Here is a 72,089-nt window from a genome sequence, read left to right as displayed (position 1 = left end):
AAAAATACAGATTCCAAAGACTTTCTTCTTTAGCAAATCAACAAAAAATACCATTAATCATAGACAATGAGAAGTAGAAATTCACTCTGTAACCTAACTCAGATTGGGGATTGGGTAAAGTAACATTTCACTGATTCTGAACCAGTTTTTGAAGAGTTTGCAAAACACCTTTGCCTTTGTGGGTCAGAGTTAAGGTTACAGTACAAATTTATTTACTTCTACATAGATCTGATAGATCTCAAAGATATGAAGGTAGACATTAAAGGTGCTTTAAGCACTAAATACTTTAAATTTACACATGAATCATTAGGTTAGCCTACAGCTATTGACTGTGAGGCTTCCAGATAGAAATAGGAATCAGAAGCTGCAGGCATCACATGAGAAGCCTTAGAAGGCATTTCTGGATGGGTCTTCAAAGTCAGGAGATGTTCCCCTAGAGCTGTAGCAAAACCAACAAGGAGTGATGAATAACCTCACATCAGTCACATGCTTGTACTGAAAGAAGAGCCAGAGCTTCCAAGAGGTACAAAGTGACTACAAAGGTATTAGAGGATGAATGTTTTACATTTGAGAAAACATATTGACTATCCATTTGATTAACTTTTAGAGGGGCCACAAACCCCTTTGAGAATCTGATTAAAAAAAAACATGAATTCTTCCACCAAAAAAATTCACATATGTAATCACATACTGTGTTTGGGCATTCCTTTTCTTGTTGTCAGCTTTACTGAGGTATAAATAGATAAACAGAATTAAAGATACTTAAACTAAACAGCGTGATGATTTGATCTATTGCGAAATGATTACCACAGTCAGATTAATTAACAAATCCATCACCTCACACGGTTACATTCTTTCGTGTGTGGTGAGAACACTTAAGATCTACTCTTTTAGCAAATTTCAAGTACACAAAACCATATTATTACCTAAAGTCACTGTGCTGTACATGATATGCTCAGAACTTACTCATCTTAAAACTGAAGGCTTGTACCCTTCGACTAGCATCTCCCCATTTCCCCCACCCCCAGCCCACAATTCTACTGTTGCTGTGGGCATACTTTCAACAAACATTTCTTGACCACCTGCTGTATGGCAACTATTCAAACTCTTATGATAGGAAGATGGTATTTATTAGTGAATACCACAGCCAAGGTCCCTACCATCAGAGTTACATTCTAATTCTAATTTTAGATTGTGGCAAATGGTTTTAGAAACAGGTTGATGAGAATTGGTGGGATAGTGCCTCGGGTGAAGGATTAAGTGGTCAGGAAAGACTTTTAAAATGACATTTAAGGTGAAACATGAGTGAAGAGAGGGAACAAGTCAAGCATAGAGCAGTGCAGAAAGAAAAGCAAGGGCAAGGTTCTAAGGCCAGGGACCAACTTAGCATGTTCAAGAAACATCAAGAGGGCCCATGTGGCAGGAATAGAGCGAGCTATGAGGAAGGGAATAGGGACACCAGTGTCATGTGGCATGGAGAATGGGAATACAAGTGAAGTAACGTAAATGCGAAGTCTTCGGTGACTACGGTGAGGGCAGCAGCTAGTTTGGAGGAGTTTGAAAATAGATCTGCCTCACTTCTCCCGTATATTATATTGCACAGGCCTCCTGATTTGTTGCCCTGACCTCAGCTTCTCTCCTCTCTACCGCATGTCACTCTCCAAGCCAGGATCTTTTAGCAGCCCTCCAGTACTCACATGACAAAATCCAGATACCTGGCACAGCTTTCAAGCCTTTGCACTGTTTGTATCTACCAAGCTCTCCCAGGTCATCTTCCCTACAATTTACACACGTACACACACTGTGTTCCCTCCAAATCCCTTGATTCACTTCTCCCCAAAATAAGTCCTGCTTTTTCACAGATTTGTGCCTTTACTTGGGTTTTTAGCCTGGAATATCTTCCCCTTTCTCTAAATTCTACTCATCTTTCAAGACTAAATTAAATGTCACCTCCACTCTGAGGCCTTCCTTGATGCCATCTCAGCCTCCATTTAGGCACAGACTGTGTCATACATGATCATATTGTGCATTGCATCAAAAACTTGTGTACACACATGTCTTCCCCACATGGTTGGACAAGTCTCAAAGACAGGGACTTGAGTGTGGTTATTCTTGTACCCCGCCACTGCCCAGCACACTATTGGCACACAGTGCCGTATTAGTCCATAAGTATTTACAAATTGAATTTCGGTGCAGAGAGATTATAAACTGGCAAAGACAGAATACTTCTTGAAGTGACCCCTGAAAAATTATGTAATATTTATTATATGCTGAAGACAAATTCTGAAGAAAATGCATAGAGAACTATCATAAACAATACTGTTTATGTATAGGGCAGATGTACTTTACCTATAACTATCAAATAATGTAGTTAATGTGAGCTCAAATCATATTGGAGATTTTTTTTAAAATGTAATAGGGTTCTAAGGCTGTGATCCTGTTAAGGAAGGAGCAGTTTTTTTCCCAGAGTGTTGATTCACTAAATAGTGATTGAACGTACTACTCCATATATGTTAGTATTTTTTTACTTTGTAGTTTGAGATGAAAAGGTTGCATTCTGGACCTCAAAAAAATCCATTTACTGGATAAAGAAGATATAGTATATATACAGTGGACTACTACTCAGCCATAAAAAGAATTAAATCTTACCATCTGCAGCAACATGGATAGAACCAGAGGGTATCATCCTAAGTGAGATAAGTCAGAGAAAGACAAATATGATTTCACTTATATATGTATCCTAAAAAAAAAGACAAAACAGAAATAGACTCATAGATACAGAGAGGTATAAATAGATAAACAATATTGCCAAATATTGTTTGCCAAAGGGGATGGGACCAGGGGGATAGACAAAATACATGAAGACATTTAAGAGGTACAGTCTTCCAGTTATAAAACGAGTAAGTCATGGGGATGAAAAGTACAGCGCAGGGAATATAGTCGATAATATTGTATGGTGACAGATGGTGACTGGACTTATTGTGGTGACATTTCATAATGTATATAAATACTGAATCACTATGATATACACCTGAAACTAACACAATATTGTAAGTCAGTTATTTTTAAATAAATAAAAATCGATTTGAACACACTGCTGCCTTTCAGGTTATTGTGGCATACCAACATTTCATCAGCAGATAACTTTAAAAATACATTAACATCTGTAGCCATGCTCTCTTAATGTGCTTGACTTAATTAGATCAAACCTGAAGATGTCATGAAAGCCTGGTGGCCAAGAGAAGAGCTGTAAGTAAATTTGGGGATGCTTGAATACAGATGTTAATTTATTAACAAAATTTGCCTTTGGGATAGGTGAGATTAGTAGGTAGGACAAATCCAGTTTTTCCTGTATATATGATGTAATTTGGCACACAAAAATCGTCTTATTTAGTCAAGAGATGGGCAACCAATATCAGACTACTACCGATGTACTTTGGCTTATAAATAATTTGCAAACATCAATTTGAAGAGATATGTGCACCCCTGTGTTCCGTGCAGCATTACTTACAACAGCCAAGATATGAAAGCAACCCAGGTGTCCACCAAGAGATGAACTGGTAAAGAAAATGTGGTGTATAAACATGATGGAATATTACTCGGCCATAAAAATGAATGAACTCTTTAGATTTGCAACACCATGGATGGTCCTAGTGGGTACCATGCTAAGTGAAATAAGTCAGAGAAGGACAAATACTATATGATTTCACTTATATGTGGTCTCTAAAAAACAAAACAAATGAACTAACAAAATCAGACAATATTAAATATAAGCACTGGTGGTCGCCAGAGGAGAGGCGGGTTGAGAAAGCACAAAATAGATGAAGGGGATTAAGAGGTACAAACTTGCAGTTATAAATCAATCACAGAGATGGAAAGCATAGCATAAGGAATATAGTCAATATTGTAATAACTTTGAGGACAGTTGAGAACTAGACCTATTATGGGGATCATAATGTATAAAAATATTGAATCACTATGATATATACCTGAAACTATAAAGATATTATATGTCAATTTTACTTTTAAAAAAATTAACAATTTTTAAAAATGAATAATTTGCTTTTTTTTAACAGATAATTCCAGATCCAGCTGGGAAACTGAAGTATTTCGATAAACTCAACTGAAAAATACTTCCTCAGGTTTCAATGCTTGAAAGTCCTCAATAAAGTTCACCGTTTTAGTACCATACTGTGTTACAATAGTAACTTCTTTTTTCTTTTTTTTATAATAGTAATTTCTCAAAGAATATTAAAGAATAAAGAATGTTCTTAAAGAATATAAAACTCCCTAAGGTATTTAGTGTTCAAGTTAAACACCGATGCCAAAAGATAGGCAGTTTCTCTCTTCCCCAAGTAAGAAACGTCAGATTGAATCAAACTAGTAACAAGAGTAACCAATATTTACGTAATACATCTCAGGTGCCAAACGTTGTGTCAGGTGATTAGCTGCATTATTAGATTTAATGCTCAAAGCAACTCTTGGAGTTCTTTACTTTTTTTTAAAAGATTTAATTATTAGAGAGCATGGAGTTGGGGGAGTTGGAGTTGGGGGGTGGATAGTCTCAAGCAGGCTCCGTGCTGGGCATGGAGTCTGATGTAGGGCTCCATCCCATGACCCCAAGATCATGACCAGACTCGAAACCAAGAGTCAGACATTTTGCCAACTGAGCCACCCAGGCTCCCCAGGCTATATCTTCTTGATTAATAATTTCCATTCCATTCCATTAATAACATTCTAGTCTCCAGTTCAATTTAGGTATGTTATGCTCAGATTCATTCCAAAAAGCCAGTCGTTAATGTTTCAGCATTCAGTATTCAGCAACTTTTGATCATCTCCTCTAAATACCTGGCATTTATCAAGTAACCAAAGATAAATTTTTGCCCTCAAGGAGCTTAGTATTTGATTATTGAGGCAGGTGCTGATAGTGTAGTAATTGGGGGTGGGGGGAAACCTAAAAATAAAAACAATACATCCTGAGTCACCACTTTCTTATTAACTGGATAATATAAGTAGCCTATGAATAAAATAGCATTAAATACACTCCTCCTCAGTGCCTTTTATAAATTATCCCTTTAAACAACTTACTTCTCAAAGTCCACAGATCCAAAATTATATCCTAAAGATGATTTCAGGTGGCCAATTACAGAAGACAGGAATAGTAGTGTTTAGAAAGGAGAGTCCCGTATCCTCCTGGAGAGAGTGGGCCCTGGGCCTAACTGGGATGCAGCTACAGGAGACCTATTCCCAGAACACCGTGACCTACCATAATCTAGAGCAGGAGCTCTCAGCTGGCAACAGTTTGCCCCCAGGGGACATGGTAATGTCTACAGATATTTTGGGTTGTCAGAACTGCGGGGGTGCCACTTGGTCTCTGGTGGCCAGGAGTGGTGTTACACATATTACATTGCACGGGGCAGTCCCCACAACAAAGAATTATCTGGCCTAAGATGTCAACAGTCGTAAGGTTAAGAGACCTTTCTGTAGAGACAGCTGCCAGGTACTTAAGGAAAGGCGGCCAGTGTGGTTTAGCAGCTGCCCGCCAGCAGAACAGACCATGCCCCTGCGGCTGCATCTTCACAATAATGCATCAAGAGGGAACTTCGAGCTTCTACAAAGTACACTAGGCACTGCCTTTCAGGGCACTGGCTCATAGATGACCTCTATAATTCCCTGAGTCTCCCTCACATGTGTGCTCTTCTGTTCACTATTTCCCAGCTAAGCCTTACTCGTGTTCTGAACTTTACAATGACAGTGGCAGACTGCTCCGTCAGGGACTGTGGTCTCCAGAAACTCATGCAAGGACTCCTTCCCTACTCCCATCATTTCTTCTATGTCCAAGGACATCTCTAATCCTACATCCTAAACTTTCCACCTCTCAGTAAACCTCCAGGTTGTATATTTTATTGTCAAATACATTAACCACTATTTTACTATTTAATGATTTTGTACCCTAACCCCCTATCTGATAACATGCATCCTTGTATTTTGTTACCCATGAACTTGCTAACAACACTATTTCAATGAAATGTCTCTGAATACAGAGTTACTAACATTTGACTGTGATGAAATGTGTATTTGAGGTAACTTGCTCTACAAAGGTCTCCATGTCAGGGGAGATGTGTATATATATATATATACCTATTTAGATGTACACATACACATACACACACACTCCTGTAATTAAATCTGTACCTGGCTCTTGAAAGAAAATGTTTATCACAGTTACTATGTATTTAGCCTTATACAGCAAAGCAATTCTTACCAATTCCATTATTAACATAACACAATTTGGACATAATGTTATACACTTAAATAAAATCCTAAGAATATATTTTTAAAGATCCATCTTCCTAAGGCTTAAGCTTATAATTTTAACAAAATCTAAAGCCAAGTCAAAACCCAAATTCACCTAAGTCATGCATTTGTTCATAGAGAAAATATGACCTACACATATGCAAGGTACTGTGCTGGCGAAGTGGATAAGAACACAAGAAACAACCCCATCAAGAAGCCCACAGTCTCCCGAATGAAATATACAAAAAGGGTGACACTGGGCACCTGGGGGCCTCAGTCAGTTAAGCGTGTGCCTTCGGCTCAGGTCATGATCCTAGAGTCCTGGGATCGGGCCCCACATCAGGCTCCCTGCTCAGTGGGGAGCCTGCTTCTCCCTCTGCTCTTCACCCTGCTTTTGTTCTCTCTCTCTCTCTCTCTCTCTCTCTCTCTCTCTCTCTCCCTCTCTCAAATAAATAAAAAAATCTTAAAAAGGGGCTGCCTGGGTGGCTCAGTGGGTTAAGCCTCTGCCTTCAGCTCAGGTCCCGATCTCAGGGTTCTGGGATCGAGTCCCACATCGGGCTCTCTGCTAGGCAGGGAGCCTGCTTCCTCCTCTCTCTCTCTCTCTCTCTGCTTGTGATCTCTCTCTGTCAAATAAATAAAATCTTAAAAAAAATCTTTAAAAAAAAAAGACCAACACAATGTAATAAACACTAAAATAACCAACACTCGTGGTGGTAGCTCTAAGGGGAGAGTGAGTAACTACAAGGATAGACAGGGATGCGGGAAAGTGTCCCACCAGCAGGGAGCTCACAAGGGAGTCTGCTTCTCGCTCTGCCTGCTGCTCATTCTAACAAGTAAATAAAATCTTAAAAAAAGATTTTTAAAAAATAAAACAGAACACACACACACACAGAATTTGTGACCCAACCTCAAGAGAGGAAGCAACAATTGGTTTTCCTCTCTCATGATAATCTACTGGGAGGTAGCATGTACTTTAAAAGTTGATCTGTTGGGGTTAGAGGTTTGTGGCCAAGGTTACATGGAAGTAAAAATTGAATCTCATGAAATTCAAGCTCTGGCCATTTGTACAGCTCAGTCAGGACATCAGAAACTGGATTTACAAGTTTTCTGTCAAAGGTAGTACACTGTACTGAAACCCAAAGGCCGCAAGATGGCGCCAGGCACCCCCAATGTGGCGTAGGGACTTGGTTGCATCCTTGAACCCTTTCAGGCTAAACCAAATGGGGTTTTTTGTTACTGTTGTTTTGGGTTTTTTACAACTCTAATTTAAAAATAAAACTTGAGCATTGGGTGTTATATACAACTGATGAATCACTGAACACTACATCTGGAACTAATGATATACTATATGTTGGCTAATTGAATTTAAGTTAAGAAAAAACTTAAAAAGTCTGACCAATTCAGGGGTGCCTGGGTGGCTCAGTGGATTAAAGCCTCTGCCTTCGGCTCAGGTCATGATCCCAGGGTCCTGGGATGGAGCCCCATATCGGGCTCTCTGCTCAGCGGGGAGCCTGCTTCTTCCTCTCTCTCTCTCTGCCTACTTGTGATCTCTGTCAAATAAATATTTTTTTTTTAGATTTTTTATTTATTTATTTGACAGAGAGAGATCACAAGTAGGCAGAGAGGCAGGCAGAGGGAGAGAGAGAGAGAGAGAGAGAGAGGGAAGCAGGCTCCCTGCCGAGCAGAGAGCCCGATGCGGGACTCGATCCCAGGACCCTGAGATCATGACCCGAGCCGAAGGCAGCGGCTTAACCCACTGAGCCACCCAGGCGCCCCCAAATAAATATTTTTTTAAAATTCTGACCAATTAAACATAAGTACAGCTCAAGTAGGCATCTTAATGTGTGCTAAGTGTACTCCCTCCATCAGTTACCATGGCCCAAAGAGTACATTTTACACCGTGACCTAGTACATCTGTAAAAGTATGCACCATGAACACGCAGAACAAGTTTCACATGAGACCTACCATTAGTGGGCATGATGCATTCTGGTCTTTTAGTTTTACATGTTGGTCACAACCCACTAAATGTCATGACCCAGAGCTTACAAATTAAATAAATAAATAAATGCACAGTTTTCTTATAAATATATATGACAGAGATACAGATACATATAAAATCAGGGTAAAATAAATGCCTGGTATAGCAATACCGTGCCACATGTAACTTTCATTTTACTTCCGTTAGGGTTTTATTCATTTGTTTTAGTCTTACTATTCCCTCTATTAAAGGTGCACAATTTCTGTGACACAAACCAAAATATCCTACCCTTTTTCTTTTGTTTTGGTTACTCTAAACCTTTCTCTGGGGTATTAATTTCTCAATACCTCTGGATTACTGAATGGTTTTCAGAAGAGCCTGTTTTATTCGAAAGGCTCTATTTTTTTTTAGCATATACATCTTAAATAGAACTTGATTGTTAAGATGATATGCAATACATTCATTAAAACAGTTCACTAACCGAGGAGCACCTGGGTGGCTCATTTATTAAGCATCTGCCTTCAGCTCAGGTCATGATCCCAGAGTCCTGGCATCAAGTCCCGCATCGGCTCCCTGCTTGGCGGGAAGCCTGCTTCTCCCTCTCCCACTCCTCATGCTTGTGTTCCCTCTCTTGCTGTGTCTCTAATAAATAAATAATCTTTTTTTAAAAAATAGTCCACTGGGGGGGGCGCCTGGGTGCTCAGTGGGTTAAAGCCTCTGCCTTCGGCTCAGGTCATGATCCCAGAGTCCTGGGATCGAGCCCCGCATTGGGCTCTCTGCTCAGCAGGGAGCCTGCTTCCTCCTCTCTCTGCCTGCCTCTTTGCCTACTTGTGATCTCCGTCTGTCAAATAAATAAATAAAATCTTTAAAAAAAAAAATAGTCCACTGGGGCGCCTGGGTGGCTGAGTGGGTTAAGCCTCTGCCTTCAGTTCAGGTCATGATCTCAGAGTCCTGGGATCGAGCCCCGCATCGGGCTCTCTGCTCGGCGGGAAGCCTGCTTCCCCCTCCACCTCTGCCTGCCTCTCTGCCTACTTGTGACCTCTCTCTCTCTCTTACTCTGTCAAATAAATAAATAAAATCTTAAAAAAAAATAAAAAATAGTCCACGAACCAAAAAGCTGAATCAAGTGAAAGAATAGAGCCTGAATCAGGGGACTGTGGAATAAGGAGAGTGTCCCTCCTTTCAGGAGTAGGAAACAGAACTCAAAGACATGAATCCTCCAGCTCACTCCCAGAAAAAGCCACTTGCACACCTGTAGGCAAGAGCTCACAAGCACGCACATTCAGGCCAACACCTGTGTTGTGGTGAACCACATCACACCACACTGTCTTCTGAAACCCACACAATGGATATAGTGTGGCTATATCAAACCACAAATATATGGATATATCAAACCTCAGATTGATCTCCTTGGATCAAAACAATTTTATGACAACAGTTTTGTCTAGAAGCAATGTGATGAGTCAAGGACCCTTAAATCCATTTTTGAACTTCCTAAATCCTTATTTTCAGTTCCTCATCTCTCATGGTTGGAGACCTGACTGTATCCTGAGATATATTATATATATATGTAAAATACATATACATACATATATATAAATATATAATCAGTCCTTAACCCTTTATCATAACAGCTGTAGGAAATGTGTAAAAGGGCAGCACTCTAGACCAGTCTGGACTTTCGCCACCTGTAGACAATCATAGATGGGTTTTGGGAAGTCACTTTCTTCATCAGCAAAATGTGGGTAACAATGATAGTGATTTCAAAAGGTGAATGTAGGGACTGAATGAGAAACTACACTTGAATGTCATTAGCACAGCGCCTAACCCATAGTAAGGTTACAATGTTAGCCATTTATAAAAATTCTTAATTTCTGATGATTACATCTTGTCACCAATTTTTTGCAGCCCTTTGCCAACATACAACTTGCCATGGATAAGAAACAACAAATGTTGGAGATGATGTGGAGAAAGGGGAATCCTTTTACACTGCTGGTGGGAATGCAAGCTGGTGCAGCCACTCTGGAGAACAGTGTGGAGGTTCCTCAAGATGTTAAAAATAGAGCTATCCTATGACCCAGCAATTGCACTACTGGGTATTTACCCCAAAGATACAGATGTAGTGAAAAGAAAGGCCATCTGTACCCCAATGTTCATAGCAGCAATGTCCACAATAGCCAAACTATGGAAATAGCCAAGATGCCCTTCAACAGACAAATGGATAAAGAAGATGTGGTCCATATACACAATGCAATGTTACTCGGCCATCAGAAAGGATGAATACCCAGCTTTTACATCAACATGGACGGGACTGGAGGAGATTATGCTGAGAGAAATAAGTCAAGCAGAGAGTCAACTATCTTATGGTTTCACTTATTTGTGGAACATAAGGAATAGCATGGAGGACATTATAATAAGGAAAGGAAAAGTGAAGGGGGTGAAATTGGAGGGGGAGACGAACCATGAGAGACTGTGGACTCTGGGAAACAAACTAAGGGTTTCAGAGGAGGGGGGATGGGAGGATGGGTGAGCCAGGTGATGGGTATTAGGGAGGGCATGTATTGCATGGAGCACTGGGTGTTATATGTCAACAATGAATCTTGGAACACTACATCAAAAACTAATGATGTTTTATATGGTGACTAACATAACACAATAAAAATTTTTTAAGAAGTTAAAAAAGAAAACAAGTTGCCATAGGGTTCTGTAAACAAATAAAAAAATCCCTAATTGCTCCCAAATGTTTTTGCGTTAAAGCATAAAATCTTGAATTTGACCTTGAGGCTCTGGCCCAGAAACAGAAATTGGTACCAAACTTGCATTATTGGTATCAAAATGGAAGAAAATGTAAACTAACCTTCACCGTCCCCCTCTGGCACTTCCTTTTGCCTCCCTCTTCCCATCTGTAAGGAGGTACAATGCTACAAGATTATTGTTCAGAATTTGTTGAAAATTTAAATACATGTTCCTACAAGTTAATATTTTCTACCACATCAGCAGTGACAACAAGCAATTACACTCCTGTTAAAAGCAAGACTGTCAACCCCTGAAAGCTGGAAATATCTGTCAGATCTAACATGAGATCCTACATCTGGTTTTAAGAAATGTAACACTACTATTTGATTCTTCCTAAGAAAAGAGGGCATAAAGATTTACTCTTTGGACAACATACTACACTGCTTTACACAGCACAAAATAGAGAGTATGACCCCAAATTTGTACATTATAAAAAATCTTTGTGTGTACAGTTTGTTAAAAGCTATTTTTTTAAGATTTTATTTATTTATTTGATAGAGAGAAAGCCAGCACAAGCAGGGGGAGTGGCAGAGGGAGAATCAGGCTCTCTGCCCTGGAACCATGACCCAAGCCGAAGGCAGATGCTTAACTGACTGAGACACCCAGGAGCCCTTGTTAAAAGGTATTAATAAGAAAAAAGACCATGGAAGGGACACCTGGGTGGCTCAGCCGGTTAAGCCGCTGCCTTCGGCTCAGGTCATGATCCCAGGGTCCTGGAATTGAGTCCCACATCAGGCTCCTTGCTCAGCCGGGAGCCTGCTGCTCTCTCTGCCTCTGCCTGCCACTCTGCCTGCTTCTGCGCTGGCGATCTCTCCCTCTCTCTCCCTCTGTCTCCCTCTGTCTCCCTCTCTCTCTCTCTCCCTCTCTCTGACAAATAAATAAATAAATAAATAAATAAATAAATAAATAAAATCTTTAAAAAAGAAAAGAAAAAAAAAAAAGAAAGAAAAAAGACCATGGTCAAATAAGGTTCTTAAAAGCTGATTAAACAAAGTTAAACAGGTGTTCTTATGGGCCTACTTTTCAGAGTCTTTTGTAACCCAATATGCATTAAAAACTACCACAGGACGGGTATCTGATGTAGTGTTTCCCAATGGAACTTGTTGATAAAATGTCTTTAGAAGAGTATCTCATTAGCACAGGGTCTGAGGAATTCACCCAGGAAAGAGAGCAGGACTCTGGGAATGACTCAGCCCATTCCGACCCAGCTCCAGACACCATCACATTTTGAAACGTTTTTCTTACCAGTGACCTCTCAATCATCCCACTGGTGGCCTTTACCCAGTGCTCATCCTTGTCAGCTCATGCCACACCTGATCACTCCCTCCACAGAGATGGCTCTGAGAGGCAGAAGGATGGCACAGTTAGGATTTGGAAATCTGGCTGTCCCTCTGTGGAACCCTCAAGCCACCCGTTTACAGGCCTGGTCAGCCCCCACCAATTCCAGCCACCCCAGCGGAGGTGGGAGATGTTCCAGGCCCGGCCATGCTCCCAGCTCAGCTCCTGACTACACACAGCTGCCTAAGTGACATGGAACAGCCAACACCACATGGAAAAGAACCTTCCAGATTCTTCCAGCCATCCCACAGAATCAAATATGTCTTTGATGGACACCTGGGAGGCTCAGTCAGGGAAGCATCCAACTCTTGATTTCAGCTCAGGTCATGATCTCAGGGTCATGGATCGAGCACCGCACTGGGCTCCATGCTGAGCACAGAGCCTGCTTAAGACTTTCTCTCTCCCTCTGTCCCCCAACCCCGCTCTTGTGCATGTGCACTCGCTCTCTCTCAAAAAAAAAAAAAAAAATGCTTTTAGAAAGATAAAAATTCTTTCTCTGCACAAACTTACAAAAAGAAAAATTAAATGTTGAACTCCCTGGGGTGACAGTGCAGGGAAGACTTCAGTTCTTCAGCAGTCAAGCTCCTGGCCCTATTCAAAGAGATGAGAGAAAGCAGATCACATCCCAGAGAACACGGGGAGCAAAGGGAGCACGCGGTGTTCAGATTCACAAGGAATGGACACACAGCAGCACACGGGTACACACAGCACAGCGCAAAGCACACTACCGTGAACTCTTCCCAAAAAGCAGCGTTAAAGACACCATCATCAGAGACGGCCTGCTGAAGGAATGCCTGAGCAAAAAGAAAGAACATGGTGATAAATAAGTAAATTGGGGGTATCTCAGCATAGACAACCCCATACAAACCATGCTGACTTCCGTGCTAGACACATTAACAATGCTGGGCTTAGTTAAAAACTCACTATTCTTTTTTTAAAGATTTTCTTTCTTTATCTGAGAGAGAGAGAGAGAATGAGAGCAAGAGAGACAGAGCATGAGTGGGGGAAGGTCAGAGGGAGCAGCAGACCCCCCACTGAGCAGGAAGCCTCATTGGAGACTAGATCCTGTGATTCCAGGATCATGACCTGAGCCAAAGGCACTCATCCAACTGAGCCACCCAGGCGCCCAAAGCTCCCAATTCTTTAAAGAGGGACAGAACATTAAATACCCAGAGCCTCCTGTATGTCCTATTTGTTTGCTTCATCTTATCTTCTTAAAGTCCTGTATTAAAAATGAAAATCTCGGGGCGCCTGGGTGGCTCAGTGGTTAAAGCTTCTGCCTTCAGCTCAGGTCATGATCTCAGGGTCCTGAGATCGAGCCCCACATCAGGCTCTCTGCTTGGCAGGGAGCCTCCTTCCCCCCACCCCCCGCCTGCCTCTCTGCCTACGTGTGATCTCTGTCTGCCAAATAAATAAATAAAATCTTTTTAAAAAATGAAAATCTCTTTTTCTTATTTTCATGTGCCTGTTAGCCATCTGGATGTCTTCTCTGGAAAAATGCCTGCTTGTGACTTCCATCCATTTTTTTAGCTGGATTATTTGGTTTTTGGGTGTTGAGTTATATAAGTTCTTCATATATTTTGGATACTAACCCCTTACCAGATATGTCATTTGCAGATATTTTATCCCATTCTGTAGGTTGCCTTTTAGTTTTGTTGGGTGTTTCCTTCGTTGTGCAGCTTTTTATCTTGATGAAGTCCCAATAGTTTTTGCTCCTGTTTCCACTGCCTCAGGAGACATGTCTAGTAAGTTGTTACAGCCGAGGGTCAAAGAGGTTGCTGCCTGTGTTTTCCTCTAGGATTCTGATGGATTCTTGTCTCACACTTAGGTCTTTCCTCCATTTTGAATTTATTTCTGTATGTGGTGTAAGAAAGTGGTGCGCACTTTCATTCTTCTGCATATGGCTGTCCAGTTTTCCCAACACCATTTGTTGAAAAGACCATCTTTTTCCCATTTGGATATTCTTTACTGTTTTGTCAAATATTAATTGACCATATAGTTGTGGGTTCATTTCTGGGTTTTCTATTCTGTTCCATTGATGAATGGGTCTGTTTTTGTGCCAGTACCATGCTGTCTTGGTGACTACAGCTTTATGATATATCTTAAAGTTCTGGGAATTCTGATGCCTCCAGCTTTGCTTTTCTTTTTCAAGATCGCTTTGGCTATTTGGGGTCTTCTGTGGTTCCAAACACATTTTAGGATTGTTTCTTCTAGCACTGAAAATTGTTCTTATCCTATGAAAACCCATATTGGGAGGCAACAGATTTTAAGATTCTGATATCTAAAATGACTTGAACTAGTAATTTAACTAAAAAGATAAAAAGTAATTTTTTAAAGTTCAGTCTCAGTACAATTCAAAGAAAGGCCATTTGTGAATGTCCTTTTTCACCCATCAAAATGGCAAAGCTGTTTAAAAAGGACAAGATTTGGCAAATTTTAAGGAAATTGAGGCATAAATGAAGGTGTCCAACTGTTCTGGAAGGTTATGTCAAATGCATATTCAAAGCCTTCAAAGTCTGTATACTATTTGGACCTAGACAACACTTCTCTACAAATTTCCTAAGGAAGTCATTACAAGGTTAAGTATTTCAGCTATTTAGGATATTTTATGCAACCCTGCTTAGAACAGCAAAAGTTCTAGAAAGACCTTCAGTGAATAGAGCAATAAATACTTAAATGTATAATCTATGCAACAGCATACAGTAGGTCTCTTAACTGAACTGCACTTACCACACTCAGACAACTCTCAGGGTCACCGAGTCGCAGGTGAACAGGCACAATGCTGTGCCACGGGCAGCGTGGGCAAACTAAAAGCTAATGCCCCGCAGCCCTGACTATTCTCCGTAGTCAACTGGCACGCCTCCTGGGGGGCTGGCTCTGTTCCCCTGACCATGCCACAAGTGCCTGCTCATATTAACTGTGATTCCAGGAAATATTAACGTAACATTGGACAGCTATATACAGAAGAGTGAAATGAAACTCGACCATTCTCTTACACCATACACAAAGATAAACTCGACATGGACAAAAGACCTCAATGTGAGACAGGAATCCATCAGAATCCGAGAGAACACAGGCAGGAACTTCTTTGACATCAGCTTCAACAACTTCTTTCAAGACACGTCTCCAAAGGCAAGGGAAACAGCGAAAATGAACTTTTGGAACTTCATCAAGATCTTCTGCACAGCAAAGCAAACAGTCAACAAAACAAAGAGGCAATCCACCGAATGGGAGAAGATACTTGCAACTGACATTTACAGATAAAAGGCTGGTATCGAAGATCTATGAAGAACTTCTCAAATTCAATACCCAAAAGACAAATAATCAAGTTAAAAATGGGCAGAAGACATGAACAGCACTCCTCAAAAGAAGACAGACCAATGGCCAAAGGCACATGAAAAAATGCTCATCATCATTAGCCATCATGGAAATTCAAATCAAAACCACATTGAGATACCACCTTACACCAATAAGAATGGCAAAAACTGACAAGTCAGGAAGCAACAAGTGTTGGAGAGGATGTGGAGAAAGGGGAACCCTCTTCCACTGTTGGTGCAGATGCAGGTTGGTGCAGCCACCTTGGAAAACGGTGTGGAGGTTCCTCAAATTAAAAATGAGCTACCCTATGACCCTGCAATTGCATTACTGGGTATTTATCCCAAAGATACAGATGTAGTGAAAAGAAAGGCCATCTGTACCCCAATGTTCATAGCAGCAATGTCCACAATAGCCAAACTATGGAAATAGCCAAGATGCCCTTCAACAGACAAATGGATAAAGAAGATGTGGTCCATATACACTATGGAGTATTATGCCTCCATCAGAAAGGATGAATACCCAACTTTTACATCAACATGGACGGGACTGGAGGAGATTATGCTGAGTGAAATAAGTCAAGTAGAGAAGTCAATTATCATATGGTTTCACTTATTTGTGGAACATAAGGAATAGCATGGAGGACATTAGGAGAAGGAAGGGAAAAAGGAAGGTGAAATCAGAGGGGGAGACAAACCGTGAGAGACTGTGGGAAACAAACTGAGGGTTTAGAGGGGGGGGTGGAAAACGGGTGAGCCTGGTGACGGGTATTGAGGACACGGATCGCATGGAGCACTGGGGGGTATACACGAACAGTTAATCATGGAACAGTACATCAAAAACTAATGATGAACTGTATGGTGACTAACAATAAAAAAATAAAATAATGTGAACCTTTTTAAAGATTTAGTTCTCTTAGAGAGAGAGAGCAGAGGCAGAGGGAGAGAGAGAATCTCCAGCAGACTCCCCACCGAGCACAGAGCTCTGCACAGGGCTTAATCTCACGAACCGGAGATCATGACCTGAGTTGAAATGAAGAGTTGAGATCCTCAACCAACTGAGCCCTCCATGCGCCCCAATATTAATATTTTTAAAAGAAAGCACTTCAGCTAATTCTGTGACAGAACCAAGTTTGTGATCGCTAATCCCAAACCCACACTGAGGACTGCTTCCTTCTTAGGAGCACTTGCTCAGGGAGGACTCTTCTGTAAGGCCTGGGTTTTGTCTCTTCCGGACTCAGCCGACCTCCGGTTCCATCCACGAAGACACTGTCTCGGCTAGACTCATGGGAATACCTCCCTTTGGGTTCCTAGGTGACACTGTGATACTGGACACGGACTTCCTTGCTAGATTCCCAGGAAGCAGTACAGTGTTCTGGTAAGAGTGCTCACCACCTGCTCTGAATGCCAGCACCACCACTTACTAGCTGTGGGGCCGTGAGCAAGTTACTTAATGTCTCTGTGCTTCAGTTTCCTGAGTGGACTGACCTGAGGGGGTTCCAGAACCTACCTCTAGCATTGGTGGGAAAATAAATGAGCAAATACATGTCAAGTGCTTCAGACAGTGCCTTAGCACAGGGGCAAGCGTTCGGTAAGCATCGCAGCTGTTATTATTACTGTTCTGTTTTTGAATCAGATACATCCTGGCCAGCCCCTGGCCGAGTGTGCTGAAGAGCTGCCTGGCAAACGGAAGAATGAACGTGTGGGTTCTGTGTGTCATCATGTGCGTCCCTCTGAACACCTCCTCTTGGTACGGCTTTAGATCTAAAGCTTCCCACAGATCCTTCCAAATGCCTTGCCTTTTGTTGGATCCCTTCACCGACTTTTCTTCTGCCCTCTGCTAACAACAAAAGCTGGGAAGCAGAGGGAGGCAAAACACAGAGGAATCCTGTCGGGTTGACAGGATTTAGACAACACAGGGAAACTGCAAGGTCAGGCTTAAGGAATGTCCTCCGAATACCTTGGCAGGAAAGAGCACATATGGATATTTTGTGATAAGTGTAAGAAAGGAATGTTTCCAACCGTGTATAAAGGCATTCTGACCTAATTTCTTTACCACACAGGAGGCAACATGGTAGGGTCATGATTTAAACTGTCTTGAGAGTATTTATTGTTTAATAACTCCTCCTCCCTCTGCCCCACCCAGCTACCCTCTTGGTTTCTGATCACCCTAAAGGCTGAATCCATTCTTCTCTCTGGAGGAGGAGAATAAACGTGGAAACCAGGACACGTGATCAGGCCTTCATCGGGCACTATGTCCGTGTGGACAGTCGCTCTTCAACAAGTATGGTTTTCCTAGGGTTCCACAAGGTAGTTCTTCCTCAAGTTCACCGGTATGCTCATGGAATTGAAATGCCGCTTCCCGTCTAAATACAACATGGACTCTGAAACACAGACGAGAGAACCATGAAGAAACACACAGAACCTTACAGAATCATTGAACAACCACGAGATTACTTGCGAACACGAGGACAGCAACGAGCGTGCAAACGTGACACTGGGCACGCCCTGTGGGGCCAGAGCAAGGCTCCTGAGGGAGCGGGCCTCCACTCGCGCCCCTCTCCTTGGGCTGCACCAGTCTCTGACCACCACCAGTGCCGACCCCTCAGACAACGGCCAGCCCGGGCAGAGCAGTGACAGCCACCGACAGGCAGCAGCCCCTCAAAAGCACAATCTTCTAAAAATATGTTCCTGAGCTAACAGGCAACAGTACACGTCCTACACAATTTAAAAGAAGGAAAATGTCTTTGAAAGTTCTTCCATTCATTAGGGACAAGCAAACACCGCCGCTCACCTCCATATGTTCTGGGGAAAACCAAGGGCACTTCTTTTTCCGACATGAACGTGAAATGAAAGACATTGGTGGTCATATGCTCTTTACTCTCAAGAGAGGCCACTTCACTGTGTACTCGGACTTGAATGTACTTGTCCTGAGTAAAGCAAACCTAGGAGATTTAGACATGATAGTCAATCAAGTGCATTCGCGAGGCGGGGAAAGGCAGTCGTAAGATAAACGGTGGCTTTAGAAAAACAAACTTCTCTTCTAGGCCCAAAGGATAAAAAATTGTGTTTTGCCTCTCATCACACACCTACCTGCGAAGACAGAAACAGCAACGATCCAACATCCACAGGTTTTTGAAACATGATATCGTCCACTGCTACTACAAACGGTCGGGAGCCACTAACGGAAAAAGGCAGAAACTGGGGTCAACCACAAAATCCACATGATCTCTATTTCTACCCTAACAATGAGCTGAAGCAAAATTTCAATGATCAAAGAATAAACCTAGAGAAGGGGTAAATAATCCTACCAGTAAGAAATGGTAAGCGAGGCCCCTGAGACCAGACCACCCCTCTACCTCTTCCCTTCTGACTGTCATCACCTCTTCTCAGGTCTTGAATGTACTAAGTGACAAAGGCAGAGCAACAGCCTTTGAAAAAGTAACACGAAAGGCAGGTGGTATCACTGTAATGTGTATCTATTAACAGAACACGTGCCCCAACACATCCAGACTGGGCCGAAATGTTTTAATTCAAGGGGGCAGTACACATTGCTTCTCAAAGGTTACAACCACCTTCCCCCCAACTCACCCAAAGTTACAAGCAGTAGCCCATCCAAGTTCATATGCTTTCCTCATAAGGAAACCACCAAAGATCCGATTGAAAATGTTGCGCTCCTATTGGAAATAAAATAAGGCTGAACATACACAAGCTCACGGCCACCCTCAAAGATAGAAGAAAGAACAATGCTGCGGAACGGAGGTCAGTTTAAAGGTGTGTCAGATTTTACATGTGAACCACGAATGCGACTTATCCTATTTAAAGGATTTTTCATTAACTTACAATACCTGTGGGTGGCAAACTTCCAAGCTCTTCAGTTTTGAATTCTCCATCCACACTGCGTTGGGGGGCAAAACTCGACTTTGAAAACTTACAGTCCTGTACAAACAAACAGAGATTTGGTAAACCCTCTTGAAATGCCAGGGTTTTGCTGACGAAAAGTAAAATATTTGCAAACAACTCCCAGCATGCCGAGGCAGGCCTAACTGTGGAGAGGGCCAAAGTTTAAATGCTTTCACAACCGGCAATCTCACCATGCTAACTTACTTTGGATCCAGCGTGTTAAGAAACATCTCGTGGATGGTAGTCCTCTCCTCAGCACTGGGAGCCATTTTCAGTAATGACTTGGCACTGAAGGCGACCCTTCTCCCCTTGTTCACTGGAACACAGGACAATAAGGAGCTACGATCAGGGTGGGGGTCACACAACAGCACTGGGGTTCCTGACCTGCGCTGCGCTGGACCCTACAAAGGGAACATTTCCAGATTTTGTAAAGCCCACGGGCAATTATACACATATCCCAGAGAAGGCTGCTGAGGCTACGTAAGCTGTCCGGCGACTCTTGGCCTCTGGGAGGAAACTGCACCAACTCAGGTGGGGCTAATTAAAGACCATATGGAAAGACCATCCCGGCCTAGACCCCTGCCCAGCAGTTATCTCATTGATCCATTTATTACAAAATGAGAAAGCAAATCTTTCACTTAATGAATATTGTCTAATTGATAAAACTATTCAAACTGAGGACTCCAGCGGGAAAAAACAATAAGGTATTTTTAATTTCAATAAATTCTTGGCACGAGAAGGACACGTGACCGCCATGAGGAGTCCATCCATACTCTTCCATAACCTCCTCTGCAGTACAGTTAATGGGCTTTTTAAACTGTATCTTTACGTTATAAACAAATTAATATACATTCTCCTTGTCTAAAGAGCTCTTCTTCCTCTGGGCTTTCAGGGATGAGTGGATTTACAAATGCCGGCCTAAAGAGAAGAAAAGAAAAGATTACAGTTTAAGAGGTGTCATGCCCCAGTAAATATGGAAGGTGACCAATTACCCACTGATTTCAAGAAGTCTTTGCTGTTGGTCTTGGGTAATGCTGCCTGACTGCTTCCCTAATAACTCTGGAACAACTGAGGAGCTTTCTGGTCATGAACTAGTCTGTACACTAGAAAGTTCACATTTATAAAAAGGATACCGCCTCTCCCCGAAAAATTTCACCTGATCACAGTAACGAGGAAACAGCCAAAAATAGGCTGTAGAACATTCTACAGGACACCTGGCCTGGACTCTTCAAAGAATGTCAATGTCCCTAATATCCAGTGGTGGTTATTAAGGAGGGCACAGATCGCACAGAGCACTGCATGTTATACACAAACAGTGAATCATGGAACACTACAGCAAAAACTAATGATGTGCTGTACGGTGACTAACATAATAAAAACCAAATAAAATTAAAAATGTCAACATCTTAAAAGACAGAAAATGGCAAGGGGGCTCTTTAAAAAAAAAAAAAACATGTTAACCACATACAGTATATGATCCTTGATCAGATCCTGACTCAGGGGAAGGGCTATAAAACTAGGGACAAGTGGCAAAGTCTGAATGTGGGTCGTACATCAGATAGCACCACTATACCACTTAAATTTCTGGCTATAATAAAGACATCGAGGTTATGTAGCAGAATGGCCTTATTATCAGGAGGTACGAGCTGAACTATCTACAGAAGTAGTCTCAAAACTTACTTTCAAGTGATTCAGGAAGAGAGTGTCCATGTGTGTACTTAGAGTGAGAGGGCCATAGAATAAGGCTGGTGGCAAAACGTTAATCGGTGACTTTAGCTGAAGCCTAATCGGTGCTCACTGCATTATCCCAGCTCTCCATAGGTGGCAAATTTTTCAAAATGGAAACAAAGATACTGAAATGGCAGCTCGGAAAATTCAAAAGCATCATCTGCAAGAGAGTTTAAATCCAGCCCTTTCCAGGGTTGGCAAGGAGGCCCAGGCCAGCCAGCATCAGCAGGTCAGCCGGGCTGCTGGGAGGAGTGAAGAGCCACGGGCTGCATTCTACGCTCACATCAATCACCAGAGGACGGTTTGATCCTAACTCACTCTTCCGAGTCAGCTCTCCATGTAGCAGGAAAGGTTTCTCGCTGCAGACTCCTCCAAGTTTCTAGTACAAATCAGACTCCCCATAGGCCCCTAGACTGTCCTGTACCCACAGCAATCCCATTCCATTCCCTCCCACCCCAGCACCAGTGTTTCTCTGTTTCAACGTCTTGGGTATGACTTGTGTTAGGAACCAAAAATACAACTTAAGAGGAAGAAATTATAAAGCCAAAGAAGTTAAAATCTGTAAAGTTCAATCTGACTCGGAATTGATGGTATAAACTCATGACACTGGGTGTGTGTTTGTTTTTTTTTAAGATTTTATTTATTTATTTGACAGACAGAGATCACAAGTAGGCAGAGAGGCAGGCAGAGAGAGGGAGGAGGAAGCAGGCTCCCCGCTGAGCAGAGAGCCTGATGCGGGGCTCAATTCCAGGACTCTGAGATCATGACCTGAGCTGAAGGCAGAAGCTTTAACCCACTGAGCAACTCAGGCACACCTGTTTGTTGCTTTTTAACACGCATCCTAGCTCTGTGCACTGAAAAGGCGTAGAGACAATGACAAACAAGAAACAACATACGTTCTTATGCCCGGATTCTATTCTCTGAATATCAGTGCTCACTGAGAGGAAACCTTGGCCTCCGTGGAGAAATGGCTGATTCCAGGTCCGAGGCAGGAAATGTGTTAGATGAGCCCAAATATCCCACTGTACCAGAGAACAGGAAGACTAGAGGGGAAATATGAAAAGGGCTTTTCACAGAAGCAAGCTTAAAGGGGGTCCTACTGCCCAAAGATGGTACACTCTGAGCCCCAGGAAGAACAAAGGCTGCAACTTACTTACTGACATACATACCATTAAAATCCATGAATTCACAATGACGCTTTTTTAAAAAGCCGAAAAGTAGACAAGCCATGTCATCACTAGCTAGTCAAGCAACCCATTACTTGGAAAATGTGTAAATAAAGGGCAAGAATGAAACATTAATCCTGACTTTCCTTTACAAATCAAACTGCCCTAGTTAACAAAGGAAGGTTCTTCTTTCCAGAACTCCAGGTAGTAAATATAGGAGGAAAGACAGGATTTACCTTAATGATTAAAGCAACGATCAGCAATGGACATTCAAAGCACTGAAAGAAGGGGCGCCTGGGTGGCTCAGTGGGTTAAAGGCTCTGCCTTCAGCTCAGGTCATGATCCCGGGACCCTGGGATCGATCCCCGCATCGGGCTCTCTGCTCAGCGGGGAGCCTGCTTCCTCCTCTCTCCCTGCCTGCCTCTCCGCCTACTTGTGATCTCTGTCTGTCAAATAAATAATGAATAAAATCTTTTTTTTTAAGATTTTATTTATTTATTTGACAGAGAGAGATCACAAGTAGACGGAGAGGCAGGCAGAGAGAGAGAGAGAGAGAGGGAGGGAAGCAGGCTCCCTGCTGAGCAGAGAGCCCGAGGCGGGACTCGATCCCAGGACCCCGAGATCATGACCTGAGCCGAAGGCAGCAGCTTAACCCACTGAGCCACCCAGGCGCCCCTGAATAAAATCTTTTTTAAAAAGGCACTGAAAGAAGACAGGGAGCTAGCTATTCACATGGTAACAAAGTACACTCTGGGAATACCCTGTACCCCACTACGACCTGCAGATTATTGCTGATCACAAGACGATCAAGTGAGCCCTCCAATGAAAAGGCCAGTTCAGTCACCACTGATCCGCTGCAGTCCAATCTCGGTATCACTACGAGCGGGACAACCTGTACCTGACTTGATATGTGAGATTCATTACAATTTTGAGATACATAGATCTCATCACCTACAAGATGCTCTCATCAAATAAGCTGAACCTGAAACCGATCAAAGCTTTAGATCTAACTTCAGTTTACAGAAAATACTAGGGATACAGAAATAAGTAAAAAAAAAAAAATACCAGGAGGGAGCCAAGAGACAAATCCAGAAAGCTGGACACCATACAGAAGAACCCATCTGGCCTTTCAACAAGTTGATATGAAACACTAAGGGGGCAACGAGGACACACAACCGTTCTGGATTTAAAAGCCTTAAGAGATCATACAATTCTGTGAATACACTAAGAGTCATTAAACGGTACTGGTACCCTTTCAATAGGTGAATTGTATGGTATGTGAATTATATCTCGATAAAGCTATAACAAAAATAAAAGGCTTAATAGACATAAAAATCAAATATAGTACCTGAACTTTGTTTGGATCCTGAGTCAAACAGATCATTAAAAAGATATCTGGGGAAAACTGAATATGCATTGACCATGAGAATATATTACAAACTTAATATTATTTTTGTTAGGCACTCTAATGGTAATGTATTTTTCTTAGGAAAATATCCTCATCTCTAAAGTGATCCCTACACAAAAGTATTCAGAGTGAAAGGTCATTATGTCTAGGATTTGCTTTAAAATATAACAAAGTAATATAATTTGGAAAAACAGATGAAGCAAATATGACAAAAAATGTTTAAAAATTCTAAGTCTAGTTGATGGGTATATGGAAATTCATTATAGTCTTCTCTCTAGTTTTAGGTCTCTTTAAAATTTTCAAAACAAAGAATTAGGAAAAAAGAGAAGTTACCCTTTATTTTCAGAATCACGAGCCACCATTACAAAGGTCGCATCCAGAACAGGACAAAATTCATTGCCATGTAACTAAAGAACAATGGAAAGAAAATACAGATGTAAGAAATGCATTTACTGGGAAGACCTGCTGCAATTCTAACATGCTTTGAAAAGGCTGCAATTAGAAAAAAGCGCATTTATTAACCACCATCTGCTGAGCTGCCAGGCACAGAACTAAGCTCTGGGTGAAAGGTAGCAAGACCAAGGAGCCTGTGGTGTGAAAGAGGAGAAAGACTTCCTAACATTCAAACAGGATCCATGCAAGAAGGGCTGGGATGGCCATGACCCACAGGCTCTGGAACCACGCGTGACTGAGACTCAAGGGCAAGGGTCACAGAGGGACCGGCCCCATCAGCATCATGGGACTGTCCGGCAGCACGCAGGATTCTGCGTTCTCCACGCCCGCCCGTCCTCATGAAGGCACACAGAGCCAGGTGAAAGGCCCTCTGCTCCCACAGATGTCAGTGTTTTCAGTTGCCAATGACCAGCCCATTTGGCTTTCCTTAGCTGAGCCTGGGCTCCCAAGAATGGGTGAGGATCAGTGACATTCTGTGGATGAAGTGAGACATGTACAATGCACAAGGCTTTGAGGTTTTAAGGCATTTCTTATCCTCTAGGGGTCTGTACTTGCAGGAAAGTTATGCTGTGAAGTCCCATCATCAGCTGGGGGTGTGCCAGGCTCGCTCGTCAACAGACCTCACCCCTCATCCTCCTCCCTGTGTCTGGTCAGGCCCCACCACCCTCCCCCTCGACCTTCCTCCCGCATCTGCTCTAAGCCTGCGGGCACTACATATAAAGCCTTCCACAACATGGCCCAGATTCCTTTCTGGCTGTTCACCAAACACCCCCTCACACCTGCACCTTTTGCCCTAGCCACCGCTGACAACTTGGGAGGTCCTGGAACATACTGTGCTAGTGAACTTGTCCTGTCCATGCCCATGCCTGATGCCTTCGTCACAGCCGCCCTCCTCAGGACACTGCTCCCCACCCCTGCCCCTTCCCTCCTCCCCAGGCAGAGGTCACCATTCCCTCCTTGGTTTGCTACGAGAATGGAAACGAAATCCTCTCCTGAAAGTGGTTCTCAACACAACAGATGGGTACCACCCTGCTGGGAGCATCTGGATATGTGTCGGAGAGGTTCTGGTTGTCACATGACTTGAGGGACATCACTAATGGGGCAGGGGTAACCAAGGAGCTAAACACCTCACAACGCAGGGGTCTGTCCTGCATAACTTCCCACGTGCAATGCCAAGAGCGTTCCTGTGGAGAAATACTGTACGATGCTTCAATACTACAGAGCCTCCCTGATTCACAGTGAGATTATATGCCAACAAACCCACCCTAAGGCGCAAATGTCATTAAGTCGAATACACATGACCTACAGAACGTCACAGCCTAGCCTAGCCTACTGGAAGCGTGCTCAAGAACACTGACATTAGCCTACAGCTGGGCAGAATCATCCAACATGAAGCTATATTATAACAGAGCATTGACTACCTCAGGTCATTTATTGAATACTGTCCTGAAAGGAAACACGGAACGGCTGCCTGGGGACAGGCGCGTTGCAAGTGTATGAGTCATCTCTTCTCACGATCACGTGGCTGCGGGGAAGCCGCAGCTTGCAGCTGCTGCTGTGTTGCCTATCACTCGCCCAGGAGGAGATCAAAATTCAAACTTCAAAGTACAGTTTCTACTGAACACTGTTTCTCGCCATCGTAAAGCTGAAAAATCAAACCATCCTAAGTTGGGGACCGTATATCACGGTCATTTACATACGTGGCAGAGTCCCTCCACAGCATGCGCGCCCTGAGAACCAAGACCATTTTCGCTCACGTCTGCATCTCTAGCACCTAGCGCAAGCACCAGCAGAGAGCAGATAATTGCTGATGTATGAATTAGGGCAGAAAATGATTGAGTATTACTAGACTGTAAACTCTAAGAGAATGAAACTTTGTTTAGCTCACCGCCGCATGCCTAGCACAGAAGAGGCCCTCCAGAAACAGTGGCTAAGGGAACAACAAATGAATGGATGTCAGGAAGTGGGCTGGCTGACTCACACCCAGATGCTGTTCTGAAGACACGTATAGCCTAGCAGAGGAGAAAGAGATGTGTTCATATGCAGCTCGGTGGAGAAGAGATTCGCAGGCGACAGGAGAAAGGCTCAGAGCAGGGGTGGTGGGGAAGGAGGCATGGGGATGGGACAGGGGCTGTGAGCTGGAAGGATGAGGGAAGCATCGGGGCATGAGGGGATCTGCGAGCACAGGCGGAATGCGGATCTGTGGAGCCAGAGCTTGAGGACGTCAGGCCAAGAAGAAAGCATAAGCAATGATACTCATCCAACCCACTGTTCAAAGTACGTGTTATCAGAAGGAACACCTGCTAGGGCCAAACATCGAGAATGCAAAAACGAACAACGCTCTACTCTTAGGAGGTTCAAAATGTCCCGCAGCAAGCTCTAGGAAGGTATATAAATGCTAAGTTGCTGCAAGTACGGTTGTGGAGCTAGTTTATGGAGCACCTTGGATCTTAACTAGTCTAAAGAGTTTAGATTGTAATGCACAGAGAATGATCACAGAAGGTTTTTGAGAAGGAAAGCGAGGTAATTTGAGGTCGGCTCTGGAAGGTCTAACTGGTCCCTCAACAGAGGGACCACAGACTGCATCAGGGAGGCTCACTAACTAGGCCCCTGTGCTTCATTCAAGGCCTCGCTGCCTCTTGTGTGACAAGAACAAACTCTGGTGAGCTGTTCTGGGTGATGAATTTGTAAGACTTGCCACAAGGCTGTGGAGGCAAAGGTGAAAATCGAGGAGGATTAGGACTGCAGAAGAAACTGAAGTGCTCAGTTTGTAACATGCTGGATTTAAGGCAACAAGAGCACGTGCAGGGGCAAAGATGTAACAGGCGCTCGGAAGATAGGTCTGAAGGTCAATCCCAGAAAAGACTTGGGACCACCTCCACAGGAGCGATAACAAATTAACATTACTGCCAACATGGCATTAGTGCTCACTGTGTGACAGGCAATTCTACCAAGTAATCAAGACAGTTGGGTTGCTTTTTTATTCATACTTACCAAACAATATAACACGGTACTGTTTCCATGCTACAGCTGAGAAAACAGAAGCTCAGAGAAGGTACGTAATCTACCCACAGTCTCATGGCTAATAAGCAGCAGAGCTGGGATTTGAACCTACAGGGACCCAAACCAAAGGCAAAGCACCTACCACCAAGTTTCCTCTCTGGAACGGAAGGATCACTCAGCTCTTGAGTTATTAGCCAAAATGGCCAATGAGAAACACAAACTTAAAACAGAAGTCTGTACTTGTCTGACATTAATTTTCATTGGCTCTGTCCTCGCAATAACTCCTGCTTCTCTTTTCAACCTATTTGGCCAAGATTCAAATTACCAAGAATCCTCCAAAAAGCACATTGGACAGCAGGAATCAGAACAGGAATCAACCATTAAAGTGGCTCAGTCAGGTAAGTGTCCAACTCTTGGTTTCAGCTCAGGTCATGATCTCAGGGTCCGGGGATCAAGCCCCATGTCGGGCTCTGTGCTCAGTGTGGAGTCTGCTAAGATTCTCTGTCCCTCTACCCCATAAATAAATAAATCTTTAAAAAAAAACAACACTCTCTGCTCACCAGGGAGCCTGCTTCCCCCTCTCTCTCTGCCTGCCTCTGCCTGTCTGTGATCTCTCTCTGTCAAATAAATAAATAAAATCTTAAAAAAAAAGTGTGGACAAATCATAGCTATATCCCCTACGATCTGCATTTTGTTCTAAAAAGTGTTACTGTCAGTTATGGCAACATGGGAGTTAAAGAATCCAACTGCTTATATATAGCATCAAATAAAAAACTAAACTATTCTGATAAAACTTTAATTACTGCAGAGCAAGTTTCAGACTTTTCTGAAAGGTGAAATGCTTTATCATTCCAGAATAGAAAAAATGTATCTGAATAATGGGCCTACTGAATACCTTGGCATAACTGAAGAAGTCATTCTTTTTGTCCCTTATTATTTCTTTTTCAGTAAAGTTGACACACACTGTTACATTAGCTTCTGGTGTACAACACAGTAATTGAACAAGTTTATCCATTATGCTACGCTCACCATTCGTACTCTGAATTATCTGATTTCTGTGCTACTATCCTCTTTGAGGAACCTTTTCTGGTCAAATGTCTTTACTTCTTTATAATAGCTACTCTGAATTCTGCTCATTAGAGGAGCTGTTCCTAACTGCTGTATGGGTCTAAGCGACTGTTACGGGTTGAACAGTGTCCTGGAAAAAGATATGAAACCCTACACCTCAGTACCTGTGAACATGACTTTACTTGGAAGTAGGATGAGGTCATACTAGAGTAGGGTGGGGCCTTACTCCAACATTACTGATGTTCTTGTAAGAAGAGGGGCACCTGGCTGGCTCATTCGGTAGAGCATGTGACTCTTAATCTCGGGGTTGTAAATTCAAGCCCCACGCTGGGCACAGAGATTATTTAATTAAAAAAAAAAAAGAAGAGACATAGAGACACAAGAGGGAAAGAGTATATGGCAATGGAGGCAGAGATTGAAGTGTCAGAGCTGCAAGCCAAGGAACGCCAAGCACTGCCAGCAAACCACCAGAAGCAAGGAAGGATTCTCTCCCTACAGATGTTAGAGGGATCATGGTCCTGCTGAGGCCTTGATTTTGGACTTCTAGCTTCCAAGCAGTGAGACAATTTGTTTGAAGCCACCTACTTCGTGGTACTTTGTTACCGCAGCCCTAGGAAACTAACAGAGTGACCACTACCATTCATGCCTAATGGAACTCAGACTCGTGTGAATTCTCTGGGGTAAATAGCTGTATGTGATTTGAAAGTAAAACACACTGAACATAAACACCAAATAATGTGTCAGACTTTACACAGGAGGAGGACGTTAATAACCCACCATTTACCGGGCACCTAGGTGGCTCAGTCAGTGGACCGTCCGACTCTTGATTTCGGCTCAGGTCGTGATCTCAGGGTCCTGGGATGGAGCCCCTGGTTGGGCTCCAGGCTCAGCAGGGAGTCTGCTTGAGATTCTCTCTCCCCCTCTGCCCCTCCCCACATTCGCTTTCTCTCTCACTCTCTCTAAAAATAAATAAATAAATCTAAAAAAAAAATAACCCACCATCTGCATGACATGAACTTCCAATTATTTTTTTCTAGAAGTGGTAAGCTGTATACCTGTCTATTCACAGAGAGGTAAATACGCTTTTCTTTCACTAGACCTGGCCGGTCGTGTTGGAACAAGCAGGCAAACTTTAGATGCATACACACCTGGAACATTTGCATCTTCACTTCCATGGATGTCTTCCCAACCCAGCTAACATGGCCACTGAACTTAATGTCCTGTTCTGGGCTTAAGCTCATCTTACACATATCTACAAAACAGAACATCAATCTGAGTTCAAACCATACCCAAAATTTTCTCTATTACAACTGGAAAATTTCACTTGAAATTCTGGCAAATTCTATCACATTTCCTTTTTTCTTTTTTTTTAGTCTTCAAAACCAAAATAATTTTTTTGACATACAAAAGAAATTTATGTATCTTTTGGAAAACTGCAGACAATGCAAAGAATATAAAAAATAAAATGGAATCATGTAAAACCCTTCCACTCAAAGAATATTATAATAAATATGTATCTTGGTATACAGCATTCTAGACGTTTTCCTTTGTATATATACATAAAAATGCCCCCATAAAAGGAAAATATTTCCCCTAATTTCAATAATCTCTTGTAATTACTGAGAATTCAAATTATGCTCAGAAAATAATATCGCTTACCAATCTTATCCACTAGGGCTGTAACTATTGACAAAGGAGACATCTTAGCTTCATGAATTCTGGTGTGCATGTAGCAAATAAGAACTGTTAGAGAAGAGAACAAAATAAAGGAAAAACAAAATTATTTCTCAACATTTACAACTGATTCCCTGAAATTATCTTGTTTTGAAGACCCAACCCCCTATATCCCACTAGTGGTCTTATCGAAGGACCAAAGACTTTTCATACATTGAAGAGATTTGGGGATTCTCTAATCTAACTGCCCACTCAATTTTAGATTTGGTGAAGAAACCAAAGCCCAAAGCCCAAGCCTACCAGGTGTCCTGTTACCGCTGCACAGAGATGCAGTGCCTCAATTAGAGAAAGACCCCAGCACATGAGTCTGACAGCATCAAACATCTTCAGAAAAGAGAAACAAATCACAAGGACTCAGCTATCTATTTTCCCTCTGATTCTTTCCTAATCATAAAGCAATTATTTCACTTAAGTTTTCCCTCCTTCCCCATAACACCCTTGACTCCTACACTACCCTGTGGCTGTGTACTTTCCATATTTCAATAAGCTTAGCGTGGCTCTATGCGTCTTATAAATAACAACCCATTTAAAGTTGCATTATACTTCTGTGTTTGGTGGCCTCATTGCTTCCCCATGATTCATTCAAACTTGGATCAGTAACCCTCAGGGCCCAGGGTCTGCATCCTATAAGTATTAGTTATGTGAGAATAAATCCTTCCATCCATGCACCTGCTAAAGGATGCACTGGGGGAATGAGAGGCTAAAGGCAGGAAAGGCCATTTAAAAGCCTCTGTGGTACTCATAAAATAAATCGCGTGTGGCTGACCTATGGCAGTACCAATGGAAATGAAAAGATCCTCTAGTAAAGAAGAAGTTACACTTGACAAGATTGTAATAACCTGAGTGAATATGGTACACCATTCACTGAAAAAGAGAAGAATGGACTATTTTCAACATGTTAAACTTGAGAAGCCTATGGCATATCCACATGGAGATGTCCGGGAGGACAAATGGGTCTAGAACTCAGAAAAGCAAGGCAAGAAATGCAGCTTCCTAAGGATTCCACATACTGAGAACAAGTGAAGCACTGGCAGTAAATGCAATCATTTATAGTGAGCGTACAGATAAACAAGAAAGCGCAGAAGACAAAACCCTGGGCATAACCAACATTGAAAAGGTTACTAGTGAAAGAGGAACCCACAAAGGAGACTGGGAAGGAACAGCCAGAGAGGCAGGAGGAAATGTCCCCAAAGCCCAAGGATGAGTTTGGCAATATTAGGAGCCACAAAGGGACCAGGTAAACCTGGAGCACCCATTAGATCATGAAATAAGGGGGCCAATGGAGGGCTTGGCAAGAGCAGTTCAATGGCAAGGAGGAGCAGAAGGCAAAACATGTGAAACTGGGAAGTAAATAGGAAGTCAAGACATAAAGGAAATAAGAGCAAATGACTTTTTCTAACTCGTTCCAGAAAGTTAGCTCTGAAGTGGGGGAGAAAGTTCGACAGTGCTGTAAGGGAAGGTGGCTTTACATAGTCTTCCTTGTAGGATGGAAGAACCTTCAACATGTTTATAAGCTGAAAAGGCTTGAGATATGAGAAAGCATAGGTGATAAGGCAAGTTGCTGGAAGAACTAGAAAGAACAGAATCAAGTCAGCAGGTGAAAGGAACGGCCATCAACAGGAGCCAGGGAGCCCGATGTGAAGCTCGATCCCAGAACCCCGGGATCATGACCTGAGCCAAACGCAGACGTTTAACTGACTGAGCCACCCAGGCACCCCTGACCAGGTTTATTTAATCTGAAGGGACAAGCAGCTGGGTGTTAAGCCCAACAATGGACTTAATGTCTATATTGTAGAAGTCATTAGAGCCTTTCTTTAAATCCTTTCCCAACAGTTCAGTCCAAAAGTCATTAGTAAGAGCAAGTAAGGGGGGCACCTGGGTGGCTCAGTAAGTGGGTTAAGCCGCTGCCTTCGGCTCAGGTCATGATCTCAGGGTCCTGGGATCGAGTCCCGCATCGGGCTCTCTGCTCGGCAGGGAGCCTGCTTCCCTCTCTCTCTCTCTCTCTCTCTGCCTGCCTCTCTGTCTACTTGTGATCTCTCTCTGTCAAATAAATAAATAAAATCTTAAAAAAAAAAAAAAGAGCAAGTAAGGTAGCCCAGAGTAGGATGCCGAAGCCCAGATGGGGTCAGGAGGACATAAAGAAGGAGGCAACAAGAGCAGTGGCCCGGCATGTTGCAGGCTGAGCACAATGAGGACGGTGACCCTGCAGAAGGGGACCTGGGATGAATCCCAGTGAGATGAGGGGAGCATCCATTATGGGTCCGTGAGGGGATGGGGTGGCAGAGGTATGAAATTAGTTTCATGCAGCAGACACTGATCAAATAAGTAAATGGATTTAGAAAAATGGAGCCAGCTGGAAAGGGAATTACAAATACAAAAAGGGAAGAAATCAATGAACCTGTGGTACTGAACCAGAATTAGAACTGTCAGCATGAACCCATCATTTTCATAGATGGATAAACAGACAGACAGAAAAAGATAGATGTAAATGTATGTGCATGTGCATAGATTCCCTACCTCATCTACTGAAAGGGCATGGGAGCAGTGACACCCCAGCAGCGAGGACCACTCCCAGCACCATTATCTTGGTTTCTAATTACCATTCTCCATCAGGAAGAACCAGAGCTCCTTGGAGCTTTGGCTGATTCTGGGACAAAGTCAGGGAAAGTACAAATAAGCCTAGAATGTCTTCCTGTGCCAGAAAGTGAGGACATGCTCAAAGAATGACAGGGACACATTAAAAAAAAAAAAAAAAGAAAGAAAGAAAGAAAGAAAGAAAAACACAGAAAACACAGGCCAGTGTGAAAGGACTGGGACAGTCCCAGCCCAATCTGAGCACCACAAGAGATGAAAGTGACATATCATAATCCACTCAATAAAATAGGAATCCTTGAGTCCATATAGATTTTAAAATAATAAATTGGAGGCCTGATGAGAAATAGGCTGTTTATAAGGTCTAAATTTACCTGCCTACAAGGTACGTATTCATTACAAAGGAGAAAAGAGTAACTTTACAGTGAAGAAGTCTGGCTGAATAAAATTCCATCAGAAATGATGAGTACCCACCCTGTGCATCAGTGTGGACAGGACTGGAGGAGATTACGCTAAGTGAAGTAAGTCAAGCAGAGAAAGATAATTATCGTATGGTTTCATTCGGAGGACCATAGGGGAAGGGAGGGAAATCCAAAGGGGGAGAAATCAGAGAGAGAGAGATGAACCATGAGAGCCTATGGACACCGAGAAACAATGTGGGGGTTTCACGGGGGAGGGGTAACCAGGTGATAAGTATTGAGGAGGGCACATGCTGCGATGAGCACCGGGTGTTATACTTAACTAATGAATCACTGAACACTGCATCAAGGACTAACTACGTACTATACAGTGGCTAACTGAACATAATAAAAAAAAAGAGGGCTGCCTGGGTGGCTCAGTGGGTTAAGCCTCTGCCTTCAGCTCAGGTCATGATCTCAGGGTCCTGGGATCGAGTCCCACATCGGGCTCTCTGTTGGGCAGGGAGCCTGCTTCCTCCTCTCTCTCTACTTGTGATCTCTCTCAGTCAAATAAATAAAATCTTTAAAAAGAAGAAAGAAGAAAGAAGGAAGAAGAAGGAAGAAGAAGAAGAAAGAAGGAAGAAGAAGAAGAAAGAAGGAAGAAGAAGAAGAAAGAAGGAAGAAGAAGAAAGAAGAAGAAGAAGCAGCAGCAGCAGCAGCCTGGCAGACACCACCTTCAACAAGGAATCAGAGTTAACATCCCAGTGATGGGACAAATGAGAATTATGCACCAGTTGATGAGATGCAGTAAGAACACACCATCATTTCTGTGATGTTCCTGCCAAAGATGCAGGTCTCAAATCTAATCTTGGGGAAGTATCAAATAAACTGAAACTGAGAGAAATTCCACAGAAGAACTGGCCTACCACCTTCAAAAGTATCAAGGTCTTTGAGATCAGAGAAACACTGAGGAGCTATTCTTGACACAACAACTAAATGCAACATGTGACTCAGAACTAGATCCTTTCTACTACAAAGGACCACTAGTGAAAGTTGAATGGGGGTCCGAGGATTAAAGAATCTCAAGCAGCAGGGTTAATTTCTGGATTTTGATGGCTGTACTGCGGTTATGAAGGAGAACGTCCTTGTTTGTAGGAAAGACTAATGAAAACCACCGGGGGTGATAGGCCTCACATCAGCATTATCTTACATGACTCAGAGAAGAACAATTCTTTGTACTGTACTAGCAACTTTTCCATAAATTTAAGACTTTTTGAAAAGTAATTAGAAAGAAGAATTAATGAGATTACAACTGTTAAACAGGAATCTACATTTTCAGGAAAAAAATTATGACAACTCAGAGGTAACAGAGACTCTTCTTTTACTCCTCTTTTAGAATATCCTCATCTGTGCAAGTTAAAGAATTAAAAAGTCCCCTCCAGCCAAAGGATTCAATGTATATCTATAGAAATACTAAAATAGTAAATATCTATTTAGAAATACTAAAACAATACCAGTACCTCCTAAGCTGTCAAGGTCCTCAAGAATCCTGCCAAATCTGTGAAATAAAGATAACTGCGATTAAATGAAAATCATGATGATCATCCCTTAAAAAGGAAGAACAGTTCGGAAAGATGAAAGGTTCTCAAATTGATTGTGGTGACGGCCGCTTGACTCTACGAATATACTAAAAACCACAAAACTGCTCACTTTACATAACTGAATAGTATGATATGGGAATTACATCTCAAAGTCACAGTAATTAAAGGAAATAAAATAAAAACAAATAAATGACAGCAATAAAAAGAGTACTGTGTTACCTTATGGTGTTTTGAACAGTCAAATATTTCTCTCGTAATTCAGGCTGACTACCCAAAGGCAAGAGAACCTCAATAAAACTGTCTCTCATTCTCCTGGGCGGCAGTCCTTTCTGTGACTCGGCCAAAAAACTCTGAAGTAATTTTCTTTCCTCCATTGCTTTCACATGGTCTCTGAGAAGAAAGGATGCAAACTTCATGAAACACAGAGGCAGTGCTATCCCGCATGCCAGTGACATGCAGGCACATCAGACACTATCAAAGGAGGAAAACAAAGGTCTGGACCTACCTCATCCGCTCTTCCTTCCCTCCCTCCCCACCTGATACGTGGTGGAATTAAAAATTTTCTGTTAAAATACCTTGGGCTTGTAGATTAAAAAAAAAAAAACACTTATAAGTGATAGAGATACACCCAAACAAACCATATATTCTCTTCATCAAAAAGTGTATTAAAAAAACAGAACTCCTGACATCGAATTAAAAATGCAGCAATGGACACAAACATGTGTATGGGCTAAAGGACACAGGTGGCCATTGAACACCATATTCCCATTCCTCACCTTGACAATTCTTACATTCTCTGTGCCCCAGCTCTCTCGCTCTCTCTCTCTCTCTCTGCCTTCAATTTCAGAAGAGACAGAGGAAGAAAAATGGAGCATATCCAAAAGAAGTACGGAAGGCAGAGCAAAAGGTAAAGAGGAAGAGAACGTGAAAAGGAGACGGAAAGGGAAGAAAAAGAAGAGATAATTAAAGTGGGAGAGAAGAGAGAGAGACAAGGGGATAGGAAACTAAAATGTTGACAATATCATTAGTTCAGATGTCTTTCTAAGTTTCACTTACAAGATATTATTGCCAGAAACTGTTGGCTTACCAAAAATAGAGGGGGTAAAGGAACAAGTTAAATGGCACCAGGTAAATCCTAAATATGGAACATTCTACAGGACAAATGGCTTGACCTCTTTAAAGTGAAGCTCACAGAAAAAAAAAAAAAAAAGGAGGGAGGGTAATTGTCTACTATTCCAGATTAGGGGAGACCAAAGAGCCATAACCACTAAAGGCAATATACAATCCTTTATTGGATCTTGGTATTTTTTTAAAAGCTGTAAAAGACATTTGAGGAATTACTATAAATTACTATAAATTTACATCTGTAAGAGAATATCCTGTTTGTTAAAGTTACATAATTGCTGATTTTGTTACACAAGAGTATTTATTTATTGGAGATTCATGCTGAAGTGTCATGCTATCATGATACCTATAATTTACTTAGAAATAGTTCAGCCAGGGGTGCCTGGGTGGCTCAGTTGTTAAGCATCTCCTTTGGCTCAGGTCATGATCCTGGGGTCCTGGGATCAAGACCCACATCTGGCCCCCCGCTCAGCAGGAAGCCCACTTCTCCCTCTCCCACTCCCCCCGACTTGTGTTCCCTTTCTCGCTGTGTCTCTCTCTGTCAAAGGAATAAATAAAATCTTAAAAAAAAAAAAAAAAGAAATAGTTCAGCCAATATATGCATATTGGCAAATCTGGAAAACCCTAAGTATCCAATCAGGATGGTAGGGACATAGGTATTCATTTTTTCTACTTTTCAGTAATTTGCAAATTTTCATATAAACAGTTAAAAAGAAGTCCTTAGATAATTTCTATACCAACAATAGATTATTTTATGCCTAGTGACTGCTTTTTCTTTTTGTCTCATTTAGTCTCAAAATCTGGTACGCCAAAAAAGGATATTATCTTATTTCACAGTGGGGAAGTACTCAGAGACTGGGTTAACTATGAACCGACAAGAAGCAATAAAAAGTCAGGATGCATGAAATAGAAAAACCAAGAAACTTGGGTTTAAGTCCCAAACCCCAATACTTAATCCTTCAGTCTCTCTGAGTTTCAGTTTCATCATCGGTAAAAAGGATAGGAATATACGCCATAAGCATGTCACAGGTTTTGCTGAGAACCAGTGAGGTAAAATACCAGAATACACTGTGAAAAAGACAGAGTGCATGTAAATCACAATATTTTATGACAACAGTACATCAAATGATGAGTATGTTGGAATGTTGGTCTTCTCCCCCCAAGTAAAAAAAAATACCTCTCAACCTATTTCCGAACACGGGACCCCTTCCATCCCTACATGAGACCATCAGCTGGGCCTAAATACAGCCTTGCCTATAGGGATGAAGAATGAATGACCACAAAACGTGCTTACCTCCAGTTTGTGGATGCTCCTACGATCTCCCGCAACTTATCACGAACTAAAATAAAAATAAAGAGGTCACTCCAAGAAACAAAGAAAAATTGGAACTGGATTACGGCAATGAGTTCAAGAACTATGAAAAGCAGTTAATAAAAAAAAAAAGAAAGAAAAGCAGTTCATGCGCTCAAAAGCTTTAAAGAATGATTAATTTCCATTTAATGCCACAACAAACAGCTCAGGAAAGGGATCAAGCCTCTGCTTTCTAAAAACTTGAAACAACTATTGTCTCCTTAGAGCAGAAAAGAATACTGTGGTGCCAATCACTGGGATTTATTTACACAAACAAAAAAGGGTAACTCCGATTATTCATCAGGTGGGGCAGTATCAGGGTCAGTAGGAGCCCCTTTATGATGGAGATATTATGACCAAAATTGTCACCTCCTTTCTTATAGGCAGTAATAGATCAAACCGCTTAGTGGAGGGACTAACACTGATAGCCAAGTCTCATTCTGATTTTTTATACTATCCTAAGGGTTAGAAAAGTTTAAGCCACAAAAATGAAGCAAAGACATAGATCAAGGAAAAGCAAAGAAAGCAATTTAATTTCAGTTAATGCTCAAAATGTGCAAGAGTGAATTAATGCAAAAAAAAAATTAAGCACTTAAAAAAAAAGTTGATACGAATTACCACACACACCATGATTCACATGTATAGGTGAACATGCTATATGGATAAAGGGAAAATAAATTAGATAAGCAGTGGAAATTAAAGACTAAAAAAATAAATCTATTTACATGCATTTATATAGGATTCATAAAATATATATTTTAGTTACAGGAAATTAACTATCCTTAGCAATCCTTGGTCCTTCAATAACTAACTGATCAAAACGAAATAAGATTAGAAAAACATGCACTTTAATGAAAAATAGTTGATTTTTCTGTCAAACAATTGTTATATGCCATAAATTTGGTACAAACGCTAATTACAACTAAATCATCAGGGTGCCTGGGTGCCTCAGTCGGTTAAGTGTCTGACTCTTGGTTTTGGCTCAGGTCATGATCTCAAGAGTTGTGAGGTCGAACCCCACACAGGGCTCTGCACTCAACCTGGAGTCTGCTTGGGATTCTCTCCCTCTCACTCAGTCCTTCCCCCTATGTTCTTGCGCTCTCGCTCTAAAATAAAAGAAATAAATAAAACCTTCAAAAAAACAACTAAATCATAGAGAACTGCAAAATATACAGGCATACCCCATGTTATTGCATTTCACTTTATTGTCCCTTACAAATAGGATGTTTTTTACAAATTGAAATGTTGTGGCAACCCTGTATCAATGCCATTTTTCCAACAGCATTTGGTCACTTCATGTCTCTGTGTCACATTTTGGTAATTCTTGCAATATTTCAAACTTTTTCATAATGATTATATTTGTTATGCTCATCTGCGACCAGTGAGCTTTGATGGTACTATTTTAATTGTTTTGATATGTACACTGTTTTTTTAGACATAGCACTATCGCTAAAAGACTACAGTGTAGTCTCTACAGTATCGTTAACAGACTACAGTATAGGGTAAGAGTAACTTCTAAACACACTGGGAAACCAACAAATTGATTTTTGACTCACTTTGTTGTGTTCTTCACTTTATTGTGCTGGTCTGGAACTGAACCTGCAATATCTCTGAGGTATGCCTGTAACCACTAGGGACTGGACTTATTTCTGACCTTTTTTTCCCTCCTGAGCTCCTTGAATACAAGAATGGCTGGAAAGTATGCCAAACAGTACACTTGGTAATCCCCGCTGATGTAAAATGATTATTACTAGTTTAATCAGTGTAAGAAGAAAGGTGGGTACTAAGGGCCAAGAAAAACTAGAAATTTTAATTGTGTGTATATATATATATAATAAATTTGTACCTTTTCAAGAAGCCACAATGTTAATTACAATGAATATTCCTAAATCAATATAGACATCCATAATTTACATATCAGACTAGTAATTAACTTCAACTAAGCAAGGATTAATATGTTTTTGTTTGTTTTTTATTTATTTATTTGAGAGAGAGAGAATGAGAGAGAGAGCGAGCATGAGAGGGGGGAGGGTCAGAGGGAGAAGCAGACTCCCCACCAAGTGGGAAGCCCGATGCGGGACTCTATCCCAGGACCCCAGGATCATGACCCGAGCCAAAGGCAGTCGCCCAACCAACTGAGCCACCCAGGTGCCCCAACTAAGCAAGGATTAATAGCTTCTCTAACAAAACTATAGATTAGGAGCATTTAGTTGCTACAAATGAAGAGCCCATGTCTTACTTATAAACAGGTGTCTTTTGTCCATGTTTTCCCCTTTAGTACTAATACAAGGAAGGTGGAAATCATTTACTGAAAGAGCTCCATCTCCCAGGCTCCCAGGAACAAAAGCTCCAAAATTCTGAATGTGGTTTCTACTCAAAACTATACTGATTATTTTATAAATGAGAAGTTTATGAAAGGCCTATCTTTAAGGGGGCACCAGGGTGGCTCAGTTGATTAAGCCACTGCCTTCATGACTCAGGTCATGATCCCAGAGTCCTGGGATCCAGTCCCATATCAGGTTTCCCCTGCTCTGCAGGGAGCCTGCTTCTCCCTCTCCTTCTGCCTGTCACTCCCCCTATTTGTGCTCACTCTCTCTCTGTGTGTCAAATAAATAAATAAAATCTTAAAAAAAAATCTACTTTTAGTATGTCTCATTTGTCCTAAACTACCTATCTATATGCCTCCCAAGTAAGACAGGTTTTTTATTTTCAATCACGTGGGCCTAAAAGGTAAACACCCATGCTTGCCTTCATGCATATGGATGACTCCTTTTTTCTCTGGATTCTGGGATCCTTGAGTCAATCTTCTGCCAGGAATAAGCAGCCCCTTGTTCAAGGAACAAAACCTACAAAACAAGATAAAACACACTGGACTAGGTTCCACGGCTTCTAGGCAACCCCAAAAACCAGCCCCTCCTCCCAGAACACTTGGCAATCCCACATCCTTAGTATATACTTTCCTGTAAGGGTCTGTACTTGTTTCTCCAGTGTATGTATATTTCCATATGATGCTATTCTATAAATCATCTCTCCAACTGGAGTAAACATTTCATGAGAGCAGAGACCAATTAGCTAACAATCTATAAAATAAATAAAAGATATCAACCAGGTTTAATGGATCTACTCTTGCTTTTTTATTAACTTCAGAAGCCCAGAATCAATTTGGTAAACAGTTAAGTAAATTAATTATGAACGTTTATTATTAAACATGAACGTTTATTTAGTTCTTTATTCTCACACCATAAGCTAAAGCCAATTGTAAGTTAATCAATTTGAAAACAGAATAAGGGGCACCTGGGTGGCTCAGTGGGTTAAGGCCTCTGCCTTCAGCTCGGGTCATGATCCCAGGGTCCTAGGATAAGCCGCATCAGGCTCTCTGCTCAGCAGGGAGCCTGCTTCCCCCTTTCTCTGTCTGCCTCTCTGCCTACTTGTGATCTCCGTCTGTGAAATAAATAAATAAAATCTTAAAAAAAAAAGAAAGAAAAGAAAACAGAATTAGCCCTCTCCAGACTCAAAGAGAATATTTATTGGACTGGGGCAGAAATCTCCTAGTCCCCAAACAAAATAAAAACTATTGCCCAAATGTGCCTAGCCTAGTCTGCCGAAATAAGTTGGTTTCAGTTCACTGTTTACGTGTTGACTCCTAATCGCTCACTATCACATCAGGGATAACACACATATAATATCAGAGATTAACAAAACAATCTCCCGAATGCACAGGTGAAGAAAGCAAGGCAGTGGAAAGGTCCAGAACCCCCAATACAGTTACTCATTCTAGTCCAAATTATTAGTAAATTCTTATTACCTCATGCCAGGACAAGTGAGGACTAACTCCCCACCACCCCCAAAAAAGTTTTTTCATCTGTAAAATGAGGTGGCTATAGTGCCTTATCCTACAGGACTGTCATAAGGAGAAAGAAGTTCACATACACACATGTACGCATGAATGCATCTGCAGGAAGCTGTATTTTTCACAGTCTCGGGCTACTTCCCTTTTATATATGCAGCACTGAGGTGGAGGGAGCGTAAGAATGGTTTCATCACTACCCAACACCTCAGTATCTGAGGGATATTGGTTTATCCCCTGATTAGCTCTCTGGAGTTCTACAGTGAAATTCCTAGGTAGGCCTTTAGAAGAAACTGTCAAGAGCCTTTGAGACATTCAGGCCCTAGGACTCTGTGATTGAACTTTTCCAATGAAAGAAGATCAAGGAGGCCAATCTCTTCATGTCTTGCCTAGGAAGTCACCGAAGTCACCTAAGGTGTGAGCAGAAGTGTCTTAGCTCTGTTCTGGGTCCCAAGCTTAGGGTAGGTGTCCAGGAAGAGTTTTCAGTACATTAACAGGCAATGCCACCCATATGCCCTGCACTCTGCGGAAATGCTTCAATTTAGAACCTGAACAAAGGTGACTCTTTGTTGAGTCTGGGGGGAAAAAAGAAGCTACAAAGACTCCCCACTTGTCAAATAACCTAATCATCTCAAACAGTCAGTACTCGTTGATGAACACTTGCAATCACTGAACACTAACAGAGTACCTGCTTAAGGTTCAACAGAACTCACAAGAAAGGAACGCAGGTTTATGGGAGTTCAGGGCAAAGAAAGAGACCTCCAAGGGGGAGAGGAGATCAAAAAAGGTTTCCTTGGGGAAAGGCACATGGCAAGACCATGTAGCTTTTTAAGACTGATTGATTGATTGATTGATTGACAGAGAGAGCACGCCATGCACAAGCAGGAGAAGCGGGACAAGAAGAACCAGACCCCCCACTAAAAAGGGAGCCGGATGTGGGGCTTGATCCCAGGACCTCGAGAGCACACCTGAGCGGAAGGCAGGCACTTAAGTGAGCCACCCAGATGCCCCAAGACTGTGTAGCTTTGTGGAAGGCCCCTCCCATCATGTCCAATGTAACCTGAAGCCAACTGTGGCCCTTTCTGTAATGTAACACTGCCTAAATAATGTTAACAAAGCTTTTAAGTTCTATGAAAGAGAGGGAGAGAACCTTTTTCAACCGATGGTAAGATCCATTAGGACAGTGAGTGAGAGAGAGAGAGATACCCACGATCCCCAAGAGAAATGATGGAGTTCCGTGTCAGCGCAAGTGTGGGCCACACTGAGTTGGTGGCACCTGTAGTGGGATGATTTCAAACGCTATAACAGGGTAAGGCCCCTGGGGACCTTGCTAGGCACAAAGAACCTGGGGACAGCTGGAGTGCTCGGGTGAAAGGAGCTAGGGGAGAGCCAGACTTGTCCTAGAGTCTAAGCCCCTAGGCGTTAAGTGGGCAAGCTGGCATGTGACACATACAAAAAGGCATCCTCCTTATCCAAGTAGCCTAATCAAGTCCCCCACCTCGCGCCCTTGCTGCTCATTAAAGGTAAAATTTAGATCAGCACCAAAGGCCCTAGGCACAGAGTCCTAGTGAGGTCCTGACAGCCCAAGAGGTACCCCGCAATCTCTGCGCACATTAAAATACACTTTACCCAGAGTCCAAGTGGTCAAGCACTTAACCCCGAAAATGCTCTCCAAAGGAGGGCAAAGGGTTGGAAAGTTAATGTGGAAACCTAAATGCGAGCTTTCCGACAAGGGGCTAACTCCAAACCACACCCCTGATGAACACAGAGAAAGGAATTTCAAGGAACACCCAACTTCCTCCCTTAAAGTGCCGCTTCGCTTTTAATAGCAAACTCTGCTCCAGAAGCCTTTAAGGTGGGGGTCGCGGCGCCCCACCCTAAGCCAGATGGCACCGGTCCGGGCGCGGTGGCGGAAGCTGGGGGCCCCTTCCCACCCGGCCCCTCTTTCTGCCCCCAAACCAGCGCATTAGTCCCTGCAGCTGGCAGCCGGTTCCTTCCGCCCAGGCCCGCTAGCAGCCCGGAGCGCGAGCGTGGGCGACCCCAGGACGGGGCCACGCCGACCCCCTGCTACCTACCGCAGTGCCGCCCGCCTCATCGCGCTCTGCGGCCGCGTGCACCACCAGAGACCCGGGCCACGCGAGCCGGTCGGTTGGGGGTAGTTGAGGGAATAGAGAGCGCGAGCGCGCGACCCGCCGTCGCTCCCCACGACCGCACCCTCGCGGAGCAGCCGCCCGGGGGCGGAGCCTCGCTGCTCCGGGGTGGGGGCTCGCGGCGGCCCGGGGGTGGTGCGCGGCGCCTGCAGCCTCTGTCATTGGCGGGAAGCCGGAGTCGGTCGCGGAGGAGCTTCCCACTCAGTCGGCGGCGCCGGGCGTGTTGCTGCCCGGAGGACAGACCGATCCCCGCCATTATCGATGAAAGGCGCCACGCAGCACGGACAGAGTGTGACGTGGAGGCCGGGGGTCGTCGGAGCTTGTCTCCGTTATGGCACCGCGCCCTACGCCGCGCCATCTTGACCCCCACGCCTCGGCTCCCAAGCTTAGCGGCGCGTCGGCATCTTCTGGGCAGCTTCCCGGAGCCCTGATGCCTGAGCCCCACCCTCTGGGGATTCCTCTATAGCTAGGAGTCGGGTCTGGTCTTCAGGACGTCTAAAGGCACCCCGAGGTGATGCTTACGTAAGCGAAGTTAGAAACCATTGACCTAAAGGGAAACAATCGTTTCTATGCTAATCTCGGCCTGCCCCCTAGTGTTTGAAAGTTGGAGATTTTGGGGGCCCAGAGATTTCAAGGCCAGAATGAGTATGATTTTACCTACCCTAAGACCTGATTCTCCATTTCAATCAGCGAATGCTTATTAAGCCGTGTGCAGTGCGCCAGACGCTGATGAAGATGCTGGGGACGCAACAAAATAGATAAAAATCCCTGCCCTTCGGGGGCTTACTTGAGAAGGAAAACAAGTCAGCAAGTTAGCAAAGAACATAATTTCAAACGTCATAAAGCAGTCTAAGGAAGAGACAAAACAAGATAATGAGACAGGATCCTTCCAGAATATACACAAATCTTGATTTTCCCCTGAAGATGTTTATTTCCTAGGAGGCGGGGACTATACTGTTAACGCTTGTTATGATACCTCGTGCTTAGTAAAAATGTGTCCATTTTAACTAATCTGGGGTTTTTTTTAATCACTTCATAAATTACAAATGGAACATAGTCTTTGCCTTTGTCTTTCCTCTCTACTTACCTTTCCCTTTTATCAGATCCACATCCAGAAGACTCTCAGCCTGCAGGGATACATAATCTTCCATTTTTGTTCACTTTGTACCTTTTCACTGATGCTTTTGATACATTTTGTGTCCCTTATACTTTTTACTACTCTACCACATCGGGGCTCCTGGCTGGCTCAGTCGTTAAGGGTCTGCCTTTGGCTCAGGTCATGATCCCAGGGTAACTGGGATGGAGCCCAGTGTTGAGCCCCATGTCGGGCTCCCTGCTTGGCTGGAAGCCTTCTCCCTCTCCCACGCCCCCTACTTGTGTTCCCTCCCTCGCTGTCAAATAAATAAATAAAATCTTTTTAAAAAATAACAATACTCTACCACACCTAACACAGTACAATAAATATTTAATTGAATTACACTATTTTTCTTCTTTTTACTTTTGGTTAAAGCAATGTTGGAAGTGGAGAGAAAAATAAAAAGAGAATTTTTCAGGTTACAAAGATAGTATAATAATGGATAGGGACAACTCATAATTTTTGTGCGACCAAGTCACCTCCCAACCAGACACATTCTCAGCATATAAATGGTGTGGATTTGGACAGAACAGCTGAAACCTGGGACTCGAGGCCATGATGATGCCTTCTTTCCATCACTTATCTTCGCTTTCCTTTGCACACTGGCCTCATTCTTTTTCCTCTGTATATTATCTTTCTCCACATAGCAAAAGAAGTTCTTGAACTTTACATCTTATAGCCGTAGCTATATACATAGAGACTGACTCAAATTTCTGTGTCCCAAGTACAAAAATTCCTGAAAAGAAAGGGGATTGAGAAGTATAAATTTTCCATCATAAATTAAATAAGCCAAGGAGATGAAAAGTACAACATAAGAAATATAGTCAGTAATATTTTAATAACTTTGTATGGTGACAGATGGTGACCACACTTACGCTGAGCACTGAATAATGTATAGAATTGCTGAATCAATATGTTGTATGTCTGAAACTAATATAACATTTTATGTCAATCAAACTTCAATGAAAAAAAAGTTCTGCAAAGGGATTCACTGGCCCAAGTGGGATCAGGTACACACCCCTGGACAGGTCGACTGTGGCAGCAATGCAAGGTCATACGACTGGTCCATGGGACTTACCAGGAATCCCATCAGCCAGAACTATGGTCAAGTACTAGGTCACAGTCAACTAACATGGCGATTTCCAACAGTCACCACACAGATAGGGAAATGGAGCACTTCCTAGAAAAGGTGAGCTGAGCAACCAACCACAGAGATGTCCACTACATATGTAATTTAAATGGGAAAAAAATGATCCCATCACTTAACCCACCTACCTCAATTCTAATCTCACAGAACCCCTGTTAAACCCAGCCAGCCCAGCATTCATGCATGTGTCTACATTTTTTCAAATGGTAGTTGCATAAAATTCTTAAAACAGGGGCATCTTGGGGCACCTGGGTGGCTCAGTGGGTTAAAGCCTCTGCCTTCGGCTCAGGTCATGATCCCAGGGTCCTGGGATTGAGCCCCGCATCGGGCTCTCTGGTCAGCGGGGAGCCTGCTTCCTCCTCTCTCTGTCTGCCTCTCTGCCTCCTTGTGATTTCTGTCTATCAAATAAATAAATAAATCTTAAAAAAAAAAAAAAAAACAAAACAGGGGCATCTGGGTGGCTCAGAAGGCTAAGCATCTGCCTTTGGCTCAGGTCACAATCCTGGGATCCTGGGATGGAGCCCCACGTTGTTGTTCAGCTCCCCACTCAGTGGGGAGCCTGCTTCTCTCTCTCTCCCTCTGCCCTTACCCCCCAGTCGTGCTCACTCTCTCTACTGCTCTCTCTCAAATAAATAAATAACATCTTAAAAAATAAACAAAAATTCTTAAAACGGTTTAGCAATCCTGATTTCTGGGTGTGTGTAATGTGTGTAAAGTATATATGTTATACCAAATTCTGGGTAGTAGGGATAAAAGGCAAAGTGGCCAAAAATCAGACCAGGAAGCATCCAGCAGTTGTATAGTGGTGAGAACACTGTCCTTAAATAACAGATTCTCCACCCCACCTTTTTGTTTCCTGTTCTGTTTCATTAGTTCTATTTTGATTTGTTGTCAGGGTAATAGAGATAGTACCAAGAAAAATCATGCATTGACAGATACATAAGATATTATCAAGGTCACTATTACAAGTAGAAGAATAAAATCAAATAACAAAACTTAAAACGTTGTCTGCTCATTCATGTAATATGAGTGAAAAGTATCTAGTAACCATCTTTCCTTGCTTGGGCTGTTGAACCATATAACTTTTGGATATCTAATTTAGGTAGAGTATGTTTTTGGAAAACTATGTCATCAACTTTCAAACAAATTGATTCTTGCTACGATTTCAATTAGGATCCAGAAATTACTTTTTTAAAAATTAGTTTATTTCCTGGATTATAGAGATTACACAGAGGGACCCAGAATTGGGAGGTAGAGGATGAAACAATGGAAAGTATTCTTCCCCCCCCTCCCAAACCTTAAAGAAAAAACTGGAAAGACTACTGAGCTGTTACATGAAAGCACTTAATACATACCCGCTTGCACCAAGAGAAGCAAAACTCAGGGTAGGCAATTTTACTTTTTTAAAAAAGATTTTATTTATTCATTTGACAGACAGAGATCACAAGCAGGCAGAGAGGCAGGCAGAGAGAGAGGAGGAGGAAGCAGGTCCCTGCTGAGCAGAGACCCTGGGATCATGACCTGAGCTGAAGGCAGAGGCTTTAACCCACTGAGCCACCCAGGCGCCCCCAAGGGTAGGCAATTTGGAAACAACAGTGATTTTTTATCAATTTCCCTACCTTTCCTCAGTTCCACTTTTATGACTGCTTATCAAATCCAAGTGTTGAAAGGTTTGTTTCTTTAATGCTCTCCTTTTCCTCTAACAATTTCCTCTTGCTTAAAAATACCAAATTTTTACAACATGTCATATTATTACTGATATGGGATCAGAGGGCCTCCTTAGGATAGGTACATCTTCATTTCAGGGTGTCATCTTCAATAAAAATGCCTCTTTCAATAAAAGAGGGTTGAAACAGTACAATTTCAATGGTGTCTCCCCTACCAATGCCTAATCTGATCGTTCTTCACCCTGTCATGCCCACCCTCTCTCCCACTCAATCCACTTTCACCAACAAATTCCATTCTCTTCCATTTATTGCCCACTCTGCATACTAATTCTCTCCCACTCTCCTGCCCAGCCACTTTGCATATTTTGTCACACCACCCCGAGTTCTATCATCCCAGCTAGGAAATAGAGCCCCCCGCCCACCGTTAGTTCCCAGAGGAGCCTGATCGGCTGGGCCAGTGTAGAAGCCAACTCTGTCATGCCTCAGGCAAGGAAAACCAATAAGTACCTCCAATACAATTACAGCTGCATTGGGAAGCGGAACCACGAAGGGAACGAAGCTGTAAATATATTTCATTCTCTTTGTAAAAGCTCGTGCTTCAGAGTGCATGCAAGCTTTTAAAACGTACTTTACGGTAAGATTTATATATTTCATATATGCTAAGATCATGCTGGCTGTTTGAATTCATAAAACATGCTTTGGGGTATAAATCTGTATTTTGTGCTTTTTGGAGATGGGCCACTCAAAAACAGGGCAGTGCCAGTAGTATTCATTTACTTTATCTTTAGAAACACTGATATTACTCTAGCTGGTTTCATCTCTATGTGTGATATTTATAGGATTGTTAGACTGCTTTGTTTGGTTTATAAAAGTAATTAACTAGGGGCGCCTGGGTGGCTCAGTGGGTTAAGCCGCTGCCTTCAGCTTAGGTCATGATCCCAGGGTCCTGGGATTGAGTCCCGCATCGGGCTCTCTGCTCAGCAGGGAGCCTGCTTCCCTCTCTCTCTCTCTCTCTGCCTGCCTCTCTGTCTACTTGTGATCTCTCTCTGTCAAATAAACAAATAAAATCTTTTTAAAAAAAAGTAATTAACTAGCACACTGCACAAGACACCACATATGGGTTCTGTTTGGCCTCGTCTGTGGAGGGAGGAAAGATCCTTATTTCACTCCTAATAGGCTCTTCAAAGTGCCCATTTCTACCTTGACTCTAGTTCCTACTATTACCCACAATTCGTCACTCCCTGTGTATTGCTTGGGTTCCTCTATCTCCCTCACCCTGGCCCTGGCTGTTCTCACGACACTTCCCTGAGGAGATAGATAGTGAGAGGGAGAGACAGCGACAGAGAGATAAGAAGAAGGAGGAGGAGGAGGAAAAGGAAAAGGGGAAGAAGAGGTGAAGAGAAAGATAGAGATTACAGACACACACACACACACAGCTTGAGTTTGCTAGTAGAGGACACATTCAGGGTCCCCAACAGTACCGAGGTCTAGCATTGGGACTAGAGAAACAGCGGCACCCGCAGGAAGCTCAAGTGAAATGCCTCCGTGACTGGGGCTGCTCCATCTCTAACTGAAGTCTGGCTTCCCGCCTGGGACTCTAAGGCTTGAGAAAAACAATGTGGGTGGCAGGCGAGGGAGTGGACGAGAGGGACAGGGACTTTGAGCGGGGTTCTCTGTTGATGGGGCATATCCGGGAGGCTCAGAATACTGTTGAATCATTTTTGAGCCAAAAGCCCTAACGAGACCAAGCTGCTTGGGGTGCTGCCTCCCAGTGCCAACAGCCGGCCTGCGAATTCTCTGCCTTCCACACAAGCCAGCCCACACCGGAAGAGAATGAACATCAGCCAGATTCAGTCCCCACCAGTTCTCGGGCTTTCCCGCTCTAACACTGCCACTGCCACCATTTTGTCTCCTCCCCTCATGGCCTCCCCACTTCCTCCTTCAACACCACAGACACCCACAGTGATTCAATGACATTTGAGAGATTTAAAAACACAGAGATAGATGTATAAGGCACAGTCCTACACCAGGAGAAGCGAATGTGGAAACAAATCAACATAATTTAATAACATTAACTCTAATAGAGGAATATGGAAAGTTCCCCTGATACCGCAGGAATGAATTACTTCTGGACAATGTGATCTGGACAGTTTTTCCTCACCCATGGTATTCATTTCCTACAGCTGCTATAACAGATTTACGACAAATTCACTGCCTTAAGACAACACAAACTTATCACTTTACAGTCTTGAAAGTCAGAAGTCTGACACAGGTTTCACTGGGCTACAATTAAGATATTGGCAGGGTTGTGCTTTTTCCTGGAAGCTCTAAGAGTCCATTTTCTTGCTCTTTCCAGCTTCCGGAGGCCACTTGTACCACTTGGCCCATGGTTCCTGTCCACCCTATGTGAAGCCAGCTACACTGCATCTCTGTGCCTTGCTTCCAGAGTCACATCGTCCTCTGGCTCTCTCTCTTCCACTCTCAGTGACCTGTGTGATTACACTGGACCCACCAGGATAACCCAGGATAATCTCCCTATTTTACTGTCAGCTGATTAGCAACCTTACTTCCATCTGCAACCTTAATTCCCCTTTGTCACGTAACCTAAGATACTGACACATTCTGGGAATTAGGATGGGGACACTTTTGGGAGGAGGTGATTCTGCCTATTGCACCCACGAAAAACAAACAAGCAAACAAACTCTATAAATATACAAATACACACACCCTAACCTGAGTTCCACACACATTCCTCCCAGTCCCATTGTAGAGCAGCACCTTTACTTGCACCTTTACTTGCTCCTGCGATTAAGGGCAATCACCCCTTGGCCACAGGAATTCAAAGTCCTGGCAGTAGCCATACTTGTAGTTCAATGGACCCTTGCTGTGTCCATTGGCAAGAGTATGACTTTATGTGGAACGGAAACTCAAACTCCACAGAGCCCACAGTTGCAGATTCAGAAAGCATAAAGCTCCCCTTATTGGGTCATTAGGAGTTATAGTAATTGAGGCTACACCTGCTTCTGACCTTTGGTTCCCAGACTTAACCTATTTTTCTTAATAGAGGCATAGTGCCATTCAGAGGTCTCTCATTCAGGGCTTGTGGTAGACAGAGTCCTAAGATGGCTGCCTTGATTCCCACTGCCTGATATCCACGTCCCTTTTATTCAGTGCGGGTGGAACCTGTGAATATGATAGGTGTTACTCCCATGATTGGGTTATGGTATAAAGCAAACATAAGGGGGCGCCTGGGTGGCTCTGTCAGTTAAGCCTCTGCCTTCAGATTAGGTCGTGATCTCAGGGTCCTGGGATGGAGCCCCGCATCAGGCTTCCTGCTAAGCCCGGAGCCTGCCTCTCCCTCTGCCTCTCCCCCTGCGTGTGCCCCCCCCCCTCTCTGTCAAATAAATAAAATCTTAGAAAAATAAAAATAAAGGCATTTTGCAGATGTGATTAAGGCCCCAAACAGTTTGACTCTCAGTTTAGTCAAAAAGAAGAGCAGCCTGAGTGGGCCTAACCTAATTAGGTTAGTCCTTAAAAGACTTGGGGGTCTTCAGCCTTCCTTGGAGATAATCTCCTGCTGGCTTTGAAGAGGCAAGCCACCATGAGTTCTACATCTGCAAAAAAATGAATGCTACCAACACCTGCTTGAGCTTAGAAGACCCAGAGCCTCAGATAAGACCACAGCCCTGCCTGACACCTTGAGTGCAGCCTTGTGAGACCCTGAACAGAGGCCCCCTCTAAGCCATGACCAGACTCTTCACCACAGAAGCTATGAGATAGTAAAAGGGTGCTGGGTAGGCTGATAAGGTTGTGGTATCTGATAAGGTTGATAAGGTATCTGATAAGATCTGATAAGGCTGATAAGGTTACTCAGCAATAGAACATTGTATCTTGACTTTTTGATACCAGAATTCTCCTCAGTTTTATGATCTATGCCTGATCTTATTGCTCAAATGTGTCTGTAATTCTCCACTTATTTGAACTTTGACCCTATCCCACAAGGAGTCGGCTTCCTCCCTTGTTCTTCTTCTCTCAGCCTCTTACCAGAACCACCTGCAAATCAGTTCTGGGGATGGCATCTTACAGTCTGAGCTAGAGAAACTAAAGATAAGGAACATGAGGAATTTTTCTGATGAACTCTATCTCTGATTCTTTAAAAATTATCAATAGATGCGGGTGCCTGGGTGGCTCAGTTGGTTGAGCAACTGCCTTCAGCTCAGGTCATGATCCTGGAGTCCTGGGATCAAGTCCCGCATCCGGCTCCCTGCTCAGCAAGGGGTCTGCTTCTCCCTCTGACCTTCCCCATCTCATGCCTGCTCTCTCTCATTCTCTCTCTCTCTCTCAAATAAATAAATAAATAAATAATAAATAAATAAAATTATCAGTAGATGAATGGATGAAGAAGAAGTGGTAATATAGATAGAATGGAATATTACTCAGCTATAAAAAATAATGAAATCTTGCCATTTGCAACAATGTCGTTAGAGCTAGAGAGTATTATGCTAAGTGAAATAAGTCAGTCAGAGAAAGGCAAATACCATATGATTATCGCTCACATGTGGAATTTAAGAAACAGCAAACAAGCAAAGGGAAAAAGAGAGAGAATGACAAACCAAGAAACAGATTCTTAATTATAGAGAACAAACTGATGGTTACCAGAGGGGAGATGGGTGGGGGATGGGTTAAAAAGGTGACGGGGGGGGGGGTGAGGGGAGTGGTGGGGATGAGGGAGGGCACTTGTCCTGATGAGCACCGGCTGTTATATGGAAGTTCTGAATCACTACATTGTACTCCTGAAATTTATATCTATGTTAACTAACTGGAATTTAAATAGAAACTTGGGGCACCTGTGTGGCTCTCCTGTTAGGTGTCCAAATCATGATTTGAGCTCAAGTCTTGATCTCAGGGTCCTGAGTTCAAGGCCCAGGCTGGGCTCCATGCTGGGTGTGGAGCCTACATAAATAAATAAATAAATAGAAACTTAAAAAAATAATCAATAGAGCCAAAAGACTAATTTAATCCATTTATTGAGCACCGATGATATACCATGTGCTGTGCTGGGAGCTGAGGCTACAAAGATCAAACAGGGAGAGTTCCTGACCTCCATGAATTCACTGCCCAGAAAGAAAAAAAAAACAGAAATGTAATCAAATGCACTGTGATAATTGCTCCAATGAATAATGTGCCACAGGCTCTCAGAGGAAGCAGTAAATAATGCATTGTGCTGAAATGGAATACTGAAGGAGTCTTGGTGAGGTGACAGGATAGTGGCCTGGAAAGCCACAGAGAGGAAGTGACATTCGAGAGAGTTCTTCCCTTAGAAAAAAAGACACTAAATTATCCTAATTGAATTTTCCAGTTTTATAACTAAACCCTTTAGAAAAAGGCTAAGAAAGTTTCCCAAGAAATTAAAGGGGACAATGTTATCTGTCCCTCTAACTCACATTAACACACATACCTGGCTACTTAAAATATGTCATTTGAGTTAAAGACACCCATGGAAGCTGGCCAGGTACCTCTGCTCATTTCCTGGCCGGAGAGTTCCCTGAGTGGCCAAATCCAATAAATCTTGTGCTAGAGGCAGCTGGGGCTATGTGCCTTCAACAGAAGGGAAGTGCAGAAGCAAGACATCCGTTTTCGCTGCGTTCTCATAGGACTTAGGTCCACACCCTGGGAGAAGTACGTGCCTAAGTCAGGATCAGGATCGTTCGGAGCCGGGCCCCAGCTTCTGAAGGAGAGTCACTGTTGGCTAACGTAAACTTTATCCCTGGGTAGACAAATCCCCAAGCCATCTCCTCCATATGTCATATTTGTTCAAGTCAAGACCCACAGATCTAGTGCCAATTCTACCAGAGAAACTCTGCTGCGTGTTGGACCCACAGGACTGAAAACAGCAGTTGCAGCCACAAAGGAGCTCATGTGTTCCTTCCTGTCTCATTTCACAGATGAGGAAACTGAGGCTCTGAGCTTTCTGGTTTCTTCCTCTGCTCTGTTCATGGTCTGCCCCCTTTGCCGAGCATCTTCCTGTTTTTATGGATTGGCAGAACCTAACTGAAGTCCTGTTTCTTCTAAGAGGATTTCCTGACTCTTGTAGTCATCATTAACTTTCAATTGCTCTAAACTCCTATTTCACTAAATCTGAATCTGACAATTTCACTTAATTATACTCTGCTTTGTATTATATCTTCAATGACTTGAAGTGTCCATTATGGTACTCCAATGATATAGCAAGCTTCTTTAAGATTTTTATTTATTTGAGAGAGAGGGAGAGAGGGAACACGGGGGACGGGGGGGTGGGGGATGGGCAGAGGGAGAGTGAGAAGCTGTGGGACTCGATCCCAGAACCCTGAGATCATGACGTGGGCTGAAGGCAGATGCTTAACTGAGCCACCCAGGCACCCCTATAGTAAGCTTTTTGAAGGCAGGAGTCATCTTTGGGTTTGTTTGTTTGTTTGTTTTGGAGTCATCTTTTAAATTTTGAGTCTGGGCACACAGTTAATTCTTTTTTTAAAAGATTTTATTTATTTATTTCAGGGGGGAGAGGGAGAGAGAAACTCTAAGCAGACTCCTTGCTGAGCACGGAGCCAGACACAGCTCCATCTCATGACCCTGAGATCAAGCTGAAACCAAGAGTCAGATGCTTAACTGACTGCACCACCCAGGTGCCCTTGGACACAGTTAATTCTCAGTATCTAGTTAAGATTTAATTGATCAGAAGATGTAAACCAGCTTTTTTTAAAAAATATTTTTATTTATTTATTTGACAGAGAGAGATCACAAGTAGACAGAGAGGCAGGCAGAGAGACAGAGAGAGGGAAGCAGGCTCCCCGCCGAGCGGAGAGCCCGATGTGGGGCTCAATCCCAGGACCCTGAGACCATGACCTGAGCTGAAGGCAGAGGCCCAACCCACTGAGCCACCCAGGCACCCCTGTAAACCAGCTTTTGAGGAGGTTAGTAACAGAGGGAGAGGAATTATAAGCAATGCTCCCACCTTCAAAGGCTAGTTTGGTCCTAATCCAGCCTTTAAAAACCAGCCAGGGGCACCTGCGTGGCTCAGTGGATTAAAGCCTCTACCTTTGGCTCGGGTCATAGTCCCAGAATCCTAGGATTGAGCCCCACATCGGGCTCTCGGCTCGGCAGGGAGCCTGCTTCCTCCTCTCTCTGCCTGCCTCTCTGTCTACTTGTGATCTCTGTCAAATAAATAAATAAAATCTTTTTTAAAATAAATAAAAATAAAATAAAAACCAGCCAGACGGAGCTGTAAGAATCTTCCATAAAAGCACGACATAAAAACAAAAGTATCTACATTATAGGTCATATTCAGAGTCCAAATTAAAGATTGGGTCCATCACAGTAAAAAAAAGGATGACTTATTGTAGGAGAGAACAATGTCCTCTGTGATAAATGTCAACCTCAAAAGCTACCCTCCCCGGCACCATAAATTCAATCTAATCAATTATCCATGCTTTAATCTAAAGCCTTTGAAGATTTTTTTTTAAATTAAAGTTAACTTTTTTTCTTATTACTCTAAAGGGTTATTTTCTGCCCCACCCACCCACCCCCACCCCATTGCCACCCTTATTCTTGGAGCCTGGCGCCTCCTACAAAAGCTTGATTAACAGAAGAGGACATTTAATAGGGAAAGAGACAGCAACTCTTTGTAGCATTATAATGCCTGAGAGCACATGAATGTTGGCAGTGGGAAAGGTCTGATTTTTTTATAGCTCATCCTCTCTGAGCGAGGACCATGATAAGGGCTTCTTTCTTTTCTTCCCTCTTCTACTGGATTCAAGCCCTAGGAAATGCTCAGTCCTTTTCTACCCCCCTAGCCTGTCTCATCCAGAAGGAACTGGATGACTGACACCCATTAAGGAGAGGAAGAAGTTCAAAAGGCTGGGTTTTCCCTGTAGACTGGGAAAATACAACTACCCTACTTTCTTCTCCTCTCTTGTGGGAAGATCAGAGAGGACATTTTGGTCTGTGTTGCTTTGGTTCTATATTCTTTTCTCCTGTGACAGCAGAATTTTCCTCCTAGTACTTTCGCAGAACTTCCCGCCGCCCCCCACCCCGCCTTGGTACACTAGGTTCTTCTGGAAAGGAAAGGCAAAACAAAGCAAAGCAAAAGTCCCCTATCTTAAGCACCTGCCTATATGGAGCAAAGGCTGTTCACATTTTTATACCCTCCTTTCCATCCTATAGTCAGCCAGAACTTGGCATATTACAGAAAGACATCTGTGATCTCTTTGGAAGAAGTCCAGAGAACTCATAAGGGAAAAAGAGACTCACTAGTAGAGCCAGAAAAACTTGTCCAGAGTCTTAAAGGTTCGGTCTTATTTACTCCTGTGGCTCCCACCCATACCTGGCACAGTGCCTGATACAATGTAATTTAATTACATAATAATATGGATTGGCTAAATAACTAAAAAGCAATATGATAGCTACCATGTGCTGACTATTAATCTCAGTGCCTAACATATTGAAAATACATGATAAATATCTGTTTAACTATGAGGGAACAGTAGCAGGGACAGTAGTAGTATTGAGCACTTGGGCTTGTGGCTCAGTTATTTGGTTTAATCCTTGCGACAACCATAGGAGATCAGTATTCCCATTTTATAAATAAACATTTTGGGGGGGAGAGACATTAAATATCTTTCCCCCAAAATCAAAATGGCTAGCAAGTGATGGCTAGCAAGTATTTCCCAAATAGCTATTACCAGACACGCAGTAGCATTGTCCTCCACCGGAGGGCACAGTCTTGTACCCCCGACTTGCCCAGAAAAACAGGATATGGGTAGATCTGGGGGAAGTAGTCTCATGATCCCAGCCATATATTAAATTAATTAAGCAGCAATTAAATTAAATTAAGCAGCAATCACTGCTAGACTCAAGCAATTCTGCAGAGTCAGGGGAGTCAAATGGGGAAATGAGAAATTATCTAGAAACTTAGAAATTATCTAGAAAGCCTCAAATCATAATCCTTGAGTTCCCCTCTCATGCATACATTCAGCATTTTCCAGGCCTTCAGCCAATATTTCTCTCTGATTAATTACCCATGTGGGAAAAGGTTTTCTAGGGATGCCTGGGTGACTCAAGCAGTTAAGCGTCTGCCTTAGGCTCAGGTTATGATCCCAGGGTCCTTGGATTGAGTCCTACATTGGGCTCCTTGCTCAGCAGGGAATCTGCTTCTCCCTCTGCCTGCAGCTCCCCCTGCTTGTCTGTGTGCACGTTCTCTCTCTCTGTCTCTGACAAATAAATAAAATATTTTTAAAAATATTCTATTTTTACTTTGGTAAATTATAAAGTAACAACACATGGTTCTAGTTTAATTGATGGATTATCATCAAATGGCTTCCCAACATAACGCAAAATGTCCTGAAATTCATCATTTCAGAATCCTATCTCTCTGAATGTTAATTTTCCTAAACTGGGACTCTTTTCTATCTCAAGCCAGTAAATAAGGAAACTCTATTTCTACTTCTTTCCACTGCACTTGGCAAAAATAGATTCAGAACTTATCACTATTTCACTGGATCTGAGTCTGTCTCACTTATTGGCTAGATCCTTACACACATATCATGCTAATCCACCCCCTGGTCCTGTCCACCACGAAAGCAGTAAGTGATGAAGGGGCAGAAGCAAATATGAAATTCAAAACCAGAATGATAAGCATATAAGCTGGTACTGGCTACAGGGACCATATTTTCTGCAACTGGGGTGGACCATTCCTACTGGTCTGTTCTCATTATGACATTAACATAATGATACAGCAAGGTCAAAAGTCAAGATTAGGAGAAAAGTTCTATCAGGCAAATACTTACAAAAGTAAAACTGTATTTGTTGTATTTGTTTCATAAAAATGGACTTTAAATTTTATTCTATATTTTAGAGTAGGAGAGAGAGTTGGGGGGAAGGACAGAAGAAGAAAGAGAGAAGTCTTAATAAGACTCCACACCCAGCAGAGCCCAATGTGGGGCTCGAGCTCACAACCCTGAGATGCTGACCTGAGCCAAAGTCAAAAGTTGGACACTTACCCAACTGAGCCACCCAGGTGCCCCATCCCCATGGACTTTAAATTTTAAAGGCCACTGGGGCGCCTGGGTGGCTCAATGGGTTAAGCCGCTGCCTTCGGCTCAGGTCATGATCTCAGGGTCCTGGGATCGAGCCCCGCATCGGGCTCTCTGCTCAGCGGGGAGCCTGCTTCCTCCTCTCTCCCTCTCTGCCTGCCTCTCTGCCTGCTTGTGATCTCTCTCTGTCAAATAAATGAATAAAATCTTTAAAAAAAATTTTTAAAGGCCACTAAAGATAGGGGTGCCTAAATGGCTCAGTTAAGTATCCGACTCTCGGTTTCAGCTCAGGTCATGATCTCATGGGTCATGGGATTGAGCCCCACATTGGGCTCCATGCTCAGCAGGGAGTCTGCTTGAAGATTCTCTGCCCCTCCCCCCACTTGCAGGCATGAGCATGCTGTCTAAGTAAATCAATCTTTTTAAAAAGCCCATTAAAGATAAAGAGCCACAAATATAAGAATAAGGAAAATTCACCATGAAAATATAAAAATTCTGAACTTCCTTGTACCCAATAACATAGTCTTATTTCAAAATGGATTAATAAATTTGACTATTATAAAATGAAAAACTGGGGCACCTGGGTGGCTCAGTGGGTTATAGCCTCTGCCTTCAGCTCAGGTCATGGTCCCAGGGTCCTGGGATCAAACCCCGCATCAAGCTCTCTGCTCAGTGGGGAGCCTGCTTCCCGCTCTCTCTCTCTGCCTGCCTCTCTGCCTACTTGTGATCTCTGTATGTAAAATAAATAAATAAAATCTTTTAAAAAAATAAAATGAAAAACTTCCATATAACCAAAAAAAAAAAACAAAACACTTTCTTTTAAAACCAAAGACACTATTAACAAAGAAAAATATCCTAGTCACAGATTTGGTACATGTCTGGAATAAAAATAACAAAAAGGAGGGGTGAGGAGTTAAATAATAAATTATATAAAAGAGTTACTACAACATGGACGGGACTGGAAGAGATTATGCTGAGTGAAATAAGTCAAGCAGAGAGAGTCAATTATCATATGGTTTCACTTATTTGTGGAGCATAACAAATAGCATGGAGGACAAGGGGAGATGGAGAGGAGAAGGGAGTTGAGGGAAATTGGAAGGGGAGGTGAACCATGAGAGACTATGGACTCTGAAAAACGATCTGAGAATTTTGAAGGGGTGGGGGGTGGGAGGTTGGGGGCACCAGGTGGTGGGTATTGCAGAGGGCACGGATTGCATGGAGCACTGGGTGTGGTGCAAAAATAATGAATACTGTTATGCTGAAAAAATTAAAAAAAAATTAAAAAAAAATAAAATAAAAGAGTTACTACAAATGAATAAGAAAAAGATAAAGAAGCCATTAAGTAATAGACAAAGGTCATGAATTGGCAATTCAAGTAGAATTAAGAATATATGGCCAAAAAATATGAAAAGATCAACATCACGTTAATCAAATTCAAACCATAATGAGATACCTTTTCATACCCATCAGGTAAGCAAAAACCAAAGAGTCTGAAAATACCAGCTGTTGGTGAGGATGGAGGATGCCAGACAAGAATTCCCATTCACTGCTAGTAGAAGTTATGAATTGGTATAATCACTCCAGAGAGCCATTTGCCTCTATTCCATAAAATTGAACATGTATAAGCCCTTTGACCCAGCATTCCAGTCCTAGGTAAATACCCTATAAATTATTGCTTCTGTACTCAAGGATATATACAAGAATGTTCATAACATCACTGTTTGAAATGGCAGGGGGAAAAAAGACACAATCTAAATGTATATGAACAGGAAGTTTTTGAAAATCTTGAATCCTCTGAGGAGGAATTTAAAATCCATCAGTTCATAATACATTACACAAATCACAGAGTTTCAAGATCAGTACTCCTTTTTTTTCAGTGATATTTAAATGCTTAAAATTCAATATTCCCTTCTTGTATCCCTTTTATACAAATTAATAAAAAAAAATAAACAGTCCAAATGGAAGAAACATGCAGTACTGGGGTATTAACTAGAGAAAACTGTGTGGCTTTCTGTCTCCCATGATGGCTCACAGGATTGAAATGCCTTATTGAATTGACCATGATTCAGGTATTGGCCCTCAGATATACAGGTCAAAAACAAGATTTGTCATTTCACTATAAATTCAACAAAAGCTGCAATCAAGATATAACATATTCAAATTCACAAAATACACAGACAAGGAAATAATCCTGAAAGCAGCAAGGGGAAAAAAGTCCTTAACCTACAAAGAAGACAGACCAGGTTCCCAGCAGATCTGTCCACACAAATTTGACAGACCAGAAGAGAATGGCAGAATATATTCAATGTGCTGAATGGGAAAAATACAGAGCCAAGAATCCTTTATCCAGCAAGGCTGTTACTCAGAATACAAGGAGAGATAAAGAATTTCTCAAACAAACAAAAACTAAAAGAGTTCATGACCACTAAACCAGCCCTTCAAGGAATATTAAAGGGGACTCTGGGTGGCAGGGGCGCGGGGGAGAGACCAAAAGCAACAAAGCCTAGAAAGGAACAGGTAACATCACCAGAAACACCAACTTTACAGGTAACACAGTGGCATTAATTCATAACTTTCAATAATCACTCTTGTTTAAATGGACTAAATATTCCAAACGAAAGATATAGGATAACAGAATGGAGGGGGAAGAAAAAACAAGATCCATCAATATGCTGCCTACAAGAGACTCATTTTATTTTATTTTATTTTATTTTTTTAAAGATTTTATTTATTTATTTGACAGAGAGAGATCACAAGCAGGCAGAGAGGCAGGTAGAGAGAGAGGAGGAAGCAGGCTCCCTGCTGAGCAGAGAGCCCAATGCGGGGCTCGATCCCAGGACCCCGAGATCATGACCTGAGCCGAAGGCAGCGGCTTAACCCACTGAGCCACCCAGGCGCCCCATGAGACTCATTTTAGATTTAAAGACATCTGCAGATTGAAAGTGAGAGGATGGGGACACCTGGGTGGCTCAGTTGGTTGAGCAACTGCCTTCAGCTCAGGTCATGATCCTGGAGGAGCAGGATTGAGTCCTGCATCAGGCTCCCAGCTCCACGGGGAGTCTGCTTCTCCCTCTGACCTTCTCCTCTCTCATGCTCTCTCTCAAATAAATTGAGTCTCTCTCTCAAATAAATAAAATCTTTTTTAAAAAAAGTGAGGGGATGAAGAACCATCTATCATGCTAATGGATGCCAAAAGAAAGCCAGAATAGCCATACTTATATTAGACAAACGATTTTAAACCAAAGACTGTAACAAGGGATGAAGAAGGGCATTATGTCATAATAAGGGATCTATCCATCAAGAAGATCTAACATTGTACAAATATATAAATCAGTTAATAACAAACATAAAGAAACTCATTGATAATACAATAGTAGTAGGGAACATTAACACCCCATTTACTACAATGGACAGATCATCTAACCAGAAAATCAACAAGGGAAAAATGGCTTTGAACGACACACTGGACCAGATGGAGTTAACAGATATATTCGGAACCATGCATCCTAAAGCAGAGGAATACACATTCTTTTTAAGTACACACGGAACACTCTCCAGAATAGATTACATACTGGGTCACAAATCAGGCCTAACCCAGTACAAAAGGATTGAAACCATACCATACAAATTTTCAGACCACAGTGCTATGAAACTTGAAGTCAGCCACAAGAAAAAATTTGGAAAGGCCACAAATATATGGAGGTGAAAGAACATCCTACTAAAGAATGAATGGGTGGGGCTCCTGGGTGACTCAGTTGAGCATCCAACTCTTGGTTTGGCTCAGGTCATGATCTCAGCATTGTAAGATTGAGGCCTGCACTGGGCGGGTCTGTATTCAGCAGGGAGTCTGCTTGAAGATTCTCTCTCCTTCTCCTTCTGCCCCTTTCCCCTCTCTAAAATAAATAAATAAATCTTTTTTTTTTAAGATTTTATTTATTTATTTGAGAGACAGAGATCATAAGTAGTCAGAGAGGCAGGCAGGTGGGGGGGAAGCAGGCTCCCTGCCAAGCAGAGAACCCGATGTGGGGCTCGATCCCAGGACACTGGGATCATGACCTGCGCCAAAAGCAGAGGCTTTAACCCACTGAGCCACCTAGGAGCCACAAATAAATAAATCTTTAAAAAAAGAATGAGCGGGTCAAACAGGAAATTAAAGAAGTAATTAAAAATACATATGGAAGCAAATGAAAATGAAAACATGAGTCCAAAACCTTTGGGACACAGCAAAGGCAGTGGGAGGGAAGTATATTGCAATACAGCCTACCTCAAGAAGTAAGAAAAGTTTCAAATATACAACCTAACCTTACACCTAAAGGAGCTAGAAAAAGAACAGCAAATAAAGCCTAAAGCCAGGGGCACCTGGGTGGCTCAGTGGGTTAAAGCTTCTGTCTTCAGCTCAGGTCATCATCCCAGAGTCCTGGAATCGAGCCCCTTATCAGGCTCTCTGCTCAGCGGGGAGCCTGCTTCCTCCTCTCTCTCTGCCTGTCTCTCTGCCTACTTGTGATCTCTGTCAAATAAATAAATAAATAATCTAAAAAAATAAAATAAAAATAAAGCCTAAAGCCAGCAGAACAAGGAAAATAATAAAAATTAGAGCAGAAATAAATGATAGAGAAACAAACAAAACCCAGAAGAAGAGATCAATAAAACTAAGAGCTGGTTCTTTGAAAGAACTAATAAAAATCGATAACCCCTTAGCAAGACTTATCAAAAAGAAAAGAGAAAAGACCCAAATAAATAAAATCATGAATGAAAGAGGAGAGATCATAGCCACCACACAGAAATATAAACAGTTGCAAGAGAATAATATGAAAAAGTATATGTCAACAAATTGGACAACCTAGAAGAAATGGATAAATTCCTAGAAACATATATATTATGAAAACTGGAATGGGAAGAAATAGAAATTTGAAGAGACCCATAACCGTGAAGGAAATTGAATAGGTAATCAAAAATCTCCCAACAAACAAGAGCCCAGGGCCAGATGGCTTTCCAGAGAAATTCTAACATTTTTTTAAGATTTATTTATTTATTTGGCAGAGAGAAAGAGAGAGTGTGCAAGTGGGGGAGTGGGGCAGAGGAAGAAGGAGAGAAGGAAACTCAAGCAGGCTCCCTGCTGAGCACTGAGCCTGACGCAGGGCTCACTGTCATGACCCTGAGATCAGATCTGAATAGAAACCAACAGTCAAAGGCTCTAACCAACTGTGCCACCCAGCCACCCTTCTACCAGACATTTAAAGAAGAGTTAATACCTAGTTTTCTCAGACTGTTTAAAAAAATAGAAGTGGAAGAAAAACTTCCAAACTTATTCTATGAGGCCAGCATTACCCTGATTCCAAAACAAGACAAAGACCCCACTATAAAGGAGTATTTCGGGGCAATAACCCTGATTAACATGGATGCAAAAATTCTCAACAAGATACTAGTAAATTGAATCCAACAGTATACGTTAAAAAAGAATTTTTCACCAAGATCAAGTGAGATTTATTCCTGGACTGCAGGGGAGGTTCAATATTTGCAAATCAGGGGCACCTGGGTGGCTCAGTGGGTTAAGCCTCTGTTTTCAGCTCAGGTCATGATCTCAGGGTCCTGGGATCGAGCCCCACGTTGGGCTCTCTGCTCAGTGGTGAGCCTGCTTCCCAATCTGCCTGCCTCTCTGCCTGCTTGTGATCTCTGTCTGTCAAATAAATAAATAAAATCTTTTAAAAACATTGCAAATCAATCAACATGATATACCACACTTACAAAAGAAAGGATAAGAAATATATGATCCTCTCAATATATGCAGAAAAAGCATTGGACAGAGTACAGCAGCCATTCTTGATAAAAACACTCAACAAAGTAGGTGTAGATAGAACATACCTCAACATTATAAAAGCCATCTATCTATAAGAGACCCACAACTAATATCACCCTCGATGGAGAAAAACTGAGAGCTTTTCCTCCATGGTCAGGAACACAACAGCAATGTCCACTCTCACCATTACTATTTAACATAGTACTCTAAGTCTTAGCCTCAGCAATCAGACAACAAAAAGAAATAAAAGGCATCCAAATCAGCAAGGAAGAAGTTAAACTTCCATTATTTGCAGATGACAGGATACCCTATTCAGAAAACCCAAAAGACTCTACCAAAAAATTGTTAAAACTAATACATGAATTCAGCAAAGTCATGGGATGTAAAATCAATGTACAGAAGTCTGTTGCATTTCTATACACCAATAATGAAGCAGTAGAAGAAGAAATCAAAGAATTGATCCCATTTACAAATGCATAAAAACAATAAGATACCTAGGAATAAACCTAACCAAAAAGGTATAAGATCTGTGCTTTGAAAACTTTGGAACATTTATGAAAGAAATTGAAGAGGACGCAAGAAAATGGGGGAAAATTCCATGTTCGTGGATTGGAAGAACAAATATTATTTTTAAAAAAGTGATTTACACATTTAATGCAATCCTTATCAAAATACCGATAGCCCTGTTCACAGAGCTAGAACAAACTATCCCAAGATTTGTATGGAACCACAAAAGACCCCAAATAGACAAAGCAATCTGGAAGAAGAAAAGCAAAGCTGGAGGCATCAGAATTCCAGACTTCAAGCTATAATAAAAGCTATAGTAATCAAAACATTACAATACTGGCACAGAAACAGACACAAGATCAAGGGAACAGAATAGAAAACCCAGAAATGGACCCAAAACCATGTGGTCAACTAATCTTCGACAAAGCAGGAAAAATATCCAATGGAAAAAAGACAGTCTCTTCAACAAATGGTGTTGGGAAAACTGGACAGCCACATGCAGAAGAATGAAATGACCACTTTCTGACACCCTACACAAAAATAATCTCAAAATGGACCTAAATGTGAGACAGAAAACCATCAAAATCCTAGAGAACACAGGCAGCAACCTCTTTGACCTAGGACATAGCGACTTCTTACTAGACACTGCTCCAGAAGCAAGGGAAACAAAAGCAAAAATGAACTACTGGGACTTCATCAAGATAAAAAGTTTCGGGGCGCCTGGGTGGCTCAGTGGGTTAGGCCTCTGCCTTCAGCTCAGGTCACGATCTCGGGGTACTGCGATCGAGGCGCGCATCGGGCTCTCTGCTTGGCAGGGAGCCTGCTTCCCTCTCTCTCTGTCTGCCTCTCTGCCTACTTGTGATCTCTCTCTCTCTCTCTGTCAAATAAATAAATAAAAACTTTTTAAAAAAAAATAAAAAGTTTCTGCACAGCAAAGGAAACAATCAACAAAACTAAAAGGCAGCCTACGGAATGGGAGAAGACATCTGCAAATGACATATCTGAAAAAGGGTTAGTATCCAAAATATATAAAGAACTTATCAAACTCAACACCCAAAAGACAAATAATCCAATTTAAAAATGGGCAGAAATCATGAATTAACGTTTTTCCAAAGAAGACATCCAGATGGCTAACAGACACATGAAAAGATGTTCAATATCACTCAGCATCAGGGAAGTACAAATCAAAACTATAAGGAGATATCATACTATAACTGTCAGAATGGCTAAAATTAACAATACAGGAAACAACAGATGTTAGTGAGGATGTGGAAAAGAGGAACCCTCTTACGCTATTGGTAGAAGTGCAAACTGATAGAGCCACTCTACGGAAGAGTTTGGAGGTTCCTCAAAAAGTTAAAAATGGGGGCACCTGGGTGGCTCAGTGGGTTAAAGCCCCTGCCTTAGGCTCAGGTCATGATCCCAGGGTCCTGGGATTGAGCCCTGTGTGGAGCCCTGCATCGAACCCCCCGCCCCCGCTCGGCGAGGAGCCTGCTTCCCCCCTCTCTCTGCCTGCCTCTCTGCCTACTCGTGATCTCTTTCTGTCTGTCAAATGAATAAATAAAATAAAATAAAAAGTTAAAAATAAGGACACCTAGGTTAAACTTCTGCCTTCGGCTCAGGTCATGATCCCATAGTCCTGGGTTCCAGTCCCTCATCAGGTTCCTGGCTCAGCGGGGAATCTGCTTCTCCCCCTGCCTCTGCCTGTTGCTCCCCTGCTTGTGTGCTCTCTCTCTGACAAATAAGTAAATAAATTCCTTTTTAAAAAAAACTTAAAAACAGAACTACCCTGGGGCGCCTGGGTGGCTCAGTGGGTTAAGCTGCTGCCTTCGGCTCAGGTCATGATCTCAGGGTCCTGGGATCGAGTCCCGCATCGGGCTCTCTGCTCAGCAGGGAGCCTGCTTCCCTCTCTCTCTCTCTCTCTCTGCCTGCCTCTCCGTCTACTTGTGATCTCTCTCTGTCAAATAAATAAATAAAATCTTTAAAAAAAAAAAAAAAACAGAACTACCCTATGATCCAGCAATTGTACTAGGAGATATGTACCCAAAGGATACAAAAATACAGATTCGAAGGGTTACATGCACCCCGATATTTACAGCAACATTATCAGCAATAGCGAAACTACGGAAAGAACCCAAGTGTCCATCAACTGATGAATGGATAGAGAAGATGTGGTATATATATATATATATTGGCGTATCACTCAGCTATCAAAGAGAATGAAATCTTGCCATTTGCAATGACATGGATGGAGCTAGAGTGTATTATGATAAGTGAACTAAGTCAGTCAAAGACAAATGTAATATGATTTTACTCATATGTGAAACTGAGGAAATAAAACAGATGAACCTATGGGAAGTGGGAAAAAAGAGAAAGGCAAGCAAACCGTAAGAGACTCGACTGTAGAGAACAAACTGCAGGTTGATGGAAGGAAGTTCATGGAGAATGGGCTAAATGAGTGATGGTGAGTAAGGACGGCACTTGGTGGGATAAATGCTGGGTGTTGTATGTAAGCAATGAATCACTAAATTCTATTCCTGAAACCAGTATCACACTATATGTTAACTAACTAGAATTTAAAATAAAATTTGGAGAAAAAAAATAAAGCCTCTATGACTTAAGCTACTATGAGTAGGCTCTTCCCTTAGCTGTAGTTAAAAGCACTCCTAACTGATAAAATGATCAAGTTCATTATAAGATATACCACCTCTCTCTAGGTGTGTTAATACATGCAATTAGTTTACAGTCAAATATTAACTGGTCTGGGATACAGTTTGATCTCAATTTCACTTTCAGAGGCTACCCTAACTTCACTCTTTCTGACTCCACTACCCCAATCATGCAATCACCCCAACTGTCACAGCACTGAGTACCTCAGGTCTCCTTTCCCAGCACTCCTTTCCCTGCTCTTTCAAATCTTTCCAACTCCAGCCAGGTTGTGGGCATTTCTGAATCAAAATAATCTCTTTTACCAAGATAAACAACTTATTTCTGTGCTGAAGGATTCAGAATGTAGTTGATGTTACCATTAACAAAAGCTATAGAATTCCATTTGTGGGAGTCTGGATACCACGTTTACTTACTTATTCTTTATCTCATTCCAGTTTCAAGAGGTAAAAACAAGATGTGGTAAGCTTTTCCTTTGGGGGTTTCTTACCTGATAGAGGTACAACAGTAGCCCTGTTTCCGTTTGTCCTATTTGTTCTTTGTTCCTTTTTCCCTCTTTCCCGGTCTTCCATTGGATTATTTTTTATGAGTCCATTTATCTCCTCTGTTGACAAATTAACCACACCTTTTTAATTTTTTTTAGTAGTTGCTCTAAGCTTTACAATATGCATCTTTAACTTAGCACCATCTCCCTTTGAATGTTATAGCATCTAACATACAATGTAAGATAATCTTTTAACCATATACTTGCATCCTATCTCCCCCATTCTTTCTGCTGTTGTGCTCATACATTCTATCTCTATAAGTGTTATAAATCCCATAATATACTGTTATTATTTGTACTTTAAGCAGTTAATTTTCTTTTAAAGATATTAAAAACAAGAAAAATGTCTCTTATATTACCCACATATTTACCGCATTTATTCTTCACTCCTTTGTGTAAATTCATGTGTCCATCTGGTATCCTTTTCCTTTAGCCTGAAGAACTTCCTTTAGCATGCTTGTAGTAGAGATTCGCTATTGTTGAATTCTCTTGGCTTTGGCTCAACTGAAATGTCTTTATTATGCCTTCATCTTTGAAGAACATTTCCACTGGGTATAAAATTCTAGGACCATGTTTTTCTTATAATGCTTTAAAGATGTTCCACTATCTTCTGGTTAGAATTATTTTTGATGACAAACCAGTAATTAATCTCATCTTTAAGACTTTTTCCTTATCACTGGTCTTCAGAAATTTAATTCTGTAGTGTCTTAGTGTGGTTTGTGTTTATGTTGCTTGGGGTTCACGCGGATTTCTGGATATGCTGAAGAGAGTTTGCAATAACTGTGGAATAATCTGGAAGCTGAACAACAGAATTACAAAACTGTACATTGTGTTTCACTGTTAACATGTTGCTTAACCACTACTGACAGCTCCTGAACAGCTTTTTCTTTTTAACCATGGTTTCAGAGACCAGGTACTGAAAAGAAAGTTTGGGAAATTGTTCTGTCTGCTGTCCTGCCCAGATTCTAAGCACTGTAACTGCATAATTTCCCTCCATCTATTTTATAGGTCAAATACCTGTGAAAAGGAGAAAGGAAAAAAGTTGCATGAATTAATATGTTCTGCATAATGGCCTTTTCAACATTTTCTCCTATTTTCACTAAGCTGTTCCTTTTAAAAAAAATCTCCAGGTATGGTTTATAGTTGAATATTAATCAGGTCATGGATGAGGTCCACTTGTAAAGTGAGACAGAGCTGTAAATAATTTATCCTGGGGATCTGTCTGGAATGAACCTTGTCTACAAGATGTCTGGCCAGGCAGATAAAATACTGCAGGCAGAGTACAATAGGGAACGCAATACTAATTACCCAGCCTCTGTAATGATTCCTGATTCTATGGCCACTGGGGCAGGCCTCATTGGTTGGCAAATGTTAACAGAATCACTGCACAAGTACTATTCATGAGGAAGTTCAAAGCTTCATGAAATAAGAGAATGATCCTGCATAAAGGCAGAATAAGAAATACGTTGATAGGGGCGCCTGGGTGGCTCAGTGGGTTAAGCCGCTGCCTTCGGCTCAGGTCATGATCTCAGGGTCCTGGGATCGAGCCCCGAGTCGGGCTCTCTGCTTGGCAGGGAGCCTGCTTCCTCCTCTCTCTCTGCCTGCCTCTCTGCCTGCTTGTGATCTCTCTCTCTGTCAAATAAATAAATAAAATCTTTAAAAAAAAATACGTTGAGAGATAAATCCTTCTCTGTCCGTATTGGACCATTCACAATTATTCCTCCTAATCCCAAAACCATTACACTTCTTATATCACCAGCTAGACAGAAAGGAATAAACATGAGGCACCTGGCTGGCTCAGTCGGTTAAGCGGCTGCCTTCGACTCAGGTCATGATCCCAGGGTCCTGGGATGGAGACCTGCATTGGGTTCCCTTCTTGGTGGAGAGCTTGCTTCTCCCTCTCCCTCTGCCTGCCGCTTTGCCTACTTGTGCTCTCTATCTCCCTGTTAAGTAGATGAATGGAATCTCGGGGGGAAAAAAAGAAAAAAGAAATAAACATTTAGAGGGTAGCTACTTTATTCTAAGCTCTCTATTAACGGTTTTTACTAAAACACTATTTAATATTTACAATCATAGGAGGAGGAACTATTTAACTCCATATTCCAGATAAGCACAGCTGAGATTCAAGAATCTCATCCGAGGTCACACAGCTGGTAACTGGCAGCCCTGGAATCTGCCTCAGAACTTCCTGATTTTGCTGCCACACAGTGCGTTCAGCTCCAGCTTCCAAAAAGTACTTCCTGAGCGGCGCCTGACTGCCTCAGTGGGAGGAGCATGCAACTCCTCTGATCTCAGGCTTGTGAGTTCAAGCCCCGTGTTGGGTGCAGAGCTTACTAAAAATAAATAAATACACCTTTAAAAAAAAAAAAGTACTTACAGAGCCAACTGCCCTTTGGTTTCATGTCAAAAGGTTGGCATTTGGTAAGTCACTCGCTTAGATGGAAAAACCCACTCCTCCTGCCAGATGGTATGTGTGTACTCTATCTGGAAGGGAGTACTGGGTTAGCACTCATCTCAGAAAGAATGATGGGAGTGTCATGCCCCAGATTCACCAGCGAGATGTTCAGAGGGGAATCCTCCATGAACACAAAGCCCTGTGGCCTCTAGAATTCTCCTGCGAAGAAGTCTGGACGGGGGCAGCTGCTTGCATCCTCATGGGGTGGCATGGGTCTCCTAGCAAGTTGACTGTTTACTTGTCTCGGGCTGTAGGGTTCCTGATCCGTACTGCAGAGTCCTACTCGCCAGTCCTGTCCTTGGGATAGGGGGCAGGAGCACAAGGCAGAGGAGGAAGGCTTAAGAAAAGGAAGAAATCGAGGAGAGGAACTGTCAAGGCCAAGCATTCTTTGCTGTAATTAAAACAAGGCATGTGCCAGTGAAACTTAATTTGTGAGCAGTGGACCAATGCGCGGAATGTTCACAGTTTTCTGCCTGAGCTCCAGCCTCGGGACAGTATTTAATACACTGTCTCTTAATTTTCCACTTTTGCTATAAGATCTGTGAGGTATAGTAAAAGATCTCTTGCCTTAGAATCAGGAGACCTGAGCTGTATTTCTGACTCCGCCACCTTCTAGCTGTGTGACCTTGGACAAGTGCTTTACCCTCTCTGAGCTTCAGTTTTCTTAGCTATTAGATGAGAAATTTGTACTAGCAAACAACTACCATTCTGTGCTTCTATGATGACGGAAATCTCAACAGTAGAGGTCGGAGAGCCTTAAAGAAAAAAAAAACCATATTATTCCAGATTACATTCATCTGGGGTAGTTTCATTTAAATGGCTGATTTTATTCCCAGTTTTCCCTGAAGCTCTGGAATGGAAATGTATAATTAACCGTTTTTTGAAGAACATCAACAAATATCTTTTTTTTTTAAAGATTATTTATTTATTTATTTTGACAGAGAGAGATCACAAGTAGATGGAGAGGCAGGCAGAGAGAGAGAGAGAGGGAAGCAGGATCTCCGCCCAGCAGAGAACCCGATGCGGGACTTGATCCCAGGACCCCGAGATCATGACCCGAGCCGAAGGCAGCGGCTTAACCCACTGAGCCACCCAGGCGCCCCAACAAATATCTTTTTAATTTAATAAAATCTAGATGACAAAACAGAACATATGTTTAAAAAAATCAGTTTAATACATAGTAAGCAAGACTACATGAAATCACATCCACAAAATGCCAAGCAAGGCATGCCACTCATAAAAGGCAATAAGAAAGTCTAGTCGCAGATCTGATTTCTTCCTCTCCTATGCACTCTACTATAATCAATCTTTTAAGGAGAACTTAAAATATATTATAATTCTTTCAATCCTATGGTCCTGGGTCCCCTTTTGATGTCCTTGTCCCCTTTCTCCTACCTCCATCATTTCTTCAAAAGAAATGACTCACCCCCTTCCCCTCTACCTCCAGAACCAGCACTCAGGTAATAACCTTTGGTGTCTCTAGCACAATAGGCCCAACATCCGCTCACATAAGGGCCAGAACGTGGGTCTGTTCCTTGCTCCTCAAGTCAGACAGACGCTGCTTGGGTGGAGTTCACTCCCTTGCCCTTCCTTCTTTGAAGTACCCTCTATTTTCCTGGATTCACAGTTAACACCTAATTGCCAGTTTATGAATGGTCCAAAGATTGGTAAGCAGGATTCTGAACTTGCAAATCTATTGCATGTACCCAGGGGCCACAGGGAAAAGAGGGGGTGTCTTATACTTTGTGCACTAACAGGCAATTATTTCCTATGATCTTCTTCCCGGGTAACTTCCATACCCAGATTCAAAGAGCTGATGCTTTGAGCGGTGGCCTAAGGAGGGCTGACGGCGCTCTGCAGCCTTCCTACGTATTTATGAGGAGTTAGTGCCTCGATCCCTGAGCTGAGGGGTTGGCAGCAAGCAGTCTTCCCTTCAGACAGGACTTCAGAAGGGAAGAGAGGGAGTGTGGCCTAGAGGAGGAAGGTGACACTGAATGGGTGACACACCGTGAATCTGCCCCCTCAGTTCTGGCGGTTCTGTCCCTTTTCTCTAGGAGGCTGGGTCCTTTCCATCCACAACTAGAACCTGTAACGTTTAACTGTGAGGCCCTGGCGAGCAGGGACTCAGCCACGTTTCTTTCATATTCCCCAAGCACAGTGCTTGGCAGGAAACAGACCTTAATAAATGTTTGTTAAGTGTTAAATAACACACGGGCTTTTGCTGACCTTTCAATGTAGACTGACCTCAAGGAGGCCTCCACGATCCGGCCTCCCGTGGCTCACGCTTCTGCGAGCGCCTCTCCACTGTGCCCACCAGGCGGCACCTGTGACTTGCTTTTACCCAAGAGACTACGGTAAGGGGACACGGTGTCACTCCCATGATCGTGTTACATTCTGTAAAACGCTCTCTTGCCAGGCAACAAAAGCAAAACTAGATAAACCGGACAACGTCAAATTTAAAAACATCTGCACCTCAAAGGAAACAATCAACAGAGTGAAAGTGCAACCTAAGGAATGGGAGAAAATACTTCCCAATTGCATTTCTGATAAGAGGTTAATATCCGGAATACAGAAGAAACTCCTACAGCTCAACCATCAAGAAACAAATAACCGGTTTAAAAATGGCCAAAGAACTGAAATGGACATTTCTCCAACGAAGATATACAAATGGCCAAAAAGCATATGAAAAGATGTTCAACATAATCATCAGAGAACCGCATGTCAAAATCACAGTAAGCTGGGGGCGCCTGGGTGGCTCAGTGGGTTAAGCCGCTGCCTTCGGCTCAGGTCATGATCTCAGGGTCCTGGGATCGAGTCCCGCATCGGGCTCTCTGCTCAGCAGGGAGCCTGCT

The 72,089-nt window shown here is 42.5% G+C and overlaps 2 protein-coding genes across 5 annotated transcripts in view; one reads left to right on the top strand and one right to left on the bottom strand.

Annotated features, from left to right (window-relative positions):
• PRDX4 (peroxiredoxin 4) overlaps positions 1-4,189 on the top strand; it is a 20,254-nt gene extending 16,065 nt beyond the window's left edge. For 2 of the 3 annotated variants that reach the window (XM_047716197.1, XM_047716195.1), the window contains exon 7: positions 4,077-4,189. In XM_047716197.1, the coding sequence (XP_047572153.1) occupies positions 4,077-4,127 (51 nt within the window). In that variant the 3' untranslated portion in view covers positions 4,128-4,189. Of the gene's footprint in view, positions 1-3,202; positions 3,250-4,076 lie in introns of all 3 variants that reach the window. The other variant, XM_047716196.1, reaches the window with a different exon arrangement.
• Positions 4,190-17,799: 13,610 nt separating this feature from the next.
• On the bottom strand, positions 17,800-43,368 carry ACOT9 (acyl-CoA thioesterase 9). Of its 2 annotated transcripts, XM_047715868.1 has the most exons (16): positions 43,177-43,364; positions 40,003-40,100; positions 37,882-37,908; positions 37,198-37,243; positions 34,998-35,168; positions 34,698-34,735; positions 30,113-30,196; positions 29,602-29,705; positions 24,263-24,336; positions 20,478-20,545; positions 19,832-19,943; positions 19,573-19,663; positions 19,316-19,401; positions 18,818-18,905; positions 18,519-18,669; positions 17,800-18,108 (listed from the first exon to the last, which is right to left on the bottom strand). In XM_047715868.1, exons 1-16 carry the CDS (start codon positions 43,194-43,196, stop codon positions 18,020-18,022), a joined length of 1,347 nt encoding a protein of 448 aa, XP_047571824.1. In that variant the 5' UTR covers positions 43,197-43,364; the 3' UTR covers positions 17,800-18,019. The 2 variants fall into 2 exon arrangements, with proteins under 2 accessions (XP_047571824.1, XP_047571825.1); XM_047715869.1 differs by lacking the exon at positions 37,882-37,908 and having other exon boundaries at positions 43,177-43,368.
• Positions 43,369-72,089: the final 28,721 nt, after the last annotated feature.

Source organism: Lutra lutra, chromosome X, assembly GCF_902655055.1.
Source record: "Lutra lutra chromosome X, mLutLut1.2, whole genome shotgun sequence".
Lineage (NCBI taxonomy): Eukaryota > Metazoa > Chordata > Mammalia > Carnivora > Mustelidae > Lutra > Lutra lutra.
Note: the sequence above shows the minus strand (reverse complement) of the source record. Positions and strands in the feature narration are given on the sequence as shown.

Excerpts from the sequence above, each read along its gene's own strand:
- ACOT9 (XM_047715868.1), bottom strand. The coding sequence starts at position 43,196 with ATGAGGCGGGCGGCACTGCG. Across the intron at positions 24,337-29,601 it reads TGAAGATGCAAATGTTCCAG|TTACATGGCAATGAATTTTG; the intron begins GTGTGTATGCAT and ends ATTGTTCTTTAG. Across the intron at positions 19,664-19,831 it reads CTTAACACGCTGGATCCAAA|GACTGTAAGTTTTCAAAGTC; the intron begins GTAAGTTAGCAT and ends TTGTTTGTACAG.